Raw genomic sequence first — 64,364 nt, forward strand, 5'->3', positions numbered from 1 at the left:
CAACCTTTTGAACCCATGAGCAACATTTAGAAGTAAAAGGAGTTGGGGAGCAACACTAGCATGAAAAATGTTCATGGTGTTCCAAATAAGGGCTGTGATTGGCCATTTGGTAGCCCCTATGTGGATTGTCAACCTACATCAAGGCTGTTTGGAAGTGCACCTGGTTTTTATACAACCAAAACTTGCAAACCAAAACTTGTTCAAAAATAAGCTTCTGCTTTGAGGCCACTGTGAGCAACACCCAAGGGGTTGAAGAGCAACACGAGCTATTGGTTGGGGACCACTGCTTTAGATTAATCAAGGTAGTATAGATATATAAGGAAAGTAGATCAGCTAATGATTATGTGCCTTGTGGCACAAAATGCATCAGACTTTTATTAAGGACATGTAAACTAAATAAAGGTCATTTGCCTTTTACTTCTGTTGCCTGAATGCAAGAATCTTTGGAGTGCCTGCTCATATAACTGGTTTCATTTGTGCCCTAAGGCTGTAGTTTTGGGGCTTAGCACCCAAACCCAATATTTCTACTGGCGAGTGCCTACAAAACAACACCCTTGGGGTTTAATTATTATTATTATTCACATGTTTAGTACAGAATCTTATATCCTGGATGTTTTGTGGATTAGGGGCATTTCCATAATTTGGATCATTATACCTTAAGTCTACTAATAAAATTGTATATATTAAATAACTGCAATAGGATTGCTTTTCCACCAACATATGGATTATTTGCTTCAAAAGGCCTCTATGGACAATGTCTTTTCTGTAATTTGAAGCCTTCTGGATACTGGTATTCTGATTAAGAGATCCCAAACATGCATGAATATAAGTACTGCTTGTATAGTTTCATTGTTAACACAGGGTTAAGAATAGACATCTCTCAATCGAGTAAAACACCCACATGTCAACTAACTTTATATAATTTGTTTATGATAATGATCCAAGGCTTGTATTCTTCACTCTAAATGATAACATGAAACGAGGCCTCAAAATAGTGAAGCTGCAATATCTGTTACCCACAATAACGCTCGTTAAACTTTATAAAAAATGTTTATTCAATTGGATTTATCCAGCTAAAAGCTCATAGGTGTTGTCATTGGCACATGCAGTCCTGGAATCACTGATAAACCCACAGATACACTAAAAGGGTTTTTAACTAAAACTCATTTTTACCAGAAATAAACTTCCATCCACGAATTTGGCTAATTTACTGTAAGACTGTAGAGACTGTGCTGGGAGATTGGCAAGATCTCTTACCTCCCCGGTGCGTCTCTTCCAGGTTGATGGTGCACAGGCGCACACTTCCGCATTCTGTCCCCAGTGACGTCTGCAATTGATGCTGAGCGTCATGACATCACAAAAAGGCGCCAAATTTGAATTTCTGGTGCCAGAACTGCTTTAAAAGGCCAGTTTTCCATTTTGAATTTGCCCAAGCTGTTCCAGTTTACTGATCCTGCCTAAGCTTTGTAACTATTTTTGAATTCCTGGTTTTTGACTCTTTTGCCTGACTCTCGACTACTATTTCTGCCGCCTAAAATTTTGAACCTTTTGCCCGACTTTGACTACGTCTTTTCTTCAACCCTGCCGGTACCTCGCTTACGATTTTTCCATGCACTTCCTTGTTGGATTCCGCAGCAGAAAGCCTTGGGGCGTCACCTGTGCGTCCGCAAGGTACAGTCACCGTACAAGGTTCCTGACAACGTGGTCGTCACATTTACTAATAATTCAACTAGAAAAAAAAAGGATTAAAAAAAGAGCAAAAACTTAAGAGGTTTAACGAATATCTTGAATTTCTTCGAATTTTTGAGCAAAACCCAACGTCAAACACCCCCAAAAATCATGAAGGTAAAAAACATCTTCAAATGCTTAAAGGGATCTATCCCATTGACTTTTATTTGAATTTGACAGGTTTTATCTGGAGTATTTTCGAACTCAGATTTTTGCTGCTTTGGGGAATAATACAAATTAAAAAAATATTCTCTGCAAATTTAAGTTTTTTAGTGAAAATAAACTCACATTTTTTGAAAAAACTTGACTTTATTAACATTATGATATTCTGCATGAAACTGGATTATTTTTTTAAAAAAAATCTATACAAATAATAAAATTGTATGCAGGTGTTTCCATTTTTACAAACGTGCTGAATAACCTAGTAATACTTTGTTCTGCAGTATTGTGCTTTTCCAATAGAGAAATCATAAGCAAAATGAATCACTTGTTTTCTTCCACTTGCTTATAAATGTCGGATAGATGACATATTCAAATTTACGGATAATAATATATATATATATATATATACAGTATATATATATATATATATATATATATATATATATATATATATATATATATATAATATATTCTTGTATATATTGTCGCTCGTCTTTCGATATGATTCTCCACTAGAGATATATAATTCTCACCCACAATGAGTAAGTCTCTCTTGGATTTAAATAAATACTTACTCAAATCGAGCCTGGCCCCAAAATTCCCCCTGGGCCTTAGAACATTCTAATAACAGAATGCCCTTTAACCTTGAGCTTCTTCTACAACACAGCAACTCTGTACTAGTGTCAAGTTCTATAATCTTTGTTCTTTGATAATAACCACTTATGGCTTAAATCTAAAACCCTGATATCTACAATAAGAACATAATAATATTCGAAAACAATGGTGTATTATGCCAGAGACATTTGTAATTATCCTTGAAATTAAAGATGATCATCATAATTTCTCTTTGCTGAAATGATAGTGTTTTTCTAAAAGGAGAAAAACAATTTCAATTATTTTAAGTCCTGCTTCAGTGGACAATTGCCAATTAATAAAGAAGTTTCTCCGAAATCCTGCTGTAGAGCGGTGCCACTGAATGAGACACATTAACGTGACTGATAAATGTTCTGTATTTGCATATTATACTAAAACCCTATCACACTGATGTTAGTTTTAATATGTTCTTAGTCTCCTTAGCAATTATGCAGGATTAACAAATAATATTACTAATTTTGACTGAAAATGGATATACAGCACACTACAAATCACTTTCAAACAGATAAATAAACTAATATAGAAATAGTCTGTCTGTGAATACAGGGACGAGTCCCAAAGTTAAAGTGATGGACCACCAATAGTGATGGGCGAATAAATTTGCCAGACACAAATTCACTGTGAATTTTTACATTTCACCACAAATTAATTCACAAAACTGTGAAAAATCCGCTGACTCGCATAAAAATTGGCACGCGTCACAATTATTCGGGCGCCAGTTGACTTTACTGCATTTGGACCAAATAGTCGCGTGTATAAAAATTGATGCTTGTGTCAAAATTGGCGCCTGTTAAAAGTATTTTGACATCCATTGACTTCAATGCATTTTGCTAATTTTTCGCTGTTTTGTGAATTTAATGGTACATTCGCAAATTGTTCGGCAAAGAGAGAGTGCACAGATTTGCCCATCACTAACCACCATCTATGGAAAGTAGTATTTCTGTGAGTCCAGTGTCAGGACCCAGGTTCAATGCCTGAATATAGGCCATTCTTTGTAAAGCTCCTGGGTGCTCCTAATTACTTTTCCTGCTTGATTCATCGGTTCCTGACCACCAGCTTCATTCCTGACTTTGCCTCTTGCTGCCTGCCTTGACCTTATTGCCTGATTACGACTACAAAATTTCTTTTACCCTTTTAATTGCACGAATTGGACTTTCTGCATACAACTTCCTCCTTGGTCCAGAGGGATATCTAAGTTACTCACTCAGGGATATCTCAACTCACTGCACCTTGAGAGCCTCAGTTTTGTAAATAGTACAATGGATTGTCAGTTGGACTAATCTCAAAGCTGTGTTAAGACATTTAAGGGCACATTTACTAAGAGTCGAATTTCGAAGTTAAAAAATGTAAAAATTCGACCATTGAATTTGATACTTCGATAGTCAAAGTATTTTTTCTATCGAAAATGGCCGTTTCGATCTAAGTAAAAATCTTTCGATCGATCGATGCAATCGTTCGAATCGAACAATTTGATCGATCTTACTAAAAAATACTGATTACTCAAAACTTAGCCAAACACTCAGAAAGGTTATAGGAGGTCTCCCATAGGCTAAACAGCAATTCGGCAGGTTTAAGGTGGCGAAGTGTCGAATTCGAAGTTGTTTAAAGAGACAGTACTTCGATTTTCGAATGGTAGAATTTTCTAAGTTTTTTCAAATCGAATTTTGGCCTATTAGATGGTCGAAGTACCAAAAAATTACTTCGAAATTCGACGTTTTTGAATTTGAAAATTCACTTCGACCCTTAGTAAATGGGCCCCTTAGGGTCAGTCCACATGAGCAGATTCGGGGAGATTCGCCTGGTGACTAATTGCCTCTTTTTCTGGGCAACAATCTCCCTGAACTGCCTTTGCGTGTCTTCCCGTCTGCTATAATGAAAAGTTGCCTGCGCTAAAGCACGCGCAGCGCTTCGCTTTCCAAAGTACAAATCGCCGTATGTTCTTTAGCTCAGGCGACTTTTCATTATAGTGGACACAAAGGCAGTTCGGGAGATTGTCGCCCACAAGAAGTGGTGATTAAATAGTGCCTTGTTCTTAAACCCAACTAAAATATAGCTAAACCTTATTGGCTTTAAACCTGTCATATTGGTTTAATCACATGGGTTTAATAAATGATTTTTAGTAGACTTAAGGTATAGAGATCCAAATTATGGAAATACTCCTTATCGAGAAAATATGCAGGGCAGCCTTAACATAGCAGCAATATATAAGAATCAATGATACAAATGTTATTACTGTGAGATAGTATGCATTTGAGGATGATAAAATGGGTTATAAATGTATCTCGCGCTTCTATAGTTACCCCTAAATATTAAGATTACTGATAGGAATTTACCATCCTCCATCAGCCAGGCTGTGTTTGGATAATATGAGAATGTTTCTGAGAATGTTTTCTCAGTTTCGCAAATTTTTTGGCGAAGCGAAATGGGACAGATTCCATCACTAATATTCCTAATATTTCCAAACCAATTTAATAATTTGATTACATGATTAGAATTCAAAAGTCTTTATTTGACTAAGGAAGAGCTTCAGCATTTAAAACTTTCATTTCTTTTATGTGATCAAAATAAACATGATTGTCATCTGTCCCTTGATGAAGTACAATGTATTCATATTTTGGCATCTATAATGTTGTGTTTCCTACTAAATGTATGTTGTTAGCTGAAGTTCAATAAAAGTGCCTTTGTCACTTTACATATTCATACGACAAGCTTTTATTGTTTGCTTTAAAGGGGTGGTTCACCTTTAAGTCTAGTATGTTATAGAATGGTGAAGTCTAAGAAACGTTTCAGTTGGTCTTCATTTTTTATAGTTTTTGAATTATTTGCCTTCTTCTTCTGACACTTTCCAGTTTTCAAATAGGGGTCACTGACCCCATTTAAAAAACCAATGCAATGTAAGGCTAAAAATATATTATTATAACTACTTTTTATTACTCATATTTCTATTCAGGCATCTCTTATTCATATTCCAGTCTCTTATTTAAATCCATGCATGGTTATTAGGGTGATTTGGACCCTAGCAACCAGATTACTGAAATAGCAAACTGGAGGGACGCTGAATAAAAAGCTAAATAATTCAAAAACCACAAATCAGAAAAAGTGAAAAGCCAATTGCAACTTGTCTCAGAATGTGACTACATAATATCACTACATCAAGAGGCCAAACATTTATTTCCATAATAATTTGTTTAATCCTTTGAATAGAGGGTTAAATGATCAGTTATTTCCAAAACAATCATCTCTGAAATATGGGAGCACCTTTATCTTCCCAGGAAATAAAATATATGGTGCATTTCTTTAGCACTTAGGTTTAAATACAGTGAGTACACATATAGGTAGGGATAGACATATGATTTGTTAATAGAAATGGTATTCTTCTTATACAGAAATTGAATAGAAATTTGGTCGGCATTGTATAGCCTTGCAACCCCGGGATGCTAGGTTCAATCCCAGCCAGGGCACTAGGTATGTTCTCATAGTGCTTGTACTGGATTTTCTCTGGGTTCTCTGGTTACCTCCCAAACTCCAAAAACATAGAGCAAGTTTAATTACTTCATGAGCAAATTGAAGTTGTAAATGTGAATGTATAAATTTGATAGGGCCCGTAGATTGTAAGCAGTGGAACAGGGACTGATGTGAACAATGTATAATCTTTGTAAAGAGAGGCAGAATATGTAAGCATTGGGCACTAAGTAAATAAAGGATAATATAACACAGGTATACAGTCTATAATCCGGGATGTTTGGCACCTGAGATTTTCCAGATAAGGGTTCTTACCGTAATTTAGATCACTAGACCTTGTGGGCAAATTCACTAACCTCCAAAAATTCACCAACGATGGCTTCGATCACATCACAAAACTTGGCCAGTCGTAGATTCGCCAGGACAACGCTAATCCACTAAAATCCGAAGTTGCGTCCAGATATAATCTTTGTAAAGAGAGGCAGAATATGTAAGCATTGGGCACTAAGTAAATAAAGGATAATATAACACAGGTATACAGTCTATAATCCGGGATGTTTGGCACCTGAGATTTTCCAGATAAGGGTTCTTACCGTAATTTGGATCACTAGACCTTGTGGGCAAATTCACTAACCTCCAAAAATTCACCAACGATGGCTTCGATCACATCACAAAACTTGGCCAGTCATAGATTCGCCAGGACAACGCTAATCCACTAAAATCCGAAGTTGCGTCCAGGGCGTCAAATGCTGGCGAAGTAGTGCTAGCGTTACTGCGCCAATCAAAGCGAAGTTGTGCTAACGTTGCCTAATTTGCATACGGTGGGAAGTTAAAGTTGAATGGACGTATATGTTGCAGCAAATACATTACACTACACAAGCCAGGGAAAACTTAATAAAAAAAAATTAGTTGTTATATTGCCCTACACATGAGCCCAGTGTATAGTTTATGTGCCATATGTTAGGAAATATAGGGGGAAAGCCGGGTTCCCCAGAAAAAATGTACGATCTTTTGCAGCCTATCACCCTGAAAAAGGAAACGGCACTAGCGTATTTTGGGACTTAGAAGAATTTTCAACTATTTTTGAGGAAGTCCCATCTACTCTATTGCACTTTGCCTGGTCTAAGTTGGCGATGGCAAGTCTGGCGCAAGAGGTAACGTTCATTAAAATCTGCATCTTAGTGAATTTGCGTAGTTACGTCCATTCGCCAGAGCGCAACTTCGCCAGGCGTAAGGGAGCAAATTACTGCTAGAGTCTATCTCCTTGGCTAGCAAAGTTACGCTTGCGCCTGTTAGTAAATCGGCGAAGTAATGAAATGACGTCACGCTGGCGAATTTTTGCCAGCATTAGTCATTTTGCCCCTAAGTGTGCCAAACTAATTTAAACATTAATACAATATTACAATTAAAAGTTTCAAACCAATTGTGCTTTCCAGTTCAGCAACGACGAAGGTTCTCTCCAACCCCCAAAAAAAAGAAAAGTCGCCGATCGTACCTAGAAAGAGGTTTTACAGGTTTTAAAAATGTTAGAAGATAAGGGGATACCCACACGGCCTGTGTCCCAGTTTCAGTGCTTGATTATACTCACAGACTTTCACAATAAAGGCTTGCACGAATTTGGACTTTTTCTTCCCAGATCCTTCCTTGTGGACAATAATAAGAGTGGCATGTGCGGAAAACGTTTTTTAAAAAAGCTTTAATAAATATATTGCACTCACAAAATTTTTTCCTTTTAAAAACCAAAAACACGCAGCGTCTTTTCTGCTATAGACCAGTGTTTGGAGCGGGCGTGATTTCTCCGCGGCGTGTTTTCGCCTGTGCGCGGATCACCGTAGCGTTTCCTCAGTCCAACTGCGCATGTGCGTGATTGCTTCCCCAATCGTCACCTCTAACGCGTTTCGCCACGATAGGCTTCCTCATAGAGCGATGATTTTCTGTTTCCTCTATCCACTCTTTAAAGTCCACATATTCAAAAAGTCCAAACTTTAGCAAAAAGCATTTACAAAATCTGAAAGGGTTCCTTAGGAAGAATATATCCTAACAGTAGAAATTAGAACATGTTATATTTATCTCATAGTTGCAGAATACCTATTTCAAGGAGTAAATATTCCTCGCACACAAATTCTTTTTTGGAAAGAATCACAAAAGAATCACAAAAACAGTTAGAAGATGAAGTCCCAGAGAAACAGACATATTTAAAGTATTATATATACAAAAATCAATTTTTTATTAGAAAGGCTCGTAGATTGAAATCAACATTTAGGCCAAATGGCCTAAATTTTAATTTAAACATTAAATGAACCCAATAGGACTGGTCAAGTTCAAGGTACTGTTTTATTATTACAAAAAATTAAAGGAAATCACTTTTAAAAATTAGAATTATTTGCTTAAAATAGAGCAGGGGAGACCTTTATATAATCTATCTAAGTATATGTTTATCTGCCATGGTTTATTTAAACTCAAAATGGCATACATTCAATTTTATATACAGTATATATATATATATATATATATATATATATATATATATATATATATATATATATATATATATATATATATATATATATATAAAACTGAGCAAACGCAAACTCTAATTTTGATCAGTTAGCCCCATAGGGTACATGTATTTCAGTAGAAATCACTCACCATATAACTGAGACATCCATGACCTTTCTTAAGTGGAGAAGTCACAGCCAACAGATTGCTCCATTAGAAGTATTATTCATGGGCTGGAGCTGAAATTTTAAGGTCAGTTGCCTAAATAATTGAATAACAGTCATTAGCCACTTCTGTGCAATGTCAGACCTGTTATTTAGTATCAGTCGACATGTCGTTCTGCAGATTAGTTTAGTTCCACAGGAGATCACTTGCTGCTGTTTATATTGCATGTTATAAGCCAGCGATTAGGCTAGTTGTGGCTTATTTAACATAATGTTCTTAAGACACATTGATGTTAATAGGCCACTAAAAGTGGGTGAGTTGGTGACACCTCGTTAGCAGCTTATTCCAAAAGTCCCTAAACAGTGACAGGCACCCCCAGCCAAGTAAATGGTGTGTTATTATTGTGCCTAAACACAAATTTCACTCTGTCTTAAGGTGGCCATACACAGAGAGATACGCTCGTTTGGCGATGTCGCCAAACAAACGGATCTCTCCCCAATATGCCCACCTTGAGGTCATCCCATGGTTCTTTCTTCTTACATGACAAAATTACATTTACCCCTGGCATGCAATTTAAGGCCTCCGGCATGTGCCTCAATTCAACTCTTCTATTGGTCAGAGTGGCCAATTGGTGAATATACACACACATATATATAATGATTGTATTCCAGGGAAAACAAGGGCTATGTTCACTAAGTTCAGAGGAAGTACAATGAACATTACCTGGTTGAATAACTTGGTATGTTCCACAATAGGGTACATTGACATCAGTTTCCTGTTTAATCCATCGCTTGTTAACATGGTACCACTCTTAATCTTTTACAATTAAATCTAATGCATTTCAATGTCCTATAGTTCTAGGAAATTACTAAGGCTGAGTATCTGGTTAAACTAGGTTCTATTTCACCCTACTGTACAGACTCATTTATTGCACTCACAATGAGGAAATTAGTCTGATTAGCCTGAAAGAAGCAACACACACACACCATCATTTAAAATTATACCTTAATTTTACATTCCCTGATTTTACACTTTCATTATTCTCACATTTATTCCTTATTGTATCACACTTGTAGGTATATATTAATCTCTTATGTTAATAGTTTTAGCTGGGATATCAAGTGAAAAAGAGTGTAACATTTTAACATATTGCACGTGTATTTCCTGGAATGATTTGGTTAAGAAGCTGCAGGAGTTGCAGGGTTTAAGGGTAGGGACACACTGGACGATTTATCGCCAACGTTTTAAAAAAAGTAAATCGCGGTGACAAGACGATCGTCTTTTTTGAACAGACGATTCACAGCGACTATTGGCACAGAGCGATTTGTATCCCATTACTCTGTGCGGTACGTGCTCCACCCAAACCGGAAACAGTGTGTGCTTCCCTTGTAACCTGGCGTCTTTACGTTCTTGCGTTCTTGCGTCATTGCGTTCGCATTGTAATTTGAATACAATTGCTGCTACTTATCTGTATGTGTGTGCGTGTCTAGGAGATTTCAGTGCTTTTCTAAGTACATGCTATTTCTGATCGCTCGGAAAAGGGTTTTGGAGCTACAGGCGATTCACAAACGCGCTGTGGGCACAGGAGCTGGCGTCTTTCATTTGTTTTTGTTCAGAGACAAAACGAGCGATATGTCGCCGCGATTTGCTTTTAAAAAACGTTGGCGACAAATCATCCAGTGTGTCCTTACCCTAACTGAACTTGCAGGCATTATGAATGAGTCTTTTCACATTGCCACATATAAGATTTGAGTGGTGTGGCCCCTATAAAAATTACCAGCATTAAAGTGACCATACATAGGGCAATAAAATCTTCCGGACCAAGACACCAGCTTATCGGTTTGTACAGAGCTATCAACCCCCCTATTTTCCTGGGAGTTATTAGATTTTGGGCCCTGTCCCCCAGTCTCCTGTCACTTTTAAAGGAGAAGGAAAGCTACGGAGGCATTTTATTGCCAATAGATTAGCTGCAATAGTGCAAGCTAGAATGCTATATTTATTCTGTAGAATGTTTTACCATACCTGAGTAAAAAGCTCTAGAAGCTCTCTGTTTGTTTAGGATAGGAGCTGCAGTATTAACATGGTGTGACATCACTTCCTGCCTGAGTCTCTCCCTGCTCACTCCTAGCTCTGGGCTCAGATTACAGTAGAGAAGGGAGGGGGGTGGGGAAGAGGAGCAAACTGAGCATGCTCTTGCCCAGGGCAATGAAGGCAGGAAGTCTGATACAGAAGCCCATGTGTACACAATAGAAGGAAAGAAATGCAGTGTTTCTTTTGACAGGGGACTCAGAGCAGCACTACTTTGGGGGTTTACTGGTATATTTAGATGGACCTTTCTGATAAGGCTTACTTAGTTTTAACCTTTCCTTCTCCTTTAAGCATTCCAACGTTTTTCCACTATTTCTGACGATTTGATGCAAAAATCTGGATTATTTTTTAAAATTTACTCTATTCGAGATGTCATTCCTGTACAGTAATGAAATATACATATATGTACTCCTAGCCCAGTAACACCACTTTATGCCTTTCCTCACCTCCAGATAGCTTTACCTATGCAAAAATATATTCAATATATATATTAATTTTATATTTTATCCATATACCTAGATGACATGTATAGCTCTCTAGCTATTGTGATTTAGATTTTCCAGCATCTAAGGTATCTGGTGGTTATAGAGCACAACTGGAAGGCATAAGTGGGACTTTTATTTCCACTCTGTTGGTGGGTCTCTTTATATCATGTTTACCTTACTACTTTCTTTAACCATGATTCCAAGGGACTACTCTGTTACCCTGTTTACCCATGATGCTAAGTGTTCAATGGTGCAAAGCCAAAAAACCTGGTAGATACCCTTTTTATATTTCAAGCTTTGTAAGAATAAAACCAAGATCAGTTAGCTTGTTAAGAATCATTTAGGTGTGCTATACTTGCAACAACTTCAGTTATCCACAGAGGGAAAACACTGGCTATGACCCAACACATTTTGTTAGTTTAATGATTAAGAAAGATTAGACCTGTTGGGCTTCATTCAGTTCCCCATTGCAGCCATAACTGTAACAACCATGATACAGAGCAGCCAAAAGCCAATAATAGTCAGTGACAATAACCATAGCAGCTCTATGCTTGTTTATTATGGAACAAGGTAGTTTTGGAGAGATTACAGTAGGAAGTGATCTACAGCATTCCTCTGTGCTTTTTAATGATCAAAACACCAATTATGACCCAAGCCTTGAACAACACTCCTGATGGTGATCATTTAACCAGTGGATCAGGCCCATTAGCACTCCAGGGCATTACAGCCTGCCCCACACAGCGCTTTGAGGTTTAGATCCTGGTGCTTGATCTGTGTGATTTGAATGTTATCAGTTTGTTTTTCAAACATGTTACTGTGGATTTATCTGCCTTTAATTGTGATACTTTGTAAAGCCAGCAATTAGTCCCTGCAGAGATCAAAGCAAAAACACATCAGATAAAGAGCTGGAAAGGCCAGTCCATCCAGGGACACATCCATACACCCTCAGTCCAGCAGACAGTCAGGCAGCCACAACATATGCAATGCACTCCCACCCCTTCCTCTGTCCCTCCCCAAACTAGCACCTCATTCACACTTTCATTTGGAATTCAAAAGCTGTCCTCTTCTCTGAGCTGTGATGTTAATGGAACCTCCCAGTGTCCTGCTGTTATTAAAGCAGCCGGGCCAGGGAAAAGTTTGGGAACATTAAAAAAGCAGTCTCACTGGCTGCTGTAAGGTGAGATTCATCAATGAGCTGAATTAAACAACCTTTGCCCTCAAGCCAAGGGGGAGTTTTATTGGCCCTCACAAGCAAACAGGAAGTAACACCAATTCCTCTATTGTCTTTCTTGTCAATTGAAACCCAACTGCATTTTTGTCTCAGCTTCCTTCCCTTTTCCCCAGTTATTTCCAAGGCTAAAATAAATACATTTTGGATTACACACTATGGCAAAGTGCAGGTGCCGTTCACTTTAAAGCTGGCCACAGACGCAAAGATCCTATGTCTTATTATTGTTGTGCAAATCTAGAATCACATATAGTAGTGGCAAAATACAAAATATTTGTATTTAGTATTTATAATACAGGTATGGGACATGTTATCCAAAATTCTCAGGACTCGGGGTATTCAGGATCTTTCTGTAATTTGGATCTCCATACTTTAAGTATACTTAAAAATAATTAAGATCTAAAAGAAACCCAATAGGATTGTTTTGCCTCCAGTAAGGATTGATTGTATCTTAGTTAGTTTTTAAAAAAATTGAGTTATTTGACAATAAAGAAGTCTGTGGGAGATGGCCTTCCCGTAATTTAAAGCTTTCTGGATAATGAATCCCATACCTGCAATGCATTTGGTATTAATATTAGTAATTTAAAAAAGCAAAATGCTTCAACGGAACACTATAGTAATCACACTGACCATTCTGCAAGTGCATCTTTTCCATTCACACGCCCAGTGCTGTGCATTGCGCTTGTTTATTAATGAAATATAGATTTTAATAGACACAAAAGCATGTCATATGAATATGACACACTAGAGAACTGATAATTTCAGTTTAAAAATATATAGTTTTGGTGGTGAGTCATTGTAGAACCATGAAAGACTAAAGGTGGCCATACACTGAGAGATCCGCTCGTTAGGCGATGTCGCCACCTTGAGGTGGGCAATATCGGGATGATCCGATCGTGGGCCCTTTATATATATATATATATATATATATATATATATATATATATATATATATATATATATATATATATATATATATATATATATATATATATATATGCTCATGACCTGGCATCATAGTACCCAAAATAACAGGTTTAACCATTTACAAAGGTACTAGTTTTGCATTCATGTTTCCATACAGTTTGTGCTTAGCGGCACATACTATTTTGTTTTTTTGCCCCTCTTGTATATTTGTGAAGTGTAGCAGCACAATTTGTGTGAGTTTTTTATCAGATACTGGTCACTCATTTCTAATGAAATCCAGATAAAATTGACATTGTTTTTATTAGCACTGCAGAAAAAAAAGACTTCATTGTGAAACAAAAAATCAAAAAAATCAAATGTTTCGGGGGTCCATTTACTTCAAAGGGCGGTTGCATACATTGTGAGTAGATGCACACATTCACCCCCTGCTAAGCCTTTGGTATTACAGTGGTCTGCAGCATTGTACATATAAAGACTTGACAGGGACAGTCAGACTTGTGACTAACTTAACCTTCTCGGAGCATATATGACCTTGCAGTGACCCACTATAGGAAACAGGAGTGTCCTCTTGTACAATACCAAGGGACAATCTACCCCCTATCAATATGCACATTCATGTGAATAACAATTGGTACTGAGAGTTTTTTCATGCACAATCCCTCCCAGACACAGAACAGACACCCAAGCAGCAGGGTTCTCTCCTTCACATCCCAATAACATCATGGCTGATACCTCATACATCACAGGCCTTCCAGTAACCCAATGACCTGAGGTGTAGCATAGAGAAGCAGGGGCATGACATCACTCATAAGTCCTTCCCAGCTCAGGGTGTGTGATTGGAAAGTTTGAAAGAGTACCAGGGCAATGACGTAGGCTAGGCTTAAAAGGGGGTGAAAGGAATTTCCAGCTTCCACTTCATTTGAGGCAGCACAGTGAAACACCCACTCACCATCCCCAAGGGTACATAGCACCACCACGATGGGGTGGTTGAGTCTGGCAAACAACGGGTATGTTAGGAGGGGAGTTGCAGGGTTAATGGCTGGCTGGAAGGCCTGGTGCCTCAGGGGTAACTAAGGACCACAGGAAGGGAAGTGTTGGTTGGGTAGGAGGTGGGTTCCAGGTAGTATGGCAGTTGGCAGCGCTAGTTGCGTTGCACAGTTACAGGGTTGTTACCATATATGGCTGTTCAGGAGTTAATTGTTTGTTATACAAACATTCATGTTGTGTTTTACTATGTTTATGTTATGATTTGGTGTTTATGGTATGTTTTATAGTAAAATGTGTTATAATAAAATGTTCTGCAGCCTTTTCATCCCAAAAAGCATGTTTTTGGTGCTTATGGGGCAGAGTTAATGGGGGACGGGTCAGTGGGGGGGCTAGTCCTGACAATGCATCTGTCATGTGCCTATCTCTGAAAGACAGGAAGGCTGGTTGGGTACCCAGAAAAGGTGGCAACCCTACCTGTATCAGTAAGGGTGCTGGTATCTATCCAGTCACTTACAATAGAACCCAATTTTACATTTTTCAGGGGACCAGAAAAAAATGGTGTAAAATCCAGTAAAATGTAAAATCAGGGAAATGTATTATGCATAATATATACTGTAGGTGGGACCACAAAACAAATGTAAACATGTAAAATGAAGAAGACCTTAAAATCAGGGGAGGTAAAATGGGGGTTCTACTGTATATAGTTCATTTCTGAGCCTTCCCCCTCATTACAACAACCAGTGCATGAATGCATTCCATTATGTGATTGGGTATCTGAGACAGGAGGTTTAATTCCACACCTCTTGCCCTCCTGGTAAAATCATATTAAGATCAGGTGATACTGGTGATAATGCTGAGTTCACTGTTTCTGCAATATTTATACATTGATGGCTGTAGCTGACCATACGCTGGCTTATAAAAGCTTATTGGCCTGTGTATGAAGCTCTTCTGACAGCCTGCCCTAAAGGAATCTGGCCTACAGTTAAAAATCTGTATTTCTGGAGTGTCTGTAAAACTGGTGTTGCCAAATTAAACGGTTTGTGAATTTGCAGAGCAGCTCTTCAGTAGTTAGTGCCTCAGTCCAATTCTCAGGAAGCTGAATATCAAAAAAACCCAGTGACCTTTTTATCTGGTTAGTGGATGCAGCTTTAATGGCCACCCCTCAGGCTGCAGACCAAAGCTGTCTATTTCCTTTCTATGCTGCCCCCACTGGTTAACAACTTATCATGCATTCATAAATATCACTGTGACTGACTGAATTGGATTAAAATTCAGCTTGATCATATTTTCACTTATGAGAAATCTGTTTGGGGACAAGCAGGTAGTCCAATACAACCACTTTTGGCCTTTGAATGTTAATTTTTGTGCCACATTTGGGGGGAAAGTCATAATATACAGAATAAACAACCCCTTTAATGATAAAGCATTTTCCAATAGTATTTTTATTTTAACCTTGGCAGTTTATAAAATTTGATATATTCCACAGTAAAAGGAACACACTAAATCCAAGTTTTACTTAAATCCCAACATATTTAGGGCTCTTACAGACGAGCGTTTTTACCTGCACTCCCCTGCGTTCCGTTTTTCTGCGTTCAGCCGCAGGGGAGCGCAGGAATAGACACATTACATTTTCCATGCTGCAATTTTCCTGCGTTCGGCGCCTACACGCACCTGTGTGAGTACAGCCCCATTGGAAAAAATGTAATGCGTCTATTCCTGCGCTCCCCTGCAGCTGAACGCAGAAAAATGGAACGCAGGGGAGCGTAGGTAAAAACGCTTGTCTGTAAGAGCCCTTAGAAATAAGTTAAATTAACTGGACTTGCTTTGTTTTTTCCTTGAAGACGTTTCACCAGACATCCAACTAGCTTTCTCAATTCAGAATAACTTATGACAATGATTTGTCATTAAAAGGGGTTTATTCTGTATATTATAACTTTCAGCCCATGAATTTCACTTGAATCATATTTATTTAGAGTGTCTTATTCTAATCTATTCTTATGTCCTGGGCGTTGCTTCTACCCATACAATATGAGAGCTTAAGTTTTCCCTTGTAACTCCTGTTTCTAGCAGATGAGAAGGGGCTCGAAATGTTGGAGAATTTTAGGATTAAACAGTTGAAGGCCTATATAGAACATCGTGCTCTGAAGGTGCAATCTAAAAATTTATGGTATCAGTCACTTAGAGGAAACAATGTGACAGTCTTATTGCTTGTGGCTGTATCCTGCCCGCCATTGTTTGGTTGCACTTTGCTCCCTTTCCCATCTGTATGCTCTGTAATTAACTGTAAACCCAAATAATGAAGGGAGAAGTTTATTGCCCCTTGTTCTAAAATCTGCCCCCAGGTCAGTAGAGAAAGGTCTTTGCAAACAAGAGATAGGAAATGTATAGGAAGAATTCAGTCCGAAACCCATATGTCACCCATTATGACACACAGGAGATCAAAGGGTTAACCACTTCACTGCCAGGACGGCCCAGTATTTATTGGTGGCTCTGCAAAAGCAATGTTCTTTAGTCCGAAAAAGCCCTATTCCCTTGCAGGCAATTTATCTTAATTAAATGCAACAATCAATATTACATCTGTCAAAAACCATTGCTTTGCATGTATACAGGTCAAAGAAATCAATTTCCAATAATTAATGTTGATCCTATAAATCCTGGTACACAAAACCACTAGATTTGTCTCAAATTAAACATGCTAGCAATTAAAACTAAGAAATGTGACATATAGCAAGTAGGGATGGGCAAATTTTTTCGCCTTGCTTCGATGTGGAAATGACGCCCATAGACTTGTATGGAGTTGCGCGGCAAAAAAAATCATCGCGCATCAAAGGAAAAAAAAATCGTCTCGCATCAAAAATATTTTGACGCCCATACACTTAAATGGGTGTCAGCGACATTTCGCTGGCGGTGAAGATCATTTAAACATTAAATAAACCCAAAGCTGGTTTTGCTTCCAAAAATAATTAATTATATCTTAGTTGGGATCAAGTACAAGATACAGTTTTATTATTAGAGAAAAAGGAAATAATTTTTAAAAATCTGGATTATTTGTATAATATGGAGTCTATGGGAGACAAGCTTCCCGTAATTTGGAGCTTTCTAGATAAAGGGTTTCTGAATAATGGAAAACACGGGTAGTGAGAGTTAAACGGAGCTCACCCTTTCCTGTAGCGTGTTGGCCGCAGCTCTCGCGATACTCCGGCAACTCCAAGCCGGCATCTGTAAGACAATTCCTGTGTATCGCTGTTCAGCGCTGGCCCATCCACATCAAGATTCGTTACACTTATTCTTTGAAAAAACGGCTTTATTCAAATTCCATAAGTGGTAACAGGCAGTGGGTAAGTGGTACGAACTAACGCGTTTCGTGCCCTTTCTATTGGCACTTCATCAGAGTTCCACGAAAACGCGTTAGTTCGTACCACTTACCCACTGCCTGTTACCACTTATGGAATTTGAATAAAGCCGTTTTTTCAAAGAATAAGTGTAGCGAATCTTGATGTGGATGGGCCAGCGCTGAACAGCGATACACAGGAATTGTCTTTCTGAATAATGGAGCCCATGCCTTTTTTTGTAAGACTTTTGTGTGTTGTATGATAATTACATCACACGCTTTTATTATGCTTGTGTTAAATGTATATGTAGATTGCAAGCCTGCAGTATGTATATTGTATTCATGTAATGTGTAGATTGCAAGCATATAAACACGGCAAAATAAATAGACTGCTGCAAACCTTTTGCGGGTTTGTGTCATGCACATCACAAGTTTTTTACAGAGTGAATTCCTTTTCATTTATTAAAGGGTCAGGGCTGATCCTGTTTTGGGTATTATTAGGATATGATTTAGAAGTCAATTTATTCATTTAAATACAAATAAACACTATTGTTCTGTGTTGGGTACTCATACAATGTAAATTCTTACTGTCTTCAACCAAATGGGGTAAACCTGTGCAGATCAAACACTTGAAAAAAAAGAGGTGGATTTTTTTTTAATGTACAATTGTTTGTGCTGCAGCCCTGATAAGCTAAACAGAAACAAATCACAATCGTTATAACTTTTAATATAATAATACATAATTGTTATTATTTGGAGGAGCAGCAACAGATGCAGAAATGAAAGGGACTTCACTTCTGCCATAATCTGCACATTGTATTTTACAGTGAGTGTTAGCAGACCAGCTGGGTAACCCAAACATAAACCTGTGTGTGGCCGCCTTTATTATGAGTTGGGGACTCTTTCTTGCCATATGTCCAAGTCTGTATTTGCATATCACTTGCTTGTTTTCCTCCAAACTGTACCCTGCTTCAGAACTTTTAAATTTGCACCAAGAACAAACTAATCAACAAAGTTGTTATACTGTACACATTTAAATCCATTGTTATAGCTTGTGAAATACAGTGTTTTATTAGTGTGCCAATATATTCTGCAAAGTTATAGACTGACTTTAGGCACGGCACCGGATTTGCCGGGTGGGCGCCCCTAGGCCGCACGGCCTTATTGTCCACATGCACTACCCCCAGTGGGCGCAAAAGCGCATGCACACAAGCGCCGGTGCACTGGTGAGCAGCGTATCCCCAGTGCTCCCCATAGATCAGCTTGGCGGCATGCTGCACCTAATAAGTTGTCACCCTAGACCCGGACCGTTGTGGCCTTGCCACAAAAACGGGCCTGTTTAGGCAAACAGTTTATGTAGTATATTCAGTATATTCAGGCCCCTTTCCTTGTTTTTGGTCTATAGGTCTCAGGGCAATGGCACACGGAGCAGGCTGAAAGAAGCAGATCTGCTCCGTGCCTAGGGTTGCCACCTTTGTAAAAAAATTTACCGACCGGTAGGGGGCAGGAACAAAAAGTGTTGGCCCATGATGTAAAAGGGGCGGAGTCGTGGACAGTGATGCAAAAGGGGGCGGAGCAAAACGCGCAATGGTGAGAAACCAAAAAAAAACTGGTAAGTACTGAGCGAGTTGGGGGTGGGCCAGGGGTTTTTTCTTAAGGGTATTACAAATTAAATTTGTTTTACCGGCCCCGGCCTTGGCAGGTGTTTTACCGGCTAGGCCGGTAAAATACCGGCCGGGTGACAACCCTATCTGTGCCCCATCTAAATTTATCAGAATTAGATCCATCTGTGTGCGTTTACATTCAGCAGATAGGGTTGCCACCTGGCTGGTAAAAATGATGGTTGGTCCCAATGTTATTAATCGGGAAAAAAGATAAATATATAGGAGGGCCAGTATTTTTTTTCAGAAAAGGTGGCAACCCTAGCAGCAGAGCAGGACCAGAGGTCAGCCCAAACAAGTGAAAGGAGGCATCTTTGGGCAGAGCCAGCCAATCTGGCTGGGTGCCCTAGGCAACCCAGCCGGCCACTTTGTCACCCTCTCGCATGTATGTTGACTTCACACAAGGAATGTCAGAGCACACAATTACTATTTTCAATGGCGGGTGACAGTCTGGAACAGGGGGCCCCTACATTTTTGCATCCTAGGCATGTGCCTCTGTTGCCTACCCCTAGTTCCAGCCCTGTCTTTGGGCCGACCTCCATTGCGTGTGAGCACACAGAGGCAGAAGTGACTAATGGAGTAGGGGCAAGGGCAGTTCTGCTTCTCTCAGTCTGCAAGAAGCCTAAGATGTACCCAGGACAGCAGGAAAATGGATTTACCCAAAACTGGCCTTTGGGCAGAGCAGCCACCCTTAGGGGCAGGGGGTAGTCCCCACAGTTTGTTTCTAATTGTAAAATTAAACACTGTGGGATAATTTAACAAGTGCACAAAGGAGTGCAAAATCATGTATAACTGGAAGAACTGTTGGGCACAATGCAGCCCTGAACCTGTAGCAGGTCGGTAATGACAGGGCTTCTTAGCACCCTGTGAATGTTGTGCTCCCTAACTTGTACATTTGAATAATGAGTAAGTTAGGTGATGAGATGAGGTAAGAGGTAAGGATGGGGGTCATCAATGTTCACCCCTCAGCACTCTTCTTATAAATGCAGTACTGCAGGAGCCCCTACATTTCATTTACAAAAGTGGTCATAGGAGCACATTGAGAAAGTTAAATTTTTTATTTTGGATTAGATTCCCTTGTTACCCTCCCTGGTTATCAGTTCTGGAATAATCTCTAAGCCCCTGTTTTAAATTTGTTTTCAAACAAATGTATCTAAAGCATTTCAGTATCTAAAGTATTACAGAACAACAGAATTTATTTTTTTAAAGGCTGACAGCAACTCCACATGTTTTACTTCAAAAGGTGTGATTTGACTTTTTTTTCGCTCTTGCCCAGCTCTCTGTAGTCTCTTGGTGAGTTTTTTTGATCCTACGTGACAGTCTCAGTGGCTGTTTGATGCATCAGTACCAAATGAGGCACAGTGTGACACAAACACCGGGGCCACTCATGGAAGAAACACTGAGGGTGTTAAAAGCACTTTATCAATGGAGTCATCTCTCATACAGGAAATGTCAGGGTGTCCATGAGATTGTCCTTCCAATCCAAGAATACCCCAGAATTATGGCCATCCAACTAAGGCCCCAAATTAATTGAACTATCAATTCACTACAATCAGGCCTACACATGTATTTTTTTAGATTAAAGAAGAGACTGATAAATCATGGTCACCCTTTGAGATGAGGCATGAGACACACTGCAAAAACTTGATAAAAAGGAGCATTTACAAATATACCCTTGCAGAGCGGTTTCCTATACTTGGGTGCCTAGATGTTACAGAATTAAAATTCTCAGCATCCTTCCACATATAGTGAGGCACTATGGGAGCTATAGTCACATCTGTGGGACCAAGGTTCAGAAACAGAGCAAAAAAGTAAATTTTAAGGGCATGACATGTGCAGACGCCTTCCACGTCTATCTGCATTCATTCTGCTGGGAGCTTTTCTATTACTTGCCATATTAGAAGCCTTCCCAAGTAACAGCTAAAGTAACATGAATTACTGGATACCACTAGGGCAGTGATTCCCAACCAGTGGCTCGTGAGCAACATGTTGCTCACCAAGCCTTTGGATGTTGCTCCCACTGGCCTCAAAGCAGGTGATTATTTTTGAATTACAGGCTTGGAAGCAAGTTTTGGTTGCACAAAGACCACATATACTGCAAAACAGAGCCTCCTGTAGGCTGCCAGTCCATATAGGGACTACTAAAGAGCCAATCGCCGCCTTTATTTGGCACCCTAAGGATCTTTTTCATGCTTGTGTTGCTCCCAAACTCTTTTTACATTTGAATGTGGCTCACGGGTAAAAAAAAGTTGGATACCTCTGCACTGGAGTGTCCCGCTGCACTGGTGTCTATGAACATTCCTCTGTTTTGCCAAATAATATGGCAGATCCCACTAAAACCTTATGGTCTTAAGCTGGCCATAGATGCAAAGATTTGATCGAATCATTGAACGATCAGACTTCCCCATCTCTAGACCTGCCTCCAGACCTTTCAGATCAAATAAAGTAGTAAATGAACAGGTCAGCCGATGTTCTGCCCGACAGCAATCGTACGAAAGTTATGTCCGACCAAAGCTAGTGACAGTCTCCCACTGAAAATCGTCCGATTGGCAATACATGCAGAGATATTATCGGCAGCCGACAGAAATCCTTTTAACCTGTCCGATCGACCAAACGACCAATCTCCATGGGACGAAAAATGTCGGGACGCTCCACACACGGTCCGAAAATCATACGATTCGATGATTCGTACGATCGGATCTTTGCGTCTGTGGCCAGCTTTACACATAAAAGCTGTGAGTTATGAATATAAGATATTTGTCCTTTGTTATGCCACTTGTGGGCTTTTATCATTGCACTACATGGATCAAAGATTACTGATAAAATGCTAAATTGACCCCACTGGAACAAATTTGCTGTCTGATATATGGAAACTGGAATCCAACAACAGAGGAGCTAGCTGTTGGCCATCCCTGCCAATGAGGATAAACTCCCTCAACTTAAATGGGTATTTCCATGACTTCTGCACAGTATCTAGATGAAAAGGTTTATATTGATATAAGTGTGATTAGTGATGAGCAAATCTGTCCCTTTTGCTTCGCCGAAAAATTTGAAGGCAATGGGCGATTTTACAAACGCATTAAAATGGCCATTTTTTCCTATGGCAACTTTTCTTGTCTTAATGCATTTAAGTCAATGGGTGTTTTTTCTTATCGTTACTTTATGTCCTAATGCATTAAAGTCAATGGGTGTTTTTTCATACGGATGTTTTTTGTCTGTGAATTTTCCCATGGCGATTTTTCAATGCAGTTTCGCGAAAAAATGTGCACATGGCGATATTCAGAATTTTGCCACAAATCCATGACTGGCGAATAAATTTGCTTGTCACTAATTGTGAACCTATTTCATTTCTTTGCATATCTGTACTCATAACTGCACTAGGGTAAGTGGGACTTGAGAATCAGCTTAACAAATTAATTTTTTCTGAAACTTGCTCAGCTAGCCAGTAAAAGTGCATACCTCCCAACATTCTGGAAACAGAAAGAGGGTGATTTTTGGCCATGCCCCTTTTTGCAGCCACGCCCCCAAATTACCATGCCCATTTTACAAAAATTGCCAGGTTATGAAAGTTTGAACACAAACTTTTTATGTTTTATTACAGTTTTAGTAATGAAGGTGAATTGCCCTTTAAGCTGTGAGTTTAACTTCTCCCAAGGGACAAAAGTGTTACAAATGTATCTTAAGTATCTATTCTGGGCTCTCTGTCAAGAGCCAATTAAGTTAGAAAGATTTTATCTTTTTTGGCTGTTCAGTGCAGAGAAATCGGGACTTTCCAGCACAGATGCATTACTGCAGGTTGAGCTGTCAAAAGAGGGACTGTCCCGCTCAAAAACGGGACAGTTGGGAGGTATGAAAGTGTCTACATCTTTTTAACTACAAATATGACTAACCTCTTTTATTTTAAACTTGCCATTCAGTCCATTTTCTGCTGTGAGAAACTTAAAGGACATCACAAGTAACAGGCTATTCTCAAAATATAGAGTCGTTATTCTGGAAATTTATTGCGTTCTGCTGAAAAAACCCCAATGAAACGTACACAATGGAATATGTGCCTATTGATATGTAGGTTTAATACTGTAGGTACAATTTAATGGAATGTTTAGAAATAAGTCTGGCCATACATGGGGAGATCCGCTTGTTTGGTGACGTCTACTAATGAGCGAATTTCTCCCCGATATTCCCACCTTGAGGTGGGCGATACCGGGCTAATTTGATTGTGGTCTCTAGGGCCCAACGGTGAGATCACAAGAAGAACACAGGCAGTCGGATCGAAGGCCCAATGCGGTCCTCGATCCAAAGGGATTTTTAAACCCGGCCGATCGACATCTGCCCGACTTTCTACCAGATATTGATCGAGGAAGCCTGTCGGAGGGCCCCGTACACTGCCCAAGAAACTGCTGACTTTGGCTTCTATATAGGGAGCTTGTGTATTGTATAACATACTGTAGATGCTCACTCGCCTCATAGCTGAGCAGGAGGCACATAAATATTGTCTGTTAAGGTTTTACTATATGCATTATACAATGGAGAGCTTTATAGTTCTTTTTAGTCCCTTTGTAACTTTGGTGGTTATACTGTTTGGACTTTTTGATGAGCAGCTCCTAGTCCATATATCTGAATCACATGATGATTGCTGTTCAGTCTGCCTCTTCCTGTGACCTCTTCCTGTGACCTCTCCCTGTTTGTTTTGTACCTGTGTCTGCCCAGCAGGGTCATCTCCTACCCCTGCTGTGTCACCAACTGTACCATCCTCCTCACAAACAACTCTCCCTCTGTAGTGTGGATAACAATTCCCTCTGTTTAGAGAAGCTACTGTTTACACAGTCATGGGATGAGAAAACAGGCATAATGTGGTATTGCATGCAATATGTACTTTTCTTCCATATAATTAATATGATAATATAGCTTTGCATAATATCTATCTATCCATCTATCTGTATATGGGTATAATCTATATCTAGTACCCATTTGTCTGGATAAAAGACAAGCCAATACATCGAGACAAGACACACACACATTATATTTAAGTACTGAAAAATGTATTTTATAAAATTCCGTAATATAGACAGTTATGGTTTTCTAAAATGAAAGCACCATGAATGTTGTCTAAAATAAGGCTGCTGATTGGACATGGCCATTCAAAAGATTTGTAGCTACTAGCCTGCTCAGCGACCCCCATAGTCTTTGTACAACAACATCCTTTTCTGGTCTTCTATATTAGACAATCAGTGCACTAAAAGCCAGTCAACTCTGATCTAGAACTCATACATTGCACCTTGCCTTTTCTACAGTGCCCAGTGGCAAGACTGACCCAAAATAAGGCTTGCTACAGTAATAATAGAAAGTTGCAGTTTACAGTGGAGTTTTTAATTTCATTGTGATATACAGGGTCGGACTGGGCCGTCAGGACACCAGGAAAAAACCTGCAGGGCCCTGGCCCTCTTGGCCCCAGCCAGCCCAGACCTGCTCCTCGCCCCCCTAAGACTAATGGCACTGGATTCCTCTGATCATGGGCACAAAGGAAAAAGTAAAGATATGCACAAGATAGGGGGATTGTGGCGTCCTCATGTGGAGTACCTCATAGAATGGGATTGGGGGCCCTGCATGAGTTGGGTGGCCCTGAGATAGCAGTCCCAGAGGACCCTCCAGTCTGACCCTGGTGATATATATCCAGTCTTAAAATAATAGAATACAATAATAATTCTTGATTCAAGAAATACATATCCACATTAGATTTTAAGTTCTTCAGCACTGGGACTTTTTATATAGTGTTATGTAATATTAATTGTCGTTTCCCCTAATGTATTATACCTCTATGCGCTATTCAGGGTTGGACTGGGCCGGCGCCGGCGGGACACCCGGAAAAACCCAGTGGATCCCTGGCCTTTGTGGATCCGGCCTGAAACTTTAGGCTGATTAATTTTTAGGATTCAGTTATCCTTTAACAGCCTGCTTGATGTTAGTGCTTTTTTCTGAGAGTTTTGCCAAAAATTCAAATGGTTCAAGCAATTTGAGTTTTTTTTCACTGAAAACTCGATCAGTTCAAGTCTTCGGGTTGCGGGACTCAATCTTGCAGAATTGGGTTTTTCACATTCAAGTTTTTTCCTTGTCCTTTTAAAGTGATGCTGGCTGGGCCTGCCCCACTGCTCCAGCTCCCATTTCACTGTGCTGGATTAATTGTTGCTGCTGGAGGAATCTGATTGACTGAGAAACCCCACTAACCCTACTACTTCTTGGAAGCCCTGCTGTGGTTTTAACTGCCAGTCTCTGTGAATGTGTTACCTGTATAAGGTACAAGAAATGGAATTGGCAGTGTATTCATTTGGCTAGTTTGAGGCTACTTTTTGCCTAGTTTTTTATAGTCTTTGGTGGTTTTGAAATGTAAACCTGGCAACCCTGGAGATGGACAGGTTGGGTACAGCATAGTGTAACGAGGCAGGTTGGGACAGGCTCAGGTTGGGTTAGGATAACTGTGGGTGAAAAATGGATCTGCACAGCACTAGTGAGCTTTCATGTAATCTATAATGGGTTTATTTGATGCACACTTCAAGTTGAGAAGGAGCAGGTACAAACACCAGTGAATAGTGTCATTGCGTGCTCAATTTTGTGGCCATTTTTGTGATTTGCACTTCATGTGCTTTCATAAATGAGTTTTTAAGAGAGACTTACTTCAAAATTTATGATTAATTTTGAAAAGCTCACAACATTTTTCAGAGGAACAATGAGGTTTCCCTATTAGAGCAATAGTGACTAGTTGGTTATTATTTATGGTACACTGCTGTCTAAGAATCCAGGGTGCATCTTTAAACAGGTAAGTCTTTAGGGTGAACATTTGAAGAGGCGAGTGATGGGTTGTGGTAGGAAATAATGGAGTAAGGTTTATGAGAACAGAGGCAAAGGCAAGCTGGATTTGGAAGCATGAAGGACTGTTTTGAAATAATAGCTGAGATGAAGTATCAGTATGCTATTGCTCTCTCATGCATACCGAGGTGATGTAAGTATTAGGGCCTTGAATGTCACTGTTAAGATTATATGGATGCGGACGGCCGGGGAATGATGGGGGATGCAGAAACGGAAGAGGAACGGGAAGGAGACGCGGACAGGGGGGTCAATGGGCGCAGCAGCCTTAGGGCGCCCCGTTTGTTTTTCCGGGCCTGTTTGGAACTCAGGAAGTTACGTAGTGCTACGTCATCACAGGCAATATGGCGGCTCCCAGTAACTAGCGGCGTGTGTTTAGTGTTGATTTGGAACATGCTTATTTTGAAGTTAATTTCGAAATCCGAAACACTCCAAATAACCAGAAAAACGCATTACCTTCTGATATAAGTTACTCGCAACCGTGAACATGAAAACAAAATCATCTCATCACAAGTCTGAGAACACTTATAAGGTAAATTCCCTCTAGGAAACGAAAACGTCAATGTTCCCAAATGCCTGCCTTGGGTGGAAAAGTGCTGTAGATCCAAATCACTGTGTGTTATGTGTGGCAAGGGGTTAAGCAGTTATTACAAAGCAAGAACGATTGTTACAATGTATAACTTTGTTTTGCTACCAATGTCGCCATTTTATTAATCCACGCGCTTTTCAGAATGATCATTTGTTATTTATAAGGGAATTTATAAGGGACTTAAGCAATTTATCATATTACTGGCAGAATGCAATTTATTGTGGGTTGCTGCATCAAAACATTCTGCAGGTTTCTGAGAACCTGTCTGTATTATGAAAAGATGGCTCCTTTTAGTTTAATGTACTCTGCTTTTTCAGTGATCTGATAATGCTTCTATAGTTTTATACATCTTCATAACATTTATAACTATTTGACGTGGGGCTGTGTTGATGTCTGTGCAGCCTCTTGTTAGATGTAATTAGTATTTAAAGGTTTCCCTGCTTCTGTAAAAATGCATTTATGTCTATATGGGATAGGTTTTCTGTAAAGGCTATGTCACCTTTAAAGTAACTTTTAGTATGTAACAGAATGGGCAGTTATTAGCAACTTTTCATTTGGTATTCATGTTTTTTATTTAATCATAGTTTTTGCATTATTTGCTTTCCTCTTCTGAGTTTCTAACTCTATCAAATGAGGATCACTGAACCAGCAGCTAAAAAACTAGTGTTCCATGAGGCTACAGCTTTACTGTTGTTTGTATTCCTTATCTTCTCTTTCAGACCATTGCCTGGTTGCTAGGTTAAATTGGACCCTAGCAACTAGATAGCAGCTGAAATTCGAAAATGGACAGCTGCTGAACAAAATGCTAAATAATTCAATAACTGCAAATAATAAAAATGCATTACAATTGCAATTTGTCTCAAAGTAGTGCTCTCTACATCATACTAAAAGTTCATTTAAAACTGAACAACCCCCTTTAAGATTGCAACCTGCACAAGTGTATATAGCTTTGTATTTTTACTGAATTTAAGATTGGAAGCCCTTACCATTACCCTCTTAACATACTGTATGAATTTTATGTATGTCAGTTATGTGCCCTTATATACAGTTCTGGAGAATATGTTGGTGCTTTATACATTAATTTTATATTTATATTGGACATATTACCCCAAGCTCAAAAGTCTCCCACCGACCTGCTTCCCCACCAGCTTTGCTTCTTTGGGCCAGTTGCATTGTCTTCTTGCAGAGGGGACTGGGTGGGAGATTCAAACTGCTGTCAAAATCTCCCGTTCAGTCCCCAATGGTGATGTGGCCGGCAGTCAGCATGCCACCCCCCCCCTCCACTTTATGGCCTGCACACAAATCTGGGCCTGTGAAACATGGCGCTTTGTTTAGTAATACTGGCACATACCTAGATTTTCACAGGAACATGTTTATATCACTTTCATGCATGCCAAATTAAATTTTGAATAATAAATATTTTCTTGTTTCTATTTGCAGTTCCAGACATTTTCAGAAAGATTAGCAAATGTAAACATTGATATAATCCATCGGATTGACAGAACAGAGAGTTTTTCTGAAGTAAGTGCCTTGTTGTTTTAGCCTGTGTCATGTGGTGTCTGCTTCCTGAATATTATCCTGAGACCAGGGGCATAACTAAAGAAGTGTGTGTGTCATTTTCAGTATAGCAATTACTAAATATATTCAGTTTTACTAAAATTACATATTGTAATTCCAAAATATTTGCCTTGCTATGCATCCATTTCACCCTAAGGGACCTATTTACTAACATTTTCATTTCTGTTGTTTGTGGTTTTAAAGAGAATGAGTTTATTTGTGCTTTTAAAAACCTCTAGAACTACAAAAATTTTAATTTTGATATATGGGCCTCCCCATGTAGAAAGTGATATTCTGAGGTCATTTGCAGTCATTCTTCATAATTATTTTTTTGTGGTTAATTATTTATTGGCATTACAGCAAAATTACAATTTACTCTAGCGACCAGGGAATGTTTTTAATGAGCCGCTACAATATGAATAGGAGCAGGATAGCCCGAATGTAAACATAAGTAATAAAATGTAATAAGAAATATGTAATTCTAATATATATTCATTACATATGTTAAATGGTTTGAAAGTTATTTGTAAATGTATAACTGGTATTGTGGTTGCTAAACAGTATCTGTCTGTCCCTTTTTATTCTCTACCCTGGTGGTTTTGACTATGTTTATTATTAATGTTCTTTATTCATCACCAACATTGCCCAAAGCCATTTACAAAGATTATATATAGTTTACATTAGTCCCTTCGCCAGTGAAGCTTACATTCTAAGTCCCTATCACATTCACACACTATGCTCAATCTTGTGTATGTTTTTGGAGTATGGGAGGAAGCCGAGTGCTTGGAACCAACCAATGCAAGCAAAGGGAAAGCATACAAACTCCTTGCAAATAGTGCTTTGGCTGGAATCAACCTAGGAAACCCCCCAGCGCTGCAGGGTATTTGCAATGAAACAATGAAGCAAAAGCCAGCTGATTAACTTACCTGTGAAGTATACAAGGCTGACTTCTGCTACATTGCTTGAAGAGACAGAAGTGACAGCAGTGTTAAATGGACAGACAAATACTCTTCAGTTACATTTACAAATATAAACTAAAACTTTTAATGAATCTATATTGGAATGGGAACATATATATATATATATATATATATATATATATATATATATATATATATATATATATATATATATGAAGAAGCAGGATCAGCACCATCTGTTTGTGATGAAAAGGTGTAGTACTTCTGTTAAACATAGCACCCCCCTAACCAGGTCTGGACTGAGAGTCAAAATAAATCCTGGTATTCCAAATACAAAGAGGACTAAATAGTCCTCCACCAGCCCACTAAATAGTGACTGTCTATGGCAGGCCCGGACTGGTAATCTGTCCAGTCGGGCAAATGGCCGAGGGGCCGCTCTGTCCTGTGTTGAAGTGGGCCGCAGCATATGCAACTAATTAGCTTATTTTTCAAAGAATGCCTTCCGTCATACGACAAGCATTGTAGGACAGAAGGAGGAGGGAGAGCTGTGGAGGGAGACCGAAGGGCTGAGCCAGGAGACTTCAAGAGGATTTTTGGGCAGTCTGGAGATCTAAATGCTGCCTCTTCTGATGCTGTAGGGCCATTGGGAGCGATGCAATGATTCAGAATTCCAGAGCTTTTTTTTTTTAAAGAAGGTGGAGGGCCGTGAGGAGAACTGTTGCCCTAACCTTGCCACTGAAACATAAATCTTTTCATACAGAGCAACAATGTGATCTTCTCCTTCCTCAGTTCTGTCTAAAATGTAACTTCTTTAAACAGCAACTGGTATGAGTGTGCAGCATGAGGGAGGACTGGCCTGCATGAGCTCCTTAAATTCTTGTCATGCGCTGTATTAGGAGAAGCTCTTACCAACTGCTGTTTAAAGAAGTTTCAGGGAGCTAAGGCAAAAGCTTTCACAGAGCGAAGGCAGGATAAATCACATTGCTACTATGTGAAAAGATTTTTGTTTCCATGGGAAAATCACTAATACTTATCTGTCATTCAGTCAGCATATATGGGTCAGTACACATATTAACACTCCATTTACAAACAGAAAAGGACACAGATATATTGCATGGCTGGCTTTATTTAATTGTTTAAACAGGATAAATGCAAAATGAGAGAAGAACAGTTTAAGGAGGTAAAGCAATATGTATAAAGTATTTAAATGCTGCAAGAAAGAATGGAACTAATAGCGGATGTGCAAGACATGGATGTGTAAGAAAATAAAATTGAGAGAAAAGCAGAGCATAGGACAAAAATATATACAAGCACCATCTCCCTACTATACTTGCTATCCCACAGTCACACTCCCTTCCCAGAGACTATTATCCCACTGTTACTATAGGCACCATCTCTCCCTACTATACCTGCTATCCCACAGTCACAGTCCCTTCGCAGAAACTATTATCCAACTGTTACTATAGGCACCATCTCTCCCTACTATACCTGCTATCCCACAGTCACACTACCTTCATAGAGACTATTATTCCACTGATGCAAGCTTGTATAGCAACAGTGGTATATTAATGGCATACTTTCAACATCTTGGCCATTATACCGGGGAGGCATAGGAATAGGCTTATAGGGCCCCCTTACTTGTGATTGAGGGGGCTCAACCAAATATTAAACGTTTCAGGGGGGAACACCCCCCCCATCATCAGGATGAAGGAATGGTGTTCCGCCCCCAAAACGTTAAATGTTTGGTGGCTAAATAAAAGGGGATACTCCCCGACTGCATTAACTTGAGTGTGTGCGGATACATCTCTATACGTGTAGGGTTTGGTAGGACATATTGGTGTTTAGCAAGGTTGTACACTAAATGGCAGTGTGTTGGGAGTTTCCTTAATTTAGAAGGATCTTTGTTTATTTGTAGATAACAAGTTGTCTAATTCCAGTGTCGTTCTGTAGCTACTAAAGCAAATAAACTTCTGTTGCATAAAAAAAGGCATCAACTCTAGGGATGAAAATGCCTCTTTACAGGTCCCTGGTAAGGCCTCACCTGAGTATGTAGTGCAGTGTTGGGCTCCAGTCTTTAGGAGGATATAAATAAGCTGGAGGGAATGCAGAGAAGTGCAATTTAACTGGTTAAAGGGATGGAAGACTTAAAGTATGAGGTTAGACTGTCACGGTTGTTTTCTCTGGAGTATAATACCATATATTTGCAGAGGAAAGCTTATTGGGAATGTATAGGCCCTTAACTGAGCAGTAACTCATAATACGCATGATGTATGTACATCCTCACTTAGGGGCTACTGACTCCTGTACCATTTGTTATATGTTACTTGTCTGCCACCTAGTGGGGCATCAGGGAATGTCAGAGCAGGTTGCAGTGTTTAAGTCTGTAGCAGATCTATCACACTGTCCGTGACTGGGGTTCAAAATAGGCCCAGGCATATCAAGTACACTTAGGCCCAAACAGCCCCCCACCAGCAGCCCCTCTGGCATTTACCAGTTCAGGCCTGCCTCCATATATTCCAGGAATGTGACATTAATAAACACCTTTATAACTCACGTAACTGCACCCATTCCTATCTGCCATAATGTATAATACCCTTAGCTTTTCTATACACAAGCTCAGGTGTGGGCAAAATACAGGTTTAAATACGTTTTAGATGTTATAGCGGAGGGTAAACTGCTACCTTTTCCAAAACTGAGACCATTGTTTTCCCTCCCAAATATTTTTCAGGTACCTTCAGTTACCACATGCAGTAGAGGCCTAATTCACTAAATAGCCCTTCCTCCAATCTCTGAATTGCCCCAAATCTATCGTACTGAATCTGACAGCTTTCCAACCATCGCCTCTCCCACAACTCTCCAAGTCCCCCCTTGTTACAAGACCTAGCTTATGAAAGTATAACCCTTTGGTATCAACACTAAACCTGGAGGGTATAGGAATACCTTATGGAGTATTAGTAAGGCAACAAGACACAGTGTTTAACGTGTTAGGGGATTTAACTTTATTGTAAAATTAAGCATTTTAAACTATGTATAATGACTACTGCAATCTGTTTCTTGTGCTGCTTGACTCGTTCATCTTTCTCGTCTGGAAGACTTTTCTCTGGCTTTTTCTTTTGTCTGGAACTCTCTCTGCCTCCAGTTGTCTCTCTCCTTCCTTCCAAACGCTCCCTAAAGATCCACCTGCTTAGGGAAGCTTATTCAATGTATCTTAATTAGTCAGTCATATTATAGATCACAAATTTCTTTCTAAAATTCCTATGTGTCATTGTATCCTAACTCTTTAGTTTGTAAACTCTTGCGAATAGGGCCCTCTAATCCTATTGTATTCTGTAAACCATTGTTTGTTATTTACTATTTGTTCCCTGTTAGTTATCTAATGTAAAGCACTGCATAACTTGTTGGCGCTATGTAAATAAATGATAATGATATAATGCTGTGTAATAATGTAATAATAATGCTTGTTTTACTGAATTAATGGATTTTTTTTTTAAATTGACAGGAGGTGGAATACTTTTGTTAAGTAGGGACAGAGTGATGTGCTTTGAGGCAGTTCCTGGGGAAGACTTGGTTTAATGGGGAGGCCTTGCTGGGTGAATTTGAGTCAAAATTTGGCAGGTGCATAACAACAGGGGTGTCTGAATGGAATTGCTGGTAATTCTGACAGATTGTACAATTTATATTTATTTTTTTACATTTCTTTCTATTTTATTTATACTTTCCTTTAGATTTAAAGCTGGGGAAGCTGACTATCAAGGTTCTAATAGGGAAATGACATAAACCTGGTTTAGAAGCTGACCTTGCTGTTGCAAAGCTTTAAAATATAATGGAGGTGCGGAGATAACTGTGCAGAGGGGAGTCTATTGATGAAGCCATATGCATAGTCAATTAACCATATAGTCACTGGCACAAAATGGGAGCTATCCATGAAGTTTAGAAATATCTTTAAATGAATAATAATATGGACAATTTTCATTTTATTTATGCCTATTAACCTTAATAACTATTAATCTTTGCTTTATGAACTGCAAGTGTTTAATCTTAAATAGATATTATTTTATTTAGATCTTTAGTGTCAGTAGCAGCGCTTGTTGGAACCAGAATTTATAGATCAATGACATCTGATTTTGGGCTTCATGATGTGCATGGCTCATACTCATCTCACTCTACATGTTTTTGTTACATGGATACACTTTTAATGCTATTATTATGAGGTCCAAAGTTTTTAGGAAGCATGTCTGCGTGCAAATGATTGTGATGGATAATTGGGATGTGGTTTAAAAGATTTTTATAAATATTAGGGTGGTTAAATACAATATTACCATTCACTGCTGTCTCTTACCTTATCTTCTTCTTAATTACCTGTTAAGGGAGAAAAACATCCTAGCCTAACTCTAACATACACTCTACATATCTACTGAATTAAATCAAGTAATAATAAATTACGTCCCCCCAATACCCAATTCATAAAATGTATTATATATATATACTTCTACATACCTACTGAATTAAATCAACTAATAATAAATTACATCCCCCCAATACCCAATTCATAAAATCTATTATATATATACTTCTACATACCTACTGAATTAAATCAACTAATAATACATTACATCCACCCAATACCCAATTCATAAAATGTATTCTATATATATATATATACACACTTCTACATACCTACTGAATTAAATTAAGTAATAATAAATTAAGTCCCCACAATACCCAATAAAATGTAAAATATATATACTAATCCTGATCTATATAATGGATCGGTCACCTCCTTGGAAGTCAGCAGAAAAGACTTGGGTGTTAATTTTAGACAGTTGCAGCAGATGATGATGGTTGGTTTCTACGCAGCAGCGGAACTGGGGCAGATGACTGTAGTTGAAGGCCTTGGATGTCACATGGCACTTACTCCTGGAGGCTGGGATCCAGGAAGGAGAAATCCTCTAGGACTCTGTTACCACCATTCCTGATCTTATTCCTTGAAAAAAATGGAGAGTCTCCATCGGAGTCACAGAAGTCCTCAACTGATCGCTACAAAAAGAAAATGTTTTAAAATGTTTTCTACTTAACAAAGATTTACCTCCCAATTTCTAGAAATTATTACATCTGTTCCCTGATATCAGGGATGAGGTTATGGTACTGGTTTGGTGAAAACCCATTCTGGCTCTGGTGTTTGAGTGAGTCTCGTACTAACAGTAAAGTAGCAGTTCCCTGTTGCTTGGATCAGTCACATACTCACCACTGCTAGCTGGAAAGGTGGTTGTACTTGGCGATTTTCCAGTTTCACCCAGTCAATATGATGGAAGAAAGGGTGCTTCCTGATGTTCCCGGTTGTGCCAAGGCGAAGATGCTGGTCTTTCTTCAATAGCTTAAATAATAAAATATTTACATCATACAGAGATAAGTACATTTATATACATAAAAAGACTCTAACATCTTCTATGTGCCATATTCCAGCCTGTTGTTTTTCCTTTGGGCCACACACAGAGGTGGCATTTAGGCATGCCCATTTCCACTGAGGCCACATCATTTACTGCACTGACCCCACTCACTTAGGCTTACATTATGGAATTTAAGAATACATATATTTTAAAATGCACAAGAATGAGTTCTAAAAAAATAACTTTAAGCTAAATGTCTCTCTTATATTATTTCACAGTATCATTGCTTATACTCACTGCTTGCAGCAGATCCACCAGTTCTTTACTGAGCCATCTGGGATAAAAGGGCTCGTCCTTGAGTGCTGACAGGTGTTTCCCATTTGTGGTACAAAATGGGAATGTGGAGGTGGCCATTTGGTAGATGACGATACCCAAAGACCACCAATCTGCTGCTGCGCCGTACTCCTCTCCTTGGATCACCTTCAAAAGAAGGAACAGATTATTTAACAAGAAAATAGCTTTATGAAATGCAGAGTTATAAGAATCATCCTGATCTAGAAAGAGTGGTGGTAAATGGAACATTTTCTAATTGGACCAGTGTTGTTAGTGGAGTACCACAGGGCTCTGTACTAGGTCCTTTGCTTTTCAACTTGTTTATTAATGACCTGGAGGTGGGCATTGAAAGTACTGTTTCTATTTTTGCAGATGATACTAAATTGTGCAGAACTATAGGTTCCATGCAGGATGCTGCCACTTTGCAGAGTGATTTGTCTAAGTTGGAAAACTGGGCAGCAAACTGGAAAATGAGGTTCAATGTTGATAAATGCAAGGTTATGCACTTTGGCAAAAATCATATAAATGCAAGTTATACACTAAATGGCAGTGTGTTGGGAGTTTCCTTAAATGAGAAGGATCTAGGGGTCTTTGTAGATAACACGTTGTCTAATTCTGGGCAGTGTCATTCTGTGGCTACTAAAGCAAATAAAGTTCTGTCTTGCATAAAAAAGGGCATTAACTCAAGGGATGAAAACATGATTATGCCTCTTTATAGGTCCCTGGTGAGGCCTCATCTGGAGTATGCAGTGCAGTTTTGGACTCCAGTCCTTAAGAGGGATATAAATGAGCTGGAGAGAGTGCAGAGACTAAGTGCAACTAAACTGGTTAGAGGTGTGAAAGACTTAAATTATGAGGGTAGACTGTCAAGGTTGGGGTTGTTTTCTCTGGAAAAAAGGTGCTTGCGAGGGGACATGATTACACTTTACAGTGCATTAGAGGACATTATAGACAAATAGCAGGGGACCTTTTTACCCATAAAGTGGATCACCGTACCAGAGGCCACCCCTTTAGACTAGAAGAAAAGAACTTTCATTTGAAGCAACGTAGGGGGTTCTTCACAGTCAGGACAGTGAGGTTGTGGAATGCACTGCCGGGTGATGTTGTGATGGCTGATTCAGTTAATGCCTTTAAGAATGGCTTGGATGATTTCTTGGACAGACATAATATCAAAGGCTATTGTGATACTAAACTCTATAGTTAGTATAGGTATGGGTATATAGAATTTGTGTGAAAGTATGGAGGGGTGTGTGTATGGATGCTGGGTTTTCATTTGGAGGGGTTGGACTTGATGGACTTTGTCTTTTTTTTCAACCCGATTTAACTATGTAACTATGATATATTCATACCCCTAACTGCTTGTAGTTTGTAGGCACAGCCCTATATACCCATTGCTGTTACTGTGCTGTACAGAATTTAGTTTCTCACCTCTGGTGCCATATATCTGAATGTTCCAACCAGGCCTGTGGTGGTGTTGTTCCCGACCATGTTGTCCATTGCCAGACCAAAGTCAGCTATTTTTATGTGGCTTTCTCCGTCTAGCAGGATGTTAGCTGGTTTCAGGTCACTGCAAGAATAAAATTAGACACAGGTTGAGTAGGTATTAGGAAAATGAAAGGGAGATGTGAACATATAGAAAATGGGGTGGTAAAGAGCACAATTGCATAAAGTGCTCAGATTTGCCTTGAACAAGTGAGGTCATAAATTATAAATAAAAACACTGTAGATAAATCAGAGACGAGCATTTTACTTACAGATGGATGATCCCGTTGGAATGAAGGAACTGCAGGCCGCAAATCATCTCTGCTGCGTAGAACCTTATTAAAGGAGAAGGAAAGGCAAAATTACAAAACTAACCCAAAATGTTGGCAATTACCCCCTGTCCTGAATTAGATTTTCACTCTGTGCCTTTTAAAAGTTCTGCCCACGTTCCAAACTTATCTATAGTTCAATAACTTAGCGGGCGCCATGTTCTTAAGACTATACATTGCTTCCCCACTCAACTGAGATCCCCACTGACTTCCCCATGCTTGAAAAATTGTTGGTTAATCACATATAAATGCAATACTGATTACAGACCTCAGTCAGACAAAACACGTAGCCTTTCCTCCCCCTTCTTCCCCTGTTCGCAACACTATATTGTATGCGTAGCGTCAGAGCTTCTGTTACCATCGCGACGCAATGCTGTTCTAAACTCCCGCTCCACTTATAAGATAGTGTTGCGAACAGAGGAGGAAAGGCTACGTGTTTTGTCTGACTGAGGTCTGTAATCTGTATTGCATTAACATGTGATTAACCAATGATTTTTCAAGCATTCCTAATTCACATCCCATCTGTAGTTATGCGACCTACATCTTACTAAAGTTACTAAAGAAGCTGCTTCCTTTGCGCTTATGCGTGTGCGAAAATTCCTTCCCCTTAACCGGAGCTACACATCATCTTAAACATCAATAGAATGCACAGAACGCTAGAGAGGCGTATTAATTATGACGCATGTCATTGCTGCTGAGGGGAAATCCTCTTTTTACAAACTTGCGCAATAGGCAAAAAACGCCTAAAGCGGCTCAAGGCTGCCCGAAGCAATGAGCTATTTTGGTGACGTCAGCCAACTCCTGGACTCGCTATCATCACGCAGCGCATTTCGTACAGAATGCCAGCAGGAAGACAGGAATAAGTCAGTCCTGTAAGCAGGCCCGGACTGGCAATCTGCGGGTTCTGGCAAATGCCAGAGGGGCTGCTATAAGGTCCCATAGAAAGTCAGTATTTAGTGGGCTGGTGTGGACTGTTTGGGCCTCTGTATACCTGAAATGCCAGGGCCTATTTTAATTTCTCAGTCCAGCCCTGCCTGTATGTCATACAAAAGGAAGCCTTTCTAATAAGAGTTTTTTGTTTTTTTTTTAACTTTTGTTCTCCTTTAAAGGGGAAAAAACAAAAAGCATTTTTTTAGTCACTATATATATTATTTATTATGATTCTTTTACTATAAGGATACTGAATCATCACAGGCATAAACAGAAGACTGTGTGGCCCAGAACAAGTTTTGGGTCTGCTGCTACTCTATGCTTCTCCTGTTAATTAAGCCTTTCCAAGCCTTAATGACAATTCTGTCTGTCTGTTACTCCCTATTCTCCTTTTCAAGTGATATATTACTTACGCGATGGTGTCTTCCTTCAGGTGTCCTGTCTTCCTCATCGCAGCCATAAGTGTACCCCCTCTGATGTACTCCAGGATGATATAGGCATGGTTCTGGTCAGGGAGGCAAACAATGAGAGTGAAACACATGAATTGATAGAAAACAACTGAACAACACAATGTAGGTAGCACCCAATTAGATTTGTGCCATGAAACGCCAAGAATGGGGCGTCTGGTACAGAGTACAAAATGCAGTAGCACTAAAAGACCCTTGAACACATTATAGTATATGAATTTCCAAGGGTTTCAATTTAGCAGCCCATGGCACTCCTGCAGTTGGGTGTACCTTTGGTACATGAGGGTTATTAAATGTTACCTTTGATTGAAAGGCCCCATAGGCGTGACAAAGGAAAGGGCTGCCCTTAGCAACCTTTAGCACGCGGACTTCCATCTCAGTCTCTGGTGTCTTCTCTGAGACCTTCATGGCTACGCGTTGTTTCCTGCTGGTCCAAGTAGCCATCATGACCTGAGAAAGGCAGAGGGGAGAGTAAATATTACATGGTCTCTTGATGGGACATTTCCAGAGACAACCTAGAGCTTTGTAGTACAGTATAACTGATCTATATGAATTTATTTTATGTGGAGATAAAAGTTTTGACATTTTATTTATAGTTATATTTCCAATTATCAACTTGGCTGAGGGGCTCTAAAAAACAAAAAGAAAAAAAAAATCTTTATATGTGCCCTCAAGCTGCCACCTTAGGCATTGGCCCTATGGTCCCTATACAGAAACAAAGGTCCTGAGAATTCCACTAAGGAAACCCATTACTTGCCTTGGCAAAGGCCCCTCGTCCAAGCTCAGAGTGGAATCTGAAGCAGTCGATGTTAATTGAGGCAGGTCTTGTGGCTGGAACACAGGGTTTCTTCTTTCTGCTGCTTCCTTCTCCTGTTGGGAAGAAATCACATTAATAACTCTCACTGCAAATACAATGTCTCTTATAGGGGAAATAAACCCTGATAAGCATTAGGATTTTAGTCTTTATATTTTCTATAAAATTGTATTAAATTATACTGTATTGGCAATTATCTTCAATATCTCATTTATATAAGGCAGTTTGTCATGAATTTTGGGGGAAAATAAGAACCTCTCACAACTTACAAAGGGAATATGTCAGTACTATACAAGGCAATAGGAATAGTTGATAAAGGAGCTAAAATAGGGGAGCTGGCTATCTCTGACACAGGGATTGCTAATGAGGTACCCAGACTTTTCTCAATATGATGTGACAGTATGATCTGGTCTTCAGCCAGTGTATCCCTTATCATTGCTATAGAGACCCTTCCCTGAGCTGGAAATAATGATCTCTCGTTATCCAATCACAGTGAGATTTCTAGAGCCATTGGGAGAATCCAACAGCCCATTTTTCTGTCAAAAAGTCTGCGGGGTTAATTGGTTATTTTGAAAAAGAAAAATTGAAAAGAAAGAATTACACATTGCCCCTGTAGATCCTTATTACCTGCTCCAATATTTTTCCTGACCAGTAACTAGTGCTCCCCCCACACACAGGACAATTTCAATGGTTTATCCCAACTGACATATGCACTAGAGCCTGCAGCCTTGTTTCTCAACCCTGATGTTACTGGACTACAACTCCCAGCATGCTTCATCATACAGCCAATGGTTAAAACATTATGGAAGTTATACAATATGTAGGGACTAAAGGTTAAGAAACAAGCCTCTAAATAATGGACACGGGCTAAGGTATCAACAGAACTGGCAGATAAAAAGCCTTTGTTCATGGGCACAAAGTATATACATTACACAGAAAGCAATCAATGGAAGCTTTTATCAGTACAGTATCCTATTCTTTTTTAGTTGTTTTTATTGAAGTTGTAAGCATACACATTTAAACGTGTAGCAGTAGAACAATGACTGCAAAAGTCAATACATTAGCAAACATAAGAGAAAAAGTATTCAAAGGACCAAAACAGCAGATTATTGCAACAAAACATGACCTGTTATTTATCTATCACTCTCTGTCTGATTCAGGGGTGTCCAAATCCATTTTTTATTGGCAGCAGGTAATGACGAGCTGCTGTCGCCCCTGCCTTTCAGAGCATCGTGCAGTAGCCGGTAGAGAGCAGCTAGTGAGGAAGCCGACTCCCCTCCCTCTGAGGAAGCAGTGAGCCTGGCTGAGTCCACCTCCCAAAACCAGCTTCCCTGACTTGGGTCCTCCCACATGGGCGTCCACACATAGGGGACCTGGACAGAGAGGAAGGAGGAGTCGCTGGGTCCTCCCTCCTTAGCCCCTCCCTTCTCAGCCCTTGTCACTTAGTCTTCCCTCCTCAGCCCTTCCCCTCTTAACCCTCTGTGCTCAAGGCTGACATGACACTCCTGCCATGGACACAAGGGGAAGCTGTGAGTCCAGTGCAGGGGACATAGGATCTGTCAGTACAAAGTGGATCAGAGGGAGAGAAACAAATATGGCGCTGTGTGAGGGCAGAGAGAGAGAGTGAATGCCAGTACTTTAGGGCAGGGAATGTGTGACTCTTCCCTACAGAGTTATACAAATATACATGTGACAATATCATTTATACACGCGCTGCATTATAGTCAGACGCAGAGTTTCTCTTGACTATGACAGGAAAACTCAATCTCCCTCCAGCCTAAATCACTAGTTGGCTACCTCGATATCGTTGACAAGCTGAATGGTCGGCCCCCGCACATTTTCACCTCACCAAATCTGGCCCTCGTTGCAAAAAGTTTGGACACCCCTGGTCTGATTAAAACTAAACACAAATCCAAATATTGAAAACTGTGGAAAGATTATTAATTGGCATTGAAAAATCATTTATACCCCAGTACTATATATTCATTTTTGGATTCTTTTTGTCTTTACCTTGTGTGCTATCTAGGTACTGTATATATCCAAAGCACAGGGGAACAGATTTTAGCTTTAATTTTCAATTTGGTAGTAGACTGAACAAAACGGATTGCTGATTCTCCTTACCTGTGCTGCTCTCTGGGCTCCTAGATCTTTTCTGCTGAAACTTCTTCTTTTCTTCTGGCTCTTTGATCTCCTTCCTGCTCTCTTCTCCCATGTTTTTATTCTTTTCAAAGTTCTTCTCTGATTTTTTAGCTTTTTTGCTCATCCTTCTCTCATCTGATTTTTCCTTATCATCCTCACGACTCCTTTTCATTTTCCTCCAAGCTCCTGATCCGCGATCATTTTTTTGGAAGCACTTAGGCTTCATTTTGGCTTTTCTGCCCTCCTCTAGTCCTGCTTCTCTCTTCTAGTCCTCCTTAACTCCTCTCTTCCTCCTTATCTCCTCTAGTCCTCCTTAACACCTCTCTTCCTCCTTCTCTCCTCTAGTCCTCCTTAACTCCTTTCTTCCTCCTTATCTCCTGTAGTCCTCCTTAACACCTCTTTTCCTCCTTCTCTCCTCTAGACCTCCTTAACTCCTCTCTTCCTCCTTCTCACCTCTAGTCCTCCTTCTCTCCTCTCTTCCTCCTTCTCTCCTCTAGTCCTTCCTAAGTCCTTTCTTCCTCCTTCTCTCCTCTTTCAGATCCAAATTCTCCTCCCAACACTCACTAAACTCTTCTCTAGTCGGTTTTGCTCCTCCACTATCTCTAGTCTGTCACAAGCTGCTCTGGTGCCTGTAACTGTCACTGTGTGTCAGTTAAACTTGACAGTTGAACACAAGACTAATGCAAAACGTTACTATTTGCAATAAATCCCAAGTTTCTCTCCTTCTCTCCACTAGTCCTCCTTAACTCCTCTTTTCCTCCGTCTCACCTCTAGTCCTCCTTAATTCCTCTCTTCCTCTTTCTCTTCACTAGTCCTCCACTCCTCTTTTCTTCCTTCTCTCCTCTCCTCTAGTCCTCCTAACCTGTAGTACTTCTTAACTCCTCTCTTCCTCCTTCTCTCCTCTATTCCTTCTTCTCTCCTCTAGTCCTTTTTGACCCCTCTCTTCCTCCTTCTCTCCTCTAGTCCTCCTTCTCTCCTCTTCTCCTCTCCACTAGTCCTCCTTAACTCCTCTCTTCCCCCTTCACTCCTCTAGTCCTCCTTAACTCCTCTCTTCCTCCTTATCTCCTCTAGTCCTCCTTCTATCCTCTCTTCCTCTCCTCTAGTCCTCCTTCTCTCCACTTTCAGATGCAAAACTCTCCCCCAACACTCACTAAACTCACCTCTTGTCACTTTTTGCTCCTTCACTATCTCTAGTCTGTCGCTAGCTGCTCCCCTCTCTCCAACCAACTGTTGACTGGTCCACTATCCTCTGCTCTACTTCCTGTAACTGTCACTGTTGTGTGGCAGTTAAACAGTTGAACACAAGACTAATGCAAACTTTTACCATTGCAATAAATTCCAAAATTCTATATATCATAAGGTGAAATTGTTGTGAAAAGTACAAAATCATCTTTCTGTCATAGGCACCTTGTAGCAGACAACAGGAATTCAAACACAAATGCAGGGGGTTATGTGTTTCTTAATTTTCAGGGTTCCCAGTTGGCTGAATTACAATACCATCATGCTGTGTTGAAGAATTCTGGGAGTTGACACAAGGCTAAGAAATAGGGCTATAGTTAAATCTTGTACATAATATATATAAGTTGCCTACAACTTACTTTATAGGTTCCTTCTAAGGCCTCACCTTGAGTATGTAGTGAAGTGTTGGCCTCCAATCCTTAATAAGGATATTAAAGAGCTGGACAAAGTGCAGAGGCAGGCAACTAAACTGGTCACAGGGATGGAAGACTAGAGGAAAAGAACTTTCATTTGAAGCAGCATAGGTGGTTCTTCACAGTGAGGACAGTGAGGCAGTAGAATGCCCTGCTGGAAGATGTTGTGATGGCTGGTGCTATTGGTGCCTTTAAGAGGGGGTTGGATGATTTCTGGATTATTTCTTGGACAAACAGAATATCCAAGGCTATTGTGATAGTAAAATCTACAATTTGTATAGAATATATAGTTTATGTGTGGGTCTTTATGCTTGTGCACTGGGTTTCATTTGGAGGAGTTAAACTTGGTATTTTTTCAACCCTACTTAACTATGACTGTGAAAGACAAATACTAATAATACAATAATACTAATACAAAGGAAATCTTTAGTCTTTACATCCTTTACATTGGCTCAATCTGGAAGCAGATATGCTCCTCAGGCCGGGATTTGTGGAAAGGCCACCTAGGCCCGGGCCTAGGGCGGCAGGATTTTAGGGGGGCGGCAGGATTTTAGGGGGGCGGCATGCTGCCCAACCACACCCACATTGGTTCAAAAACACTGGGGATGCGCTTGAGATACAATAATTTTTTAAATTTCCCATGCGCCAATCACCATTGCTCCAGTCCAGATGATGAAAATTTGCACGAATAAAGGGGAGGGGACAGGGGCAACAAACGGCAGTGGGCCTTGGGGCGCCCACTATGTAAATCCGGCCCTGATGCTCCTCCATGCAATAAAGAGAATAAGGCTTGCATGGGCATTAGGGTTAGTTCACACAAGGAGATTCGGGGAGATTTTGTGGCCTGGCAAGATTGTCGCTCAGAAGACGAGGCGATTAGTCGCCAGGCGACAAAATCTCCCCGAATCTCCTCGTGTGAACTAACCCTTAATTGGGAGATAGGCAGGACAATAAAGATGACTCATGAAGTTTTAATGAATGGCACACTTGTCTAGGTCTCCAGAATAATAGCCCCACTGGGTATGTAAATAAAATTTATATTTATTAAGTTATACTCTTGCAGTATTATATACATCATGGATGTACACACTGGGTCCAACACTTGGAGTTGTTTATGAGCAACAGCAGAAACTGCTTAAAAATTGCCACATGTGATGTGTAGTCTTCCACCCTCAACTCCTCTCATTAGATTACATTTAGATGAGAACTCTGCAACCTCTTCATTTCGTTGCAATGTATTTTATAAATTAGGTTAGACATTGGGCGTTCAATTTAAAAAATCTCTTACTTGGAGGGGAGTTTAAAGGTTACAATGAATCTATTTGCATTAGATGGCATAACTCTTTACATATGCTGTGCATGCAATTTTAAGTTTCTTTATCATTTTTAGATCTATAATGAAGAAATCCTTGTATATGGCTCGTGACAAGACAATTACAATCAGCATTCGGGAATGCAAAAAGAAGGATTAAAGGAGAAGGAAAGCTACAGGGGCATTTTATTGCCAATAGATTAGCTGCAATAGTACAAGCTAGAATGCTATATTTATTCTGTAGAATGTTTTACCATACCTGAGTAAAAAGCTCTAGAAACTCTCTGTTTGTTTAGGATAGGAGCTGCAGTATTAACATGGTGTGACATCACTTCCTGCCTGAGTCTCTCCCTGCTCTGGGCTCAGATTACAGTAGAGAAGGGAGGGGAAGGAAGAGTAACAAACTGAGCATGCTCTTGCCCAGGGCAATGAGGTTTAAGCTGAAGGCAGGAAGTCTGATACAGAAGCCCATGTGTACACAATAGAAGGAAAGAAATGCAGTGTTTCTTTTGACAGGGGACTCAGAGCAGCATTACTTTGAGGGTTTACTGGTATATTTAGGTGGACCTTTCTGATAAGGCTTACTTAGTTTTAACCTTTCCTTCTCCTTTAAGGTACTGCTGATGCTGAGACATAAGATCTGCAGGGGCATTTCGGTAAGCAATGACGCCTGAGGCGGCGTTCGCAATTCCGCCCTCATGCCGCCCGTCATGCTTACCTTAATAGCCGACAGGGGGTTCAGTGCAGGCTGCATTGATAGCGCAGAGAGCGAAATTGCACTCTCTGCACTAGAAAAGGCGAATTTCCGGTTTAAGAACTGGAAATTCGTTTCTTTAAGTTACCAGGAGCGGCTTTTTGCCACCCCTGGTAACGGCTGCGGAGCTGCCACCTGAGGCAAGGTACTCACCTTGCCTCATGGCTGAAACGCCCCTGAAGATCTGTATTCTGCTCCTGTGTCTTGTCTGCATTGTTTGAAAATTTATTTCTTGCAGATTTGTGGTTTGACAGAGCGGGATGTAAAGACTCTGTGATCTAGCTAAACAAAATCCTCTGAATTACTAAAGTTACTGCTTCATAAAGCTGTGCAAGAGTTACAGCATTATCTTGGTAGCCTGAAACTGAAGGGAGGTTTTTCTATTGGATAGATGACCAAGTAACTCTATGAAGTATATTTACTTTATAGTTTCCAATCTGCACAAACCAAATAAATCATCTGGGGAGCCCCCTGTATAAACAAACTCCATTCCACCAGCTGCAGCTTGTTGGGCTGTAAGATGTGACAGAGGGCTTCTCAGTGAACTGCTGATTTGTTTTGTATGAGCCAGAAAGTAGAATGTGATTTTGCCATATTTAGTGCAAGGACTAAAAAAAATCAGATATTTCCTAATTAAACCATAGGCTCATAGTCTGGTCAGCACAAGCCCTATTCGTTAAACTAACATTGAAAAAAATATATACTGCCCCTTTAAAGTTAACATTTAGTATAATGTAGACCCTGTCATGACGAACCTTACTTTCTCCTCACCTGTTGGAAACGAGTGAGGGAAGAAACCAAGGTATAATTTACATGCCTCTTTAAAGACAAAAAATTGTGCTCTATCCCCATTGAACTTATCAGGAAAGGCAATTTTGGGTTCCTGGGGTCTAGCAGAATCACCCCACACAGCAGAAGAACCCACAGGGGAAGAGACATCTGGTCTGATTGGCTGCTGCGTAGTTTCAAGCTTGCGGGTCAGATTGTGAAACCTCTGAAGCAAATAGTTTTGCTTCTGCTCATGGTCCTCCATGCGCTGTAGCAGGGCAGTAAGGAGCACTTCGGTGGTAGTTGGAGGAGGTGAAACGGAAGCAGCAGCAGAAGCACCGTCTAGACTTTCGTCCTCCATGGCCCGTGATAATGTCACGGCCGGCACCCCATACCAGAACAAATGCCAAGCACCCTGGTCTCGGCTTCACCAGTAGTGTGACCACTGTTGGGCTTCGGGAGGAGCCCTCAGCTTACTTGGGTGCCACCTGGACTTAACGAGGGGTGCAAGGCGAGATGTTCTGGTTGGCGAAGGGGCACGGCTGTTTAGCAGAGTCTCTAGGCCGAGGTCACGGTACAAAAGGTCAAGGCAAGCGGATGGTCAGACAGGCTGGATCGAGGCAGGCGGATATCAGAATCGTCAGGAAGGCAAAGGGTCAAAACCAGGTAATCAATCAGATAGGTTGAGGCAGAATCGGAGTCGAATAACAGGCAGAGGTCAAACCAGAACGTCAAACAGGAGGATAAAGCAGAGTCAAGGTCGGTTTCAGGCAAGGGTCAGGTTCCAGAGATCAGAATAGTCAAACAGGCAGGCAAGGGTCAAAACAGATATTCAGGATCAGATTCAAACAGAATAGCAACAGCTAATAGCACCAGGAACAAATCCTATCACGGGCAATGACAAACTGAGGGAATGCCCCTTTAAGACTTCTGAATTTGGCGCCATTGCGTGCTGACGTCATTACGTCAGTGCGCATGCGCCTTTAAATCCGGAAGTGCGCATGCGCGCACGGGCACTAGGAGAGAGCCAGCACAGGGGAAAGAACAGCGCGGCGGGCGTCCCCGCCGAGGGGGCGGCGGGCGTCCCTGCCGTCCCCCCACTAGACCACCAGGGTGAGACGTTACAGTCACATCAATGCATTGAAGAAACTACCAGCAGCACACTGTATAACTTGCAATAGTGCTTAATGAAGAATTTATTCAGCCCATATCCCACAATAAGGCAACCCCTGGTACACAATACTAAGTCATTGTGAAAGATACCACACAAAAATATTTACTTACTATCCTTGAGACAATACACCTCCCTGAACATGACATTTTGTTAACAAGTTTTGATGTGAGTAACTTGCAAACATCTATCTCACATGAATCTGGTCTCCAAGCTTTGCATTACCATCTGGATAGGACTCAATATACCTCGCCACAAAAAAAAGTTCCTGTTAAATGTACTTGAGACTGTGTTACATCAACATTATTTCCTATTTGGTGACTGCTAATATATCCAACAAAGGGGAACTGCCATGGGTAGTAATGTTGCTCCTACCTATGCCACCTTGTATATGGCATTTTTGGAGGAGACCATGCTATATGAGAATCCAACTTTTCAGGAGCACTGTGCACTATACATGCGCTACATAGATGATCTATTGGTCCTATGGGATGGGACACAAGATACTCTAACTGAATTTCAAATGTTCCTCAATAATATGGAGGAGATGTTAAAATTCACAAACACATTTGATGAGAACACTATACACTTTCTTGATATCCAACTGACTAAGTGGGTACTAAAGTGGGTACTAAACTAAAAACTGATGTATTCAGGAAAATGACTGACAAAAATAGAATACTAGTTTTCATCCTAAACCACTGAGGGACTCTATGCCCTTGACCCAGTATACAAGGCTGAAAGTATAGTTAGTGATAAGAATGGTTTTGATAAAGAAGCTGTGGAGATGACAGAGGCTATCCCCGTGATGTACTGAATATAAATCAGAGAAAAGTGCAGGATAAAAGCAGGAGGGATCCATTATCTCCTACTAGAAGGGAATCCCAAAAAGGCTAGCTTTTGTGAGTAAGTATAACACAGCTAGCAGATATGTTTTCATATTTTGCAATCCTGTCATACGAATATACTGTCATTTTAACAGGTACCTTTATTGTGTACAATGCAACTCTGTCATAAAGGGTAGTTGTTTTTATCACCCACACCGGGGGAACAACTATACAATAAAGAAGTATTTCACCTGTGAGTCATCATATGTGGTATATTTGCTGAAATGCCCTTGCTGCTTACTGTATGTGGGTGGGGCCACAAAATAAATACGTATTTTTAGAAATATCATATTTCTAAACATAAATCCACAATACGCAGACACACTTTCATGCGGCTCAACACTCCATCAGTCAGCTCAAATTTTGTGGATCCATAAATTGGACACAATTTTCCCCCATGGTTTGAACAGAGAATGCACTCGGGCCTCATTTATTTTTTAGGAAATTATGTAGATCCTGTATAAGCATACATTAATGTTACATATATCATGTTATATATCTTATGTTTTTAACTTAATGACAATTCTTATTTTCATTTAAGGTTACTGAGGATCTGTATAGAACACCCTGAGTGCTGACAACACATCCTGCATATCATACGGTGTCTGAGTGCGGTATACAGAGTTTGTCACATGGTCGTTTCAGGTATGCTAGATCAGGTTAACATGCATATCTTATGTCTTGTAATCATATAATTTAGTTATTTTTCACATTACCAAGTCTGCATATCTTTGAATAATTATGGACTCTTTTTGGAATATTTTTCTGGATTCTTTTTTGGATAATTTATTTTATTATTGGATTAAATGTCACCACTATTTTAAGAAGTTTGGATTATATTAGATTGATATGTCTATATAACACCCTAATGGTGTCCCTACAATGAGAAGGTGGAGCATGTGTGCACACCCCTTTCCCTCACTTTAAAAGTATTTTTGATTGTGTAACACAGGGCTTGATAAAGGGCTTGGTTGGCCCGAAACATTGCCTTTTTGTATGATATGGGATGAACAAATTCTTCTTATCTATATCAATTTATGGTTGCTAGGGTTATTTGGACACTAGCAACCAAATTGCTGAAATTGCAAACAGTAAAGCTGCCGAATAAAAAATGAAATAACTCAAAAACCACAAATAATACAGAATGATAACCAATTGCAAATTGGCTCCGAATACCATAGTTACAAAGTTAAATTGGGTTGAAAAAAGACAAAGTCCATCAAGTTCAACCCCTCCAAATGAAAACCCAGCATCCACACACCCCTCCCTACTTTTAATTAAATTATATATACCCATACCTATACTAACTATAGAGCTTAGTATCACAATAGCCTTTGATATTATGTCTGTCCAAAAAATCATCCAAGCCATTCTTAAAGGCATTAACTGAATCAGCCATCACAACATCACCCGGCAGTGCATTCCACAACCTCACTGTCCTGACTGTGAAGAACCCTCTACGTTGCTTCAAATGAAAGATTCTTTTTATGGGTAAAAAGGTCCCCTGCTATTTGTCTATAATGTCCTCTAATGTATTTGTAAAGTGTAATCATGTCCCCTCGCAAGCGCCTTTTTTCCAGAGAAAACAACCCCAACCTTGACAGTCTACCCTCATAATTTAAGTCTTCCGTCCCTCTAACCAGTTTAGTTGCACGTCTCTGCACTCTCTCCAGCTCATTTATATCCATCTTAAGAACTGGAGTCCAAAACTGCACTGCATACTCCAGATGAGGCCTTACCAGGGACCTATAAAGAGACATAATTATATATAGTTTTAATACCCTTTTTTATGCAAGACAGAACTTTATTTGCTTTAGTAGCCACAGAATGACACTGCCCAGAATTAGACAACTTGTTATCTACAAAATCCCTTAGATCCTTCTCAGTTAGGCAAACTCCCAACACACTGCCATTTAGTGTATAACTTGCATTTATATTATTTTTGCCAAAGTGCATAACCTTGCATTTATCAACATTGAACCTCATTTTCCAGTTTGCTGCCCAGTTTTCAAAGCACTCTGCAAAGTGGCTGCATCTCTGCACAATTTAATACAATCTGCAAGAAATAGAAACAGTACTTTCAATGCCCACCTCCAGGTCATTAACAGCTGCCTGGTAGATCTAAGAACAGCACTCAATAGTAAAAACCCATGTCTCACTGAGACACATTCAGTTACATTGAGAATGAAAAACAGCAGCCTGCCAGAAAGCATTTCTCTCCTAAAGTGCAGGCACAAGTCACATGACTGGGGGCAGCTGGGAAATTGACAAAATGTCTAGCCCCATGTCAGATTTCAAAATTGAATATAAAAAAATCTGTTTGCTCTTTTGAGAAATGGATTTCAGTGCAGAATTCTGCTGGAGTAGCACTATTAACTGATGTGTTTTGAAAAAAACATGTTTTCTGATGACAGGATCCCTTTAATAAACAAGTTGAAAAGCAAAGGATTTAGTACAGAGTTTATATTTTAGCCAGTTCTCTATCCAGGTACAAATACTATGTTCCAGGCCAACATTCTTTAATTTAACCAGTAATTCAGCAGGTTTTAGATGGCGAATGGTCAAAGTCGAATTTTTAAAGAGACCGTCCATGATAAATTTCGATATTTGAATTTTCACATTTTTTTTAATTCGACTCGAATTTGGACTATTCCCTAGTCGAAGTACACAAAAAATTGCTAAAAATTTAAATTTTATGAATTTGAAAATTCAGATAAATCTTCCAAGGGTCCAACCCCTTCCTGCTTCAGTTTTTTACTATTTACAAATTTAAAAATAATTTTGGATTCTTTTTACTGCTTTCTGCAATATTCTTTTCCATATCGATTTTAGCTTGCCCAGCTAACTTGAAATCTTTAAAGAACCAAAAGGGTTTTGCTTTGCAATGAAGTTCCTTGCTTACAAGCGGAATATACTGACGTATATTTATTAAGCAGCATTTTAAAGACTTCCCATTTTTGTTCTGTGTTTATATGAAAAGCATTTCCCACTTAATATGTTGCAGAAATGCCCTTATACTGTCAAAGTTTGCACGTCTGAAATTTTGTGTTTTAGTTACTTACTCCCTTATAGAATTGCTTCTGCAAAAGAATCTCAAAGGAGACCATGTTGTGATCACTATTCCCTAAATGCTCACCCACACAAATGCTAGAGATGAGTTCAGTATTGTTATTTATTACAAGATCCAAAAGAGTTATTCCTAGTAGGTTCTTGAACCAGCTGGTATAAAAAGTTGTCATTCAGCATATTTACAAAGCTACTAGCTTTTTGTTTTGGCAACTTCATTACCCCAGTCAATGTCTGGATAATTTAAGTCATCCATAGTAATAACTTGACCTAATTGTGAAGCCGCTTCTATTTGTAAAAGTAGCTGGGCTTCTATTACTTTTTCTTTTGAACTTTACATTACTTAGTGGAGAATTATTTCTTAAGTTAGTGTTAGCCAGTTTTCCTTGTAACAGGGGAACCTCCATAGCTGGTAAACTGTATGCCCCCCTCACTCCTCCCCCATGACACTTTACTAATCCCACTGCCCAATCTACCCTAGCTTCCCCATAATTCTTTATTTCACCCCCCCCCTTGCCTAGTTTAAACACTCCTCCAACCCCTTAGCCATTCTTTCCCCTAGCATAGTAGACCCCCTTAGATTGAGGTGCAATCTGTCACGACTACCCAGTCCTCTAGGAACCCAAACCCTTCCTTCCTACACTAACACTTGAGCCACACATTTAGCTCCCTAAGCTCCAGCTGTCTTCCTAAACTTGCATGTGGCATGGGCAAAATTTCTAAAAAAATTAAATTGGAAGACCTTGCTTTAGAGCCTAGATCACTGAACTCACTCTTTAAGGTCTTTTTCCATCTACCATTTATTTTGTCATTAGTACTAATATGTACTAAGATAGTTGGGTCATGCCCAGCCCCACCCAATAATCTGTCTATCGATATTATACTAAAAGTTAACTCAGAGGTCAACAACCCATTAAAAAACATCAGTATTGTACCAAAATTCTACTTTTGGCCCTAAACTATAAGTCATTTAGACTGGGCTCAGCCTGGAACATTTGAGTACATAAGGTGGTTTGGAAATGTGAATGCTTGTCAAATTGTACAGCAGTCTGTGATCGCCCCCTCCTGGCATCTTTCTGTGAGACCAGTCAATTTTGTTATAAAACAAAACCAGGTCATTACTGCACATGTATATGAACATAGTGGTGACATGTTATCCTATGTGCAAACTTGATAATATTTCCCCTTTAACAGAGGATGTATATAAATAATGCATTCATATCACAGCTGCCTACAGAATGCATTACACTTATGTAGAAAAGGTGCTTAAACAGTATATGAACGTTTGTTACTACTAATTTATTGTTTTGTTGTACAGTGCTTTGCCCTCAAGGAGCACTTTACAAATAAAAATATACATACATACATACATACATATATATCGGTGGAAACAGCCTGGAGTGGAATTAGCCTAAAGTAAATATTCCAACCTGAGACTGACAACATCATGGTACAATAATATCTGCTAGATCGTTCATAACATATTATCCTAAAAACTCTTGTATCTCACAATATCTGCACAGGTATAGCCAGTGTAACATGCATTCGTTTATTGTTCAACCAGACTAAACACACTAAATTGCTAACTGGTTTCTATGAGTTACTTCTTCCCTTAAAAAATTTGTGGGTACAAACACATAAGTGCTAGTATTAAGGTACTTTTTTGTTGGCTAGCTATTATTTAATTCAAATTTGGTATACAGGTATGGGATCCATTATCTGGATCCAGAAAGCTCCGAATTACATAAAGGATGTCTTTCACAGACTCCATTTTATTCACATAATCTAAATTTAAAAAACGATTTCTTTTTCTCTGAAATAATAAAACAGAACCTTGTATTTAATCCAAACGAAGATATAAATAATCCTTATTGGAAGTACAACCAGTCTATTGGGTTTATTTAATGTGTATATGATTTTTTAGCAGACTTAAGGTATGAAGATCAAAATTACAGTAAGATCAGTTAGTCGGAAAACCTAAGGTCACGAGCATTCAGGATAGCAGGTCCCATACCTGTATATCATTATCTATTAGCAGGGTCATACTGTTCTGCCAGGACGCTGGGAAAAACCCCAATGGGTTAGACTGATCCCACGGTCTTGAGCTACCATCTGACCTCCCCACCACATGAGGTAGGTACACGCTGGTGGGGGAGAGTAGGGGGAGTTGCAGCAGGGTAGAGGTGGCACCTGACGGCCCAGACCTCCCCAGTCTGACACTGTCTACTAGAGATATCAGCCAAATCTGTATATGCATTCTATATAGGCTTGTGTACGGTAATTTTACTGAGATGCAATCACATAAGATTTGTTGTCAACCTGAAAATTCACTATGGGGGTCACCAAGGGTTGGTTGCAGCCACTGTATTAGATAATTAATGTATGTGATAACGGTATTCTAGCTGAGACTTATGAATATACATTTGTATTTAGGAAGAGTTTCTCCATGGGGGTCCCAACAGGACCACCATCAGGGGCAGACAGGGTGGATAGTTGTCCCCTGCCTGATGCATTTTAGGTATTGAGGGGGTTTTGCTGTGCTGTACTCACTCTGGGGCAGCCCCCCCCACTGCAAAATTAGGTAGGGAGCCTATCTAACCCCTGTGCAGCTTTAGCAGAACTTAAAGCTCAAGAGAAAAGGAGCATTATGGAAAGTTGTGTAGGGCAAAGACGACATGGTTAGGGGAGAGACATCTGTGTTCTAAGAGTATAAGAGTGCTTTATTCCATTATATGAGGCTAATGTGTTTATGTGGACTTTGGATACGAGGGGGTAATATTATTAAGAATAATTTTCTCTGTAGTAATAAAAAAAAGTACTTTGTAATTGATGGTAGCTAACCTTTATGAATCCATGTTGTTGACAAAACTCCTCTTTTCCAGATTATTTAACAGATCAACACAGTCCACAAGAGTTAAATACTAGTGATGGGTGAATTTATTCGCCAGACGCAAATTCGCGGCGAATTTGCGCGATTCGCCGCCAGCGAATAAATTCGCGAACGAAATTCGCCGGCGTTGATTTTTTTTTTCAAAAACGGGCGCCGGCGTCGAAAAAACGGGCACTGGCGTCAAATGCGAGACGCCGGCGCCGTTTCGCGAATTTTTCGGCGAAGCGAAACGGCACAAATTCACCCATCACTATTAAATACCACATGCACCTGATAAAGGCAAATGTGCCGAAACATGTTGTGCATGTTTTATCTGCAATAAAAATAAAAACATGATTTGAATATATGACTCTCCGGGTGATACTGGTGAGTTCTGTTTCTTTATACATTGACGTTTGGATAACAGAATCCTTATCCTAATTTTAGAGGCCAATTAAAAAGAAAAAAAATGCAAGTATAATTGAATGCCTTAATAATAATGCAGAAAATGTACAATTATAAATAAAAAACATTCAAGGCTTGATTAAAAAAAAAAGTTGCATTTTAAAAAAAATGTATTATCTACTTCCTAAAAATATGATTTTAAAAACTGTATATTGGAGACTGGATTTTTTTTAATCACAGCATATTGCAATTTGGAACATTAATAAATATGCCTCTAACCTTCTTTGCTACAAAGAGGTGAAATTCAGATATTCCTTAAATTTGTTGACATTTGACTTCTTTTTTCTCTTTCCCCTTTTGGCAGCATATTCTCATTTGAGTGTTACAAATTTTTGTGCCCATGTTGTATCAGAAAAAAGCCTGCTGAGTTAGAAGTCGTCAGAAGAAAAGAAGGTAATAGTAAAGTGCAAGTGCTACAAGTACGCAAAGATAATTAGAATCCTTAAACTAATGTTAGAGGCCAGTTAAGAAGAAAGAAAAAATGCAACTAAAAGTGAATGTCTTTTTCTTCATTATCAAAGTTTTTTTTTCTTTTTAAATAATGTAAAAAAATGTACAATCATTAATTAAAAAACCTTTTTTTAAGGCACAATTTTTTTTTTAAAAAAAAAGTTGCGTTTTAAAAACTGCATTATCTATTTGCTAAAAAAAGATGATTTTGAAAATTGTATATCTGGAACTGGAATTGTTTTAATCACAGCATATTGCAATTTGAAACATTAATAAATATACCTCTGCCCTTCTGTTACTTAGATGTGAAGTTTAGATATTCTATAAATTTGTTGATATTGGACTTCTTTCTTTTCTTTCCCCTTTTGGCAGCAAATTCTCATTTGAGTGTTACAAAGTTTTCTGCCCGTGTTGTATGAAAAAAGCCTGCAGAATTAGAAGTCGTTGTCATAGGAGAAAATAAGGTAATAGTGAAGTGCAAGTGCTACAAGAATGCGAAGATAATGGCGGAGGTGTTAGATGAAGTTGAAGCTAAATATGACATTTTAGAAGCTAAATTGGCAGCTGCTCCAAAAGCACTATTGCAGTATTGTGTTATTCTGTCTGGATTCAGTTGATACTTGGGTTAATAACTTACAGTCTAACTAAAGCAAGTAGTCACAAGGAAAGAAAAACAGTACCAGTTGGTAAAACAACAAGAGAACATAATAGATATGGAGGTAAATATTTTAATTTTGATCTTATTAACCTTTATCACCAATTCATACGAATTTAGCATTTTTACAGATCAGCAGGTGGGGAGTAAGTCATACTGAATTGAATATGAATTCAGCGATCCCTTGTGTTTTAAAAATATGTATTGTCTATTTGCTAAATAAAGTTGATTTTGAAAACTGTATATCTGAATTTTTTGAATCATAGCATATTACAATTTGGAACATTAATAAATATGCCTTTGCCCTTCTTTGTTACTCAGATGTGAAATTCAGATATTCCATAAATTTGTTGACATTTGGCTTCTTTCTTCTCTTTCCTCTTTTTGACAGCATATTCTCAAATGTTCTGCCTGTTTTGTATCAGAAAAAAGTCTGCAGAATTAAAAGTCGTTATAAGAGAAAAGAAGGTAATGGTGAAGTGCGAGTGCTACAAATACACAAAGATAATGGCGGAGGTGTTAAACAATGTTGAAGCTTAATATTAAATTTCAGAAGCTAAATATTAAATTTCAGAAGCTAAATTGGCAGCTGCTCCAAAAGCACTATTACGGTATTGTGTGATTCTTTCTGGGTTCAGTTGACCCATGGGTTGATAACTTACAGTTGAGCTAAAGCAGGTAGTCACAAGGAAAGAAAACAGTGCCAGTTGGTAAAACAACTAAGTACATAACAGACAAGGATTTAAACATTTTAATTTTGATCTTATAATCCTTTATTACTAATTCATACGAATTTAGCATTTTTACAGATCAGCAAGTGGAGAGAAAGTCATACTGAATTGAATATGAATTCATTGCTTCCTTGATGTTTTATTCTTATGAACATGGATAAATTATATATATATGTTTATATTATTTATATATGTGTGAGTGTGTTTTGATATAATGCTAGGAAAGTTTAATTAACTAATGTCTTTCCTTCTATCTGCAGTTTTTAAAAACAGTAATTTGCTGACAACAGCATTTTTCGGGATTTCTTTCACAATGATTTTATCTTGGGATATGCAATTATACTTTGCCTTTACCACTGGTGAGTTCTGCTGCTTTATATAGTGATGCTTGGATAACATTAAAATCCTTATCCCAATTTTAGAGGTCATTCATCTGCAATTGACATCCACTCTTTTTTCAGAGCACACTTACCTTGGAATTGGAACCTTCTCAGTGTACAATATAAACATAAATTATACATTTTCTTACAATGTAATAAAGTTGAAAAAAAAAAAACACTAGAAACTTGTTATATATCGGCATAAACAGTAGAATTGGCAGTTGAGAGCAGTAACATTAAATGCATGACATTATTTGCTACATAATAGTCAGGGTACTAGATTTGCTGGGGAGAGCCAAGGCCTAGCTCTACTAATGCAGAAGTAGTATGTGTCCTCCTGCAAGATTGTATGGACAGCCATCAATTGTTCATAATAAGTATAGTTGTCTGTCTCTCTGGCTTTCCAAAATGTATTTTGAGACATATTCTATTAGGGCACAGACATACAAACATTACTGTATCAGCCATAGTTACGGCCAATGTGTTTGCCCATAGCTCTGACACAACAGCTGGGCTTCCAGACATATCTAGGAGAGCCAAAAGGCAAAACCTATCTCTCACTGTCTCTCTAACCTTGTTCCATGTGGTGGATTCTGGGAATTGAAATCCCTTTGCTTTCCATGGTGGGCAGTGCACAGAGGGACTTCTCTTTAACATGGTACAAGGATGAAGTGTGGGGAAATGCCCTGAGAATATTATGTCGGTTTTTAAATGTAAAAATTGAGGTATGTCTCTTTCTATTTTTCTACATGCATACCCCGATTTTAAATTTTCACAAATTTTACAATTGGTGTGGTCTCAGCACCAATATGCATTTCCTTGATGTGTGGACTGCATTGGCCAAATCATGAATCCATCCGGCCAGTGATTTGTTTGGCATGTGTAATACATCAACTGCACTGCTCAATGGCCTGCACTGTTAAGTTGCCTTACAGTCCCTTCTAAGTTACTATGAGTAATATTCAAAACTTAGAAGGATTTTAAAGCTGAAACTTTTGTTTTACCTGAATAGGGGTAAAGTGAAAATTGCTGGCGCCTGGGTGAAATTGCCAAGGCATGCACAAGAACTGAATTGCATTTTATTGGGTTCAGATTTAGTCAGGCTCTTTATTTTGGCCAAATCCAGAACTAAATCCTTATTTGGAACAAAGAAAAATTGCACCAAACCAACATGAAATAAGAGTAAAAAATATTGCTGTCTAGTAGAGAACACAGCTAAAAAATCACAGCTAAAAAATAAAAAAGATAACATTTAAAGGGTTTATAGGTGGGGACATTACTTAGCAATCTTTTGTGCACTGTGAGGAGAGGAGACATGCAAGTCAGACATCACATGCATAGTCTACAAGTAACTACAATAAGAATGACGTTCTCTGCTATGCATTATCAATTAAACTAGTACCAGTAGTGCAATAAAAACAATGGCGAATTGGATACATAGCACACTGTCCCAGAGGGGAAGGCACCAGTGCATACTGTATGTACCATGTATTGCAAGGTAAAACATTGTGCATTGAATTTGCAGTTGGACAGTAAGTTGTAATTGCAGCTGATTTAGATGACCATGGGAAGCAGGAGATCTATGCCTTTGTGCCAATATTTGACTGGGCCTTCCCTTTTCCTTGTACAACATGGAGCCTAGACTTTGCATAGTCAAATTCCTTTGCCTGTGTAAAACAAACTCTCTATTCTCTATGGCATAATTAGATATTACTGGGTCCCAACAGCAAAATAATTTCAGAGCCTCACAAAACAAGAACATGGTCTGTTTAGCAAACATATACACATTTAGTTCATCAGTCAGGTCCCACTTGGTCTTCTATGCTGTATTCACATTATTTAGCTTTTTATTCAGCAGCTTTCCAATTCCAGCAATTAGGTTGCAATGTTCCATATTATCATTGCAACCATACATTGATTTGATTAAGAAACTGAAATATGAATAGGAGAGGGCCTGAATAGATGAGTAATAAAAAGTAGCAAAAACGGGGTTCATGTGCGACATGGAACAGTGAGGATGCTTGAGTGAGGAGATCCGCAGACCGAGGCACAGAACAACTCCAATACAAGCAACAAGAAGCTGATAAATAACCTGGGGATTGTATAAACGATGCGGAGAACGAAAAGAGAATGGGGAGAAGGAGGAATCTGGATAACTCCAACACTTTATCCCCTTTTTACATAAAACTGCAGCCTCCAACAAACACCACCGAATCCATGACCAGGAGCCAGACCTCAGTTCTCTAGCAATCACCATGTCTGCTCCGCACACGCCAGATCACTGAGCATGTCTGCAAGACACTATGAAGGCACTGATTCCCCTAAATCTGCAGTACAGGAGATCAAGGCCGATATTGCATCTCTGGGCCAGAGGGTTGACCACCTAGAGACAGTTTCTGATAACCTTATCTTACGCCAAAAAAAATAATATAAATGCAAGTTATATACTAAATGACAGTGTGTTGGGAGTTTCCTTAACTGACCTTTTTAGCCATGAAGAGGATCACCGCACCAGAGGAAACCCCTAGAAAAAAAGAACTTTAATTTGAAGCAACCTAGGTGGTTCTTCACAGTGAGGTTGTGGAATGCTCATGTTGTGATGGCTGATTCTGTTAATGCCTTTAAGAGGGGCTTGGATGATTTCTTGGACAGACATCATCACATTGGTGCACCACTGCCTACAGAACTCCGGGCGCTCCTCTAGAGGTAAGCGTGCCAGTCTCCTGGAGCGCCTTACAGTCTCATAGGATTTTACATTTTCAAAGGGATAGCAATAAAGTTGCAGAATTTGAACAATGTGGAATTTTTATTTGATCCAGAGATTGGTCTGATCAGGAAGATTCAGTCCTTTTAGTCTAAGAGACTTTGAGGCTGCTTCTAATATATTACAATATGTCTGTTTCTATTTTTTTTGGCCATCTCCATAAGCTTAAAAAAGTCAAATGCAATAGAACTGCAGATGATAAGATTTCTTTGTCTCCACTTTGTATTGCTGGCCATAATGCTGAAACAGAGCAACAGGATAAACATGATGGGTAAATGTAAGCTGGGGTATATTTATTAAAGAGCCTCAGTCCGCTAGAGTGAAATTCCACCACTCTCCCTTCATAGGATTTTGAAAAGCGTATTTATCAAAGGATAAACTTTCAGTTTCCTCCATTGATGAATACTCTTTTAAAAATCCCATAGAAATGAATGGCGAGTGGTGAATATGTGTTGCTATTATACCATATGTATATGCACAATGTACCCAAATACAAGGTCAAAGTAAGAGTAATGTGGGTCACGAACAAGGAGGTGAATGTCTTAACACAGTCTTGAACAGAGTACAACTGACAATCCATTCTACTATTTAAAAACTGAGGCTCCCAAGGTGCAGTGAGTTGAGATAGCCCTTAGATATCCCTTAGATTAGGGGTGTCCAAAAGGTAGGTCAGGATCTACCAGTAGACCTTTAGTTTGTGATCAGTAGATCTCAAGACACTGTCAACAAACAGCTTGATTAAATTACCCTTCTGTTTTATTCTTTTCATTCAGATATTTATTCTGTTAAAGCTACATAGGAAATTGTTTTTTTAATATAGTAATAGAAATTCTCTTATAAATCAATATAATATTTAAAGGACAAGGAAAGGCAAAAAAATAAAATCCCATTTTTACTGTCTTTAATGAAAAAGAAAACTATCTCCAATATACTTCAATTAAAAAATGTGTACCATTTTTATAAGAAACCTGACTGTATGCAGTGAAATTCTCCCTTCATTTACTGCTCTGGATAGGAATTGTCAGATGGTCCCTAACTGCTGAGCAGGGAAACAATCATACTTATGAACAGCAGGGGGAGCCCCCACCTTACTTCCCAGCCATGCAGAATTCAAGCAGCTTTGTTTATGACGATCCCTAAGCAGCCCAGACCACACTGAGCATGTCCAGGGTCAGGGTGTAAAGATATTTAAGAAAGTTACAAGATGACAGCCCCCTGTGGCCAACTTTGAAAGCATAAATCATTTGTTTGATTAGGCTTTGTGGTGCAGTAAGTTCATGCGTATGTTTAGTATACAAAATACAGCATTTCTAGCCTTATTCTATTTTAGACTTTCCTTGTCCTTTAAGTAATATTTTCCATGGAACAGAATGCTAAAAGTGAGATATAGATCACAATGGGACATCATAACTAAAAGTAGACCCCGCATTAGTAAAGTATGGGCACTCCTGCCTTAAATCAACGAACAATAGTCAGAAAGAAAATGTGTTTAGGTTGAAAATTCATGAATAGAGGAATCATATTTCTTCACCATTCTCCTCACTATTCATGTCAATGGGAAATAGGGCCTGGTTATGTGTGCCAGATTTGTAGATCATGTAGGCACTATCTGTATCTTGAAGCATAAAACTATCCGTATTACAGAGAAATGTTTCCGTTATTGACATGAGCTTATTCAGGTGGGTTATGTAGAAAATGTGCATAAAAAGTATCTTTAGATACTAATGGGACATAAAGAGTTTATATTTGTATTTTGTTGCTTATAGTTCTTTTTAATGTCAATCACATATTAAGCTTATAATAATTTCCTTTTCAGTTGCTCTTTTGCTATGCTGTCATCAAAAGGCTGCAATGTAACATAATTACACTTTACTAAGTAGAGATCACCTGCTTATACAATAGATTATGGTACAGTTAGGGGCTGTAAATGCATTAAAGACATCTGTTAACAAAAATATTGAATATCGCTTTTTTACTCCTTTTGGGAGCTGTACTTTATTGGAAAACAGGAGAACCACAAATTTTTATAGATTTGTGGAAAAACAAAATTTGATTGTTAGTAAATGGGTCCCATAATGTATGGAGATCCAAATTACAAAAAACCCCAGGCCCCAAGCATTCTGGATAACTGATCCTATACCTGTGCAACACTGCCTCTTGCACTCTTCCAAATCCGCCAACTAGTACAAGAAATACAGAAGCTGTTTCAAGAATATTGAAACTTACTGAAATGGCTTTGTTTTGTAAGTAAAAGAATCAAAACTATAAGGGAATTGGGGAGGTGATAAGAAAGTCAGAAACAGCAAGTGATTGACACTTTCATATAGATTGATGGAGTAAACAAAGCAAAAGGAAATAATTTATGGCATCATTTTCTCATTAGCAACAGAAAGAGAAAACTAAAAAATGGCTGTAAAGCAGCAATATCTATATTGTATTGTTGTTTTTCGCATTACAACATACAACTGATGAGACTGGGTATATTATTGATATGCATTTTCAAACTTTAGATAAACTTTATCATGCTGTTGGTGCCTAAAGAATGATGGCTAGATGACTTTTAAATACTGCATGTTTGGCACTTAATACAAAGAAATGCTCTATTAATACATTTCGTGAAGTCTTTCTGCAATGAATGGATCAGGGGTATACAATTTTGTTACAGAAAAACAAACCTTTATATTCCTAATATTAGCAAACCAATTTGTTTTTGTGGAAGCTCAAAATGAAGCAAGATATAATTAAGGAGAAAACACAAGCAGATCTGCTTAATTACATGATTAGAATTCAAAGGAGTCTAGTTGACTCAGAAAGAGCTTCAGCATTTAAAACTTTCATTTCTTTTATGTGATCAACATGAATATTTTGTGAGTATTCAGCATCAGCAAGATCTGAAACATTGTCATATGCTCCTTGATGAAGTACAATGGATTCATACTTTGGAATCTATAATGTGTTTCCTACTAAAACTATGTTGTTGGCTGAAGTTCAGTAAAATAGTGCAATTCCTCTTAGAGCTACAGACTTGTACTTTGTGTGTTTTTACTTCAAGAGGAGAAATCTGTTGACAGGCTGTTGACTTTGGACTATACGTTGCTGGATTTGAAATTGGATGTGAATTTTTGGCCTTTTCTTTCCCTTGGCTTTATAATGTAATAATCATGTGTGTGAATTACCAAAGTATGTGTACTTACATAAAATTATTTATATTTGCTGCATGCACTGGCTTCAAAATGTGTGTGTGCAAGTATACCGTTTACAAGGAAAATTAGGTCCAATATCTATATCAACTTTATGTAAGGAGTATATTACTTTATACTATTATATTACATTATATCATTGATAAAGTGTTTGCAAACATACTCAAATGATTATGCATACATGGGTCTGTCTATGCAATCACCTTAAATTTAGCTTATAGTGGCGATACATATACTTTTATGGTTGTGCAGATTGCCCAAATTATATACTTCCCACCTACCCATCTAAGGGACCTCAGAGGCGATTTAGAGATCATCTGGTAATATTGGTGGATTGCATATGACTATGTATTAGGCATTTACAGATACAGAATTCATTTAGAGTCGAAGACTAGTATGAATTAGCAGATCAATGCTTTGTGGATGACTAAATCAAACAATAGGTAACTATTCTGTCCAAAGGCCTTTCAGTAGAATAACCCCTTAATGACCCAAGCATTGCCTACTTTAATCTGCGCAGAATCAACCCTTCCATGTTCCATTTCCCCTACAAGAATAAAATCACAGCAAAACACAACCTTGAAATTCAGTTTTGTGGCCTTCATTTGTCATATTAAGTTAGCGTGCTTAGCATTGTCCAAGGTTAAGAATACATGGAAAGCAAAGGTGTTTGTGTTATAATAGAAATTGCACTGAAGAGATCTGTATTATGCTTTGAAGATGCTAAAATTTCTTGAACACGTGGTTTTTATTAACCTTCTGTGCAAAACCTGGCACTTTAAAATGATGTCCTAGTTTTACTGGCAGTTGCAATACAGCTATGCGCAATAATCTGAATAGAAAACTCATGGACAGATAATAGATCAGTTTTGTAAAAAAAAAAAAAAAAAGTGAAGTCGTTCAAAATTGAAAACAAGCTGTGGAAGTGTTAAAAATGAGCACACTTGTGGGCAAGCATGGACCATCATAAATCTCTGTTGGCTTATACAATGCACATAAGCACCTTTATTAACAGAGAAAAGCAGAACTATTCTTTCATCATCAAAGTGGGATGATCCTATACTCTCATTTAAATCATTTGTTTGGATTTGCTCAAGGCCAAAATTAGGGTTGGCAGAAGAGGCACATGCCTGCTAAGCACCTGGTCCCAAGGGAAAAGAAACGGAGATGAGCGCTTCATTTTTGTGTGCAGTAATGTAGACAGGGCACCATTATGACATGAACAGAAGCCACTCAGTAGGGCCACACTTGGTAACACAGGGAATGCATGCACCTTACATAGTATCCCTAAGCAACCAATCATAACTCTATTATAAGATAAGTAAGACAAGTGAAAATCTGCTAATTGGTTGTTATGAGATACTAACAAAACAGCAAGTTGTGCACCTGTTATTACTGTTTCCCAAGTCTTTAAACTACCCATGTAAAAAGAGTCAAATGCATCACCAATGCATTTTGGTTGCAAGTTAGAGGCCACCTGTAAAAGTCAATCTGGCGAATCCTGTAAACTCATCCTGGTGGTCGATTCCAGTGGCTTTTTAAATTATTCATTGGGTTTTATGATGCACCTTATATTTAACTTATGCATGATCTTCAGACTAAGCACACCCCAAATGATGTGAGGTCTCACTCTGTGGGTTGCTAAGCAAGAACGCCAACTGCTTTTGTATATATCAACAAAGTTTTTTCATGGTTTCAAAAACCACTAAGACCACACAAATACAAATTAGGGCCTAGCTAAAATACTCAAACTGTGATTCTAACTGCTGATTACACTAAACGGAAAAAAAAGTTTTTGTGATTTTACTTGATTTTATTGCATTCCGCGCTGTTCTTAGTTACTCTTTTGCCCATGGACATTTGACTTGCTATATATTTATTGTGGTGCCTCTGTTTGCCACATTGTTTGGTAAATCTATGCATATTGGGCATCAAACTGTTCAGTAGACCCCCTGGCATTCATATGTAGGATGTTTTTGTTGGTACTTAAGAAATGTAGGGCATATAATAGGGTAAAATGTAAGCTTTGTGACAATTTACATACATTTCATAAAAACC

At 39.1% G+C, this 64,364-nt stretch overlaps 1 protein-coding gene across 1 annotated transcript; it reads right to left on the reverse strand.

Annotated features, from left to right (window-relative positions):
- Positions 1-32,301: 32,301 nt before the first annotated feature.
- Positions 32,302-40,832, reverse strand: LOC121397022 (protein kinase C delta type-like). Its single transcript, XM_041572718.1, has 9 exons — positions 40,170-40,832; positions 38,987-39,099; positions 38,530-38,679; positions 38,176-38,267; positions 36,776-36,838; positions 36,450-36,588; positions 34,986-35,168; positions 34,547-34,675; positions 32,302-34,338 (listed from the first exon to the last, which is right to left on the reverse strand). Exons 3-9 carry the CDS (start codon positions 38,674-38,676, stop codon positions 34,213-34,215), a joined length of 879 nt encoding a protein of 292 aa, XP_041428652.1. The 5' UTR covers positions 38,677-38,679; positions 38,987-39,099; positions 40,170-40,832; the 3' UTR covers positions 32,302-34,212.
- Between the last annotated feature and the right edge of the window lie 23,532 nt (positions 40,833-64,364).

Source organism: Xenopus laevis, chromosome 8L (assembly GCF_017654675.1).
Source record: "Xenopus laevis strain J_2021 chromosome 8L, Xenopus_laevis_v10.1, whole genome shotgun sequence".
NCBI lineage: Eukaryota > Metazoa > Chordata > Amphibia > Anura > Pipidae > Xenopus > Xenopus laevis.

Bases quoted from the DNA above. Each gene is read 5' to 3' on its own strand.
- LOC121397022 (XM_041572718.1), bottom strand. From the start codon at position 38,676: ATGATGGCTACTTGGACCAGCAGGAAACAACGCGTAGCCATGAAGGTC. The intron at 38,268-38,529 runs GTAACATTTAAT...CTCCCTGACCAG, and splicing joins ATGGGGCCTTTCAATCAAAG to AACCATGCCTATATCATCCT. The intron at 34,676-34,985 runs GTGAGTATAAGC...TTATTATTTAAG, and splicing joins TGGTGGATCTGCTGCAAGCA to CTATTGAAGAAAGACCAGCA.